At 38.4% G+C, this 71,359-nt stretch overlaps 5 protein-coding genes and 1 long non-coding RNA gene across 7 annotated transcripts; 5 read left to right on the top strand and 1 right to left on the bottom strand.

Moving 5' to 3' along the window:
- The first annotated feature begins 4,828 nt into the window (after positions 1-4,828).
- Positions 4,829-9,313, top strand: LOC103480302 (kelch-like protein 33). Its single transcript, XM_008435184.2, has 4 exons — positions 4,829-6,312; positions 6,774-7,713; positions 7,808-7,975; positions 8,150-9,313. Exons 1-4 carry the CDS (start codon positions 4,872-4,874, stop codon positions 8,670-8,672), a joined length of 3,072 nt encoding a protein of 1,023 aa, XP_008433406.1. The 5' UTR covers positions 4,829-4,871; the 3' UTR covers positions 8,673-9,313.
- A 5,420-nt stretch (positions 9,314-14,733) lies between these two features.
- Positions 14,734-19,658, bottom strand: LOC103480301 (kelch-like protein 33). Of its 2 annotated transcripts, none has more exons than XM_008435182.1 (4): positions 18,596-19,658; positions 17,564-18,512; positions 17,312-17,482; positions 14,734-15,644 (listed from the first exon to the last, which is right to left on the bottom strand). In XM_008435182.1, the coding sequence occupies exons 1-4, from the start codon at positions 19,398-19,400 to the stop codon at positions 15,125-15,127; spliced, it is 2,445 nt and encodes an 814-aa protein (XP_008433404.1). In that variant the 5' UTR covers positions 19,401-19,658; the 3' UTR covers positions 14,734-15,124. The 2 variants fall into 2 exon arrangements, with proteins under 2 accessions (XP_008433404.1, XP_008433405.1); XM_008435183.1 differs by lacking the exon at positions 14,734-15,644 and adding an exon at positions 16,074-16,493.
- Positions 19,659-23,617: 3,959 nt separating this feature from the next.
- Positions 23,618-24,291, top strand: LOC103480300 (uncharacterized). Its single transcript, XR_536081.2, has 3 exons — positions 23,618-23,767; positions 24,078-24,152; positions 24,232-24,291. It is a non-coding gene; the product is annotated as an uncharacterized LOC103480300 (long non-coding RNA).
- Positions 24,292-24,353: 62 nt separating this feature from the next.
- Positions 24,354-25,797, top strand: LOC103480345 (C-type lectin lectoxin-Lio3-like). Its single transcript, XM_008435234.1, has 2 exons — positions 24,354-24,435; positions 25,454-25,797. The coding sequence occupies exons 1-2, from the start codon at positions 24,354-24,356 to the stop codon at positions 25,795-25,797; spliced, it is 426 nt and encodes a 141-aa protein (XP_008433456.1).
- Positions 25,798-33,701: 7,904 nt separating this feature from the next.
- Positions 33,702-35,579, top strand: LOC103480299 (C-type mannose receptor 2-like). Its single transcript, XM_017310322.1, has 4 exons — positions 33,702-33,810; positions 34,014-34,385; positions 34,661-35,011; positions 35,254-35,579. Exons 1-4 carry the CDS (start codon positions 33,777-33,779, stop codon positions 35,577-35,579), a joined length of 1,083 nt encoding a protein of 360 aa, XP_017165811.1. The 5' UTR covers positions 33,702-33,776.
- Positions 35,580-63,607: 28,028 nt separating this feature from the next.
- LOC103480343 (C-type mannose receptor 2-like) lies at positions 63,608-70,485 on the top strand. Its single transcript, XM_017310321.1, has 4 exons — positions 63,608-63,758; positions 68,588-68,971; positions 69,696-69,845; positions 70,163-70,485. Exons 1-4 carry the CDS (start codon positions 63,725-63,727, stop codon positions 70,483-70,485), a joined length of 891 nt encoding a protein of 296 aa, XP_017165810.1. The 5' UTR covers positions 63,608-63,724.
- Positions 70,486-71,359: the final 874 nt, after the last annotated feature.

The raw sequence follows: 71,359 nt of genomic DNA, 5'->3' as shown, positions 1-71,359 counted from the left end.
CTGCTGGTCAGTTTTCTTCCGCTTTTAATCAATTTATTGGTGTATAAAGTGCTTCATAAATAAAAATGGTATGGTACTGTGGTCTTCACCTTCAGGCCTTTTCCAGATCCTGGCAGTGTGTATAAGTGAGTCGATCTCTCGCTCGCTCTTGGCGTACAGCTTGATGTCATCCATGTAGAGGAGGGTTAGGGTAACATTAATGGTGGCCCCATTCTTGAGTCGATATCTGTAGCCAGTCTTGTTGATGGTTTGGCTGAGGGGGTTCAGATGCAGAACAGCAGTGGACACTTGTGCAAGTGGTTTGCAATTTGCATTATATATATAAAGAAAAAAAAAACTGCAACTGGAAACCAATTGTGCAAGTGGTTTGCAGTATATATAAAAAAATAAATAAAATAAATTTAAAAAAACTGCAACTGCAAACCAATTGTGCAAGTGGCTTGCAGTTTGCAAATATATATATATAATAAAGAAGGAAAATAATTTTAAAAAACCTGCAACTGCAAACCACTTGCACAAGTGTCAATCAAATGGGGCAGAGAAAAAAAAAAACTCTGGAAAGAATCATAATTCTTTCCAGGAGACGCCTCTGCCCCCACTGCTGTTCTGCATAGGTCTGAACCCCCTCAGYCAAATCATCAACGCGAGCCATCCCATCCTTCCAAACAGACTCCAGGATGGTGGCTCATGGGATCCTCCYGGTCAGAGCCGTCATGCACTCCCACAACATCTGCCCCCGACCCGGAATCGGTGAGGCAGCTTTTGTGGGAGTGCAGCGCTGCTGTGGACCTGTGGGCAAAGGCCGGCTCCTTGCAATTCCHATACTTGCCAGCAAGGGAGGTCCTCGACACGCAGCTAGTGCTGCACGGGGTGAGCCACCGGAAAATAGCAAAAAACATAAAAAATTCACGGCGATGTGGCTCACCCTAGTCACCATATGGACCTCCAGAAACTTGCTGGTAAGCAGGCGCAGGCAGATGATCGAGAAGATCTGGAGGATCAAGGATACAAAGAAGACCTCCATAACCTCCAGGGGACAACTGTCAGTCTCCTGTTGGGCAATTGGGCTGAAAACTGTTTGAAACTGAGCTTTAACAACCTCGGCTGGTCTGCTGTCCAGTATGAGCGCAGAGGAAGAAAAGCTAAACATGCTTCAGAGCTGTGAGAGAAGAAGACTCTAAACTGTTGACGCTTGTTTCATCTGTGGACAACATGGACATTTCTGGACAACCCATAGATCCAACGCCAGAACCAGTTGGACTGATAGGAAGCCGGAGGAGAGAGACGGGGGAGGATTTGAATGCAGCAACGCCGAGACCGATTGGGGGAGAGGGGCGAGAAGGAAGGAACAACATGAATCCACATCAACCACTGTGAAGGACGACCTGTCTGTAATGTCCATCTAGATTACGACTTTAAATCTGACACAGCAACAGAGTGAGCAGCAAAACTTCACTCTACCAAGTATCAAGAACTTCAACTTTTGACACCAAAGAGGACAATGTCCAGAGCAACAGCTAGTTCAGATGTTTCTGAAAGGCTCTCCACTCAAAGAACTATTGCTGGTCCACTGGCGAGTGACCGAACAGTGAAGATTTACACTGTCCTGTTATCCTTAAATATGCATTTAAAAGAGAAAATCAACTTCAGAAATTACTTGGTCTTTCATATGTTTAATTTTGACCAAAGACGATGAAATCTGACGTTGCCTGGTTGTTTATAACTTGGGTTTATTTAGAATCAAAGAGGATGAAGATCACTTTGAAACTGTTTTGTTTTCATTTGAAGTGTCGATAATAGAATGAGATGGGGCAACATTAAAATTTTACTTGTTGATTATAACGTGAGTTATATTAAAATCAAAGAGGATGAGATTATATAAAATGTAATTAGATTTTCACAGGAGGATGACTTAATATCACCTAACTTACATTTAGGATTTAAATTTACATTTAGGATTTAGATTTACATTTACATTTAGGATTTTAAATTTGTGTAAAACCCACATTTTTATTAACATAAGCAACGTAAAATGAAATTATTCATAATTATCGTGTTAGGGATGTCTAAGGCTGTGACAGACTGGCGACCTGTCCAGGGTGACCCCGCCTCTCGCCCGGAACGTTAGCTGGAGATGGGCACCAGCAACCCTCCCGACCCCACTAAGGGACAAGGTTGTAAAGAAAATGGATGGATGGATGGATGGATGGATGGATGGATGGATGGATGGATGGATGGATGGATGGATGGATGGATGGATGGAATGTCTAAGGATTTAAATGCATGCACTTATTTTGCAGGGAAGAATTTGAAATTAAAATAATTTCTTATTTAAGCAATTTCAAATATTATTTAGAAAATGGTTTGGTATTCCGCTGGTACTTTACTGCCAAATACATTATTTCAAATTTCTCCTTTTAAAGTTTTGTGAAAGATGAAAAAACATATCGACAAAACATATGGATGGCCGTCTCCCTGGCAAGGAGAGGTTGAAGGGTAAATTTTCCTACCTAACAGAGGTGAAACGATAAAGGGATGAATGGACGAATGCCAGTGGGTTTTTCGTATCCTGCGTATATGATTTTGTTTCATCATACAGAATAATGTTTCAATGACTGAATGAATATGTAATGTCTTAAAATGTATGGGATAATTTTTCACTTCTCACCATAAAAATTGTAGAAATGTCCTTTTATATCAGACTCATGTCTTCTCTGCCTGGCAGAACTTTCCATCCAGAATTGCTTCATGATTGATTGTCCTACTCTGTATTGTGCACAATTCATAAATAAACCTGATTGAGTGATTTTACCTGAACAGTGCTTGGTAATAGATTTTTTCCACAACAATGGACAAAAACATTAAAGCTCTCAAGTAAAAGGCGTGGCGGTTTTAGCTAATATTGTACTCATGAACCCATGCTAACATTAGCATATTAGCCAGCAAAGACTTATGTGTCATCTTTTTAAAGAAAAATCAACCTGTAACCATACGAGTAGTTAAGGCATACATGACACATGAAAATATACTGAAGACGAATAACTCGCATTTAAAGATAACATTCATACAGAATGTCCCACTATAAAACAATTTTGGCAATTGTTAGTACTGGAATATTGTAGATAAAATAATAATAATGTTCTTTAATCTCATGCTGCACTATGCAGATGTTCTGTCTGCATTGATGAAGGTTTAGTCACTTCAGCATCCTAAATTCTGGAAGTGGTTCCAAACAATAATAAGTCTGATTATTAATTATTCCGACTTATTTTCTGATTAATTAACAAACAATGCCGCTCTTGGGAACACTCAGAAGTTCTGCATAGTGGAGCATTTCTCAACCGGGGCGGTACCGCCCCCTGAGGGCCAAAGGACAGACCATCGGGACGCTCCGTTTTTCTTCTGGGTCTGCATGGCTATTTTTCTGGCCAGCGAACCATTCCGCCACCCAGTGGTCGTTTTTCAGATCACTTGGTCTCCTGTACCGCTCAAAAATGCGCAATATGTCTAGAAATAATTTTAGGATATTATAAGGAAGTGCTGAGATATTCCGTTTTCCACCGAACTAACATATTTGCCACTTCGGCACAAGCACAGTGAGAAACGTCAGAGGATAAAAACACTAGACTCACAGCAAAACTCAGATGACCCAGCTTTTACTAGCATGTAAACGCATCATCTACAGACAAATCTGGGAGCTTCCCTGAAGCGTGAAATGAGTCTCAAAAATAATTGTACACTCGTAACCTGATCTGTGTGTAAATGCGGTTTTGTGTGTGTGTACCAGGTGATTTGTGTGTACTTTTTCAACATTTATAGGCCTAGGAGAAGGTTTGTTTTATTTTTAAAGTTTACAAATCCAGTATTACACATGAACAGATATTTTTACACACACACAAATCCTTTTACGCATGCACAAATCTTTTTACACACACACAGATATTGTGAGACTATTTTCACTCCATAAATAATGACCAGGGGGAATCCGTTCTGCTTTTTTGTCCACTTCAAAGACGGGGAACAGTACTTTCAAGTTCTGATGCCATCAAACAAGTCTAGTTTACAGGGTCGCCCACCCGTTTCGACTCACAGTCAACGTCAAAGTGAATGAGCAGCAGGTGCTGTGTGTGTTTTTCTTTGTCCTTTTGGCCTCCTTCGTTCAGTTGTGCCTCGAGATCTGTGACCCAAATTCCACAATGCTTGGGCATGAAGGAGAAACGTGATGCCTCTGTTGACCCTCTGGGTATTTTCATGGCGCAAGAGTAAAGATACTTGCCAAGACTAGAGTGGACGAATCAGCCCATTGTGTCTTACTTTGAATTGAGCTACATAGGGTGAACTGAAGGCCTGGCACTTGGTAAGGACAGTCACAGGTTGGAATGTGGATTCCATTTGGGAATGCAATGATGAAATACATGAAGAGTAGCTATAAAACATATGTCCAAAAGAACTTGTGCATGAACTGCTTTCAAAACTGTTTAGCCTGAACGTGACAACAGACAACCAGCTGAGAATTTTACCTACTTATGTTACACTCTATATATGTGGCACCTTGGTTATAAGAGGAACTGTGGGGACTTGTGCTCCTTGAATATTTCCATGCAGCTGGAGAGAGAGGGGTGGGATTGGAGCAAACATATAACACTGCTGCTTAGGGGATGAGAAGCAAAGCAACATCTTGTGGGCTATAACTTGGACATCCATGACCTGCACCTGTGTCAGAGCTTTTCCTCAAAAACTTCAAACAGTAAGAGATCCACAGTCCTAGAGCATCCAGAGGCCTAAAAGCATCAGCTAATTAAAGTTAGCTAATTAAAGAAGAGAGTACAGGGAGACAGAACAAAGCTAATCCGTGCTTCCAGAAAGTGTCGATGGAATGGAACAGAGAAGTGGAAGAGAGCAGGAGAAAACAGTGGAGGGGGAGGATATGCCACCAGGCTACGGCTGAAGTGAGAGTTGAGGAAAAGGAGGATGAGGCGGAGGAGGACGGTAAGGATGCCAGCAGCTGTATGAAGGTAAATGAAGAAGAAGAGAGCAGGGAAGTAGGGGAACCTGAAAAAGAGAAGGAAGATAAAAATGATCACTCGAAAATAAAGGAAGATGAGGAGATTGCTGAAGCAAATACAAAAGATGATACAGATAAAAAAGATAAAACAGAGTGGGAGGTTATGGAGTGTGAGGAGGTAGATGAAGACGAAGAGAAACAGGTAAGGAAAGAAGATGAGAGTCACATAATTGATGACTTGAGAGAAGAGAGGGTAAAGAAGCCAGAGGAGAAGGAGAGGATGGTGGATGGAGAGCATGGTGATGAAAGTGAGGAGATCACGCATCTGAAGCGAGAACAAAATGACACCCGTGACCTCAGAAAACAGAAAAACGGAACTCAGCTTCAGCGTTTTCAGCAAAATGAAGAAAACGGCAAACAAGATGTGAAATGTGATCATGATGGCACAGTTTTAGATTCATCACAATCAGTTTTCAGTGAAGATTATCAGAATACTGAGAAGCAGGATCAAGATGAACTAAACTATTCTAACAACAACTCACAGAGATCTCACAGGAATATTAATGGAGAAAAAACTCCGGAGAGCAGCAAAGATGGAAGCAAGACATTGACATGTAGCAAAATGACAGAATCTTGGAAAGCTCGAGAAGAGACTGAATATGAGGTTGGAAATCTCCAAGATGATGCAAATGGTGAGATATCCGAAGATCCACTTGATGAGGACGAGAAGGAAGAGGAAGGTTTTGTAAAGATGTACTATAAAGATGATTATCCTACAACCGTTTTCCTTGCCTTGAAAGAGTTCAGGGACTCTTTTATTCTCACTGACCTTACACTGAACACAGAGGATGGCAGGAACATATGTGTCCACTCCACAGTCCTGGCCACTGTCAGCTCACTCATCTGGATAAAACTGAATGAGAGAAAAGCAGAAAACATCAGAGTGACTGAAGGTAAACCTGCTTATGCTAGTTCTGGAGGCTGTGGGTGGTCAGTGTCTCTTGGTCCAGAAGTGGATTATGTTGGATTAGAGGCGGTTGTGGAGTTTGCGTACTCTGGACTCATATCATGTTTGAATGTGCAAAACGTGGATCAGATACAAGTTGCTGCTCGAGCAATGGGCTCCCCTCGAGTTTTGGCCCTGTGTCACCTGTACGAAGAGAAACCCACATTACTTTGCAAAGACAAAAGGGTAAAACTCTCTGCTGCAGAACAAATGAGCATCAATCTGGAGTCTATCAAACAGTTGTGGAGGCACAGAGTTGGTTGTGATGTCTGGTTGGAAGCAATTGGTGGATCCGTTCTTGGTAAGTACTCAGTCAGTCTTCATAGACTACTGTTCTACAGATATAGATGTGACTGTGCTCAATATGCTTCTTTCAAAAGGGTTATATTGTACCCCCCTCAACCTGCCATTGCCTCTTTTAGTTAATTCAGCCATGGTGAACTAGAGGAATATCCAACCTATGAGGCTAGAGATCATCATCCTCTGAGGACTATTATTTTATCTATTTGTGCTGCCTGACTAAAACATTTCTTTACCCTACAAAAGTAAGCTAAATTGCACCAAGGTCTACAGTTGCACAATGAATAAATTAACAACTATAATTTCTGAGATCAATAAACTTGAGTTGTTGGCATATACAGTTGTTCCAACAATTTTACATTCATTAACCAACTGAGTCTGCTTTTAGAAACTAGTGTAAGCCTGAACAACACCAACAGAGTTAACATTCATATTTAATACTCATCACCTTCTTCTCTCCAGTTCACAGAGTTATCCTGGCTGTCAGTAGCGACTACTTCCGTGGGATGTTTACGTTGGGTATGAAAGAGTCCCTTCAGTCTCATGTGAGTCTTCCATTCCTGTTGGCCTCGGATCTAGAAGTTCTGATTGGCAGCTCCTACAACGGGGCTCTTCCCCTCAACTGGACGGGTGTCTTTGAGATCGCTGGCTTTTCTCTTCAGCTCCAGTATCAACCTGCCCTGTCCTTGTGCTTTACCTTCCTTCAGCAAGAAATAAATGCCCACACCTGCCTTGACGTGGTATCTTTTGCTGAAGCCTATGAAATGGCACACCTTCTTGAAGCTGCAGATGATTTTGTCCTTCGGAAGTTCCAAGAGGTGGCCTGCACCTCCAAGTTCAAGGACCTGCCAGCCAAACAGCTCCTGAAGTACCTGAATAGTAACTCACTCTGCGTTTCATCTGAGCTTGTTGTGTTTAATGCTGTGCTATCATGGATTCAAGCAAAGCCCAGTCGAAGGATTAGACTTACTGATGAGTTAATGAAAACGGTACAGTTTTCTCTGATGACATTTAAGGAATTCAAAGAGGTCCAATCACAGAACATTTGGTGCGATCACATCTTGACAGAGGTATATAAAAACATATCTGAAGGCTTCTGCTGCAACCAGACTCCGCAAAAGAGCCAATGCCGTATCTATCTGCCCAAAGAGAGTCTTGTCTTGATTGGGGGCGACCAGATTTCTGAAGACCTGGGCAGCCGCAGCGTCAGCAGAGATGTTTGGTTTGGAAATTCTGTAAGAACCCTAACAGGGACAAACAAAGCAATTGAGTGGAGAAGATTGGGAGAACTGCCAGCTTCACCAAGGTTCAGTCATGAAGTTGCTGTGCTCAATGGACAACTGTACATTCTTGGAGGCAAAAAATATTACGGCAAGGGTGACATCTTTAACTCCGTTTATAGGTGAGGGAAGGCAATATGACAAAGACAGGAATAAATTAATATGTTATGTATTACAATTTTAACATCTATATTTATCGCTGCACTCCACTTGTAGGTACGACCCACTTCAAAACAGCTGGGAGTCCCTGTGTGAGATGCAAGAGAAGAGATCCTCTTTCTCAGTGGTTGTACTGGATGGACGATTATACGCTGTTGGTGGATACTGTGAACCTGATCATATGGATACTGTTGAATTTTACTGCCCCACTACAAACTCCTGGAGGTAATCTAGAAAGAAAAATGTTTACTGCCATGTGCATAGTTCCACAGCATTCTTTTATCTACTTTATGTCTTTGACCACATCAACACATGGATTTGTTGGTAGAAACATCTTTAGCAGTTTAAATTTCATGAATGTGGCTAGTCCTTTGCTTTCATCAGTCTCTTCTCTTTCAGATTTGCCTGCCCTTTGGATCTACCGTTGGGTGGGCACGTAGCAAAGGTTTTCAAAGGGCAGATCTTTATCTCAGGAGGACAAAACACTGACCAGTTGTGTGTTGCATCTATGTTCCTGTATCACCCGGAGACAGGAAGCACCTTCCTGACAAGCATGAGCAAACCTCGAGCTCATCACAGCATGGAGACCCTGGGAGAACACCTGTATGTAGCAGGAGGAATCACCACAAATGATAACATGACTGTTATTGACCAGCTTGCCTGTGAAATGTACAGTCCAGCCGCCAACTCCTGGACCGCGTTTACGTCTTTGCAAGTGCCACACGTCGGGGCAGGGAGTTCAGTTTTGGAGGGGAAGTTTTATTTGTTGGGTGGATACAGCCAGGAGGACTTCAGTGACACTAATATGGTTCATCGCTATGACAACACCACACAGAAATGGGAGAACATGGGACAAATGCCAGGGCCCAACAATGAAATACGAGCATGTGTGCTGCGTTTGCCACAACATTTACGTATGTAAAATGTTGTCAGCATATCAGAGATTTCAGACATAATCTTTCAGGAACAAATCATTTTTTACAGTGTGTTGGGCTTTTGGTTTCTGGTACCTGAAACAGAATTTTTGTAAGGAGAAACTCAACGTTCAAGTATTGAAGTGTTCTAGTGATGATCCTAAAATCTAAATAAATCATCTCAAACTACACAAATTTGTCAGTTTTATTGACCGCAGCTTCCATTTCTTCAGATAAAGTTGACTATTATGTGCATCCAATAATACCACAATTATACACTACTGCGGAAACTTGTAAAGTTTTCAAACTGACTATAGACGTTGTGGTCCCTGTATATTGTAATGAATAGGTTATTAAATAAATGTATTTTTAACAGTGCATCAAAGTTTATTCTGCGCTGCCTTAAGATAAATGTGTCCAAACACCACGATATATAGGTGCAGACATTTGAGCGTTTTGCTAAAATAAATTCTTCAAAGTCTGCTTTCATCAATTGATTTTTATAACGTATGTAATGTGGGTTGTAATTAGGCCTGCCACAATAAATTCTGTTGGATGATAAATTTCCCCAAAAGTTATTGGGGGAAACAATATTATTGTTGTTTTGAGACCATTTTCAAGTGATATAAGGGTAATGACCTAGTAATGCAAAAACACATTCTCAAAGACCAATAAACTTTAAATTCTAATGAACATTTAAAAGACATTTTAATCATCCAAAATGAATAAAACAACAAATACAACAAATAAAATTAATTCTTGTTTCTTTCAAAAAAGATACAGTAACAATTGGTCTCAATTATAATTGATTTAATTTAATATACAATTAACTGATTTGTTTATTGCGACAGGCCTGGTTGTAATAACGTTGCAAATGCTTTATTATTTTTAGCTCTACTCACGTCGAAACATGAAAAATTATTTTCTTCTTCTTGTAATGCCAATCTATGACCACAAGAGGGGGGTGTCGTGCCACTTCCACTCAATTGAGACGCTGTAGTAAAACGTTTTAAGACAGTAAACCCTGCAATGAGATAAAAACAGCAATTCATACTAGGTCTACAGATTATTATATCTATTATAACACAACTACGGTTTAAACTAATTATTTTTCTTTTAACCAGACACTGCATTTTTCTTTTTTTTAAAGTAGTTGTGATTAACATTGCTAAAAAAAAGGCTTCCTTCTTAAGTTGTCCCACTCTTAAGAAAATATGTGAAATTTAGTTGCATTTTGATCTCATTTTGTCGGCAGCAGCAGATTTTCTCACTTCACACTTAACATTATCATCCATCTGGACTCATCCTTCAATGATATCAGCGAATGAGAGGGCTGAGAGCCGCAGTGGGCTCTCTTCCTCTAGATCTACAAGGTTGTTCAACTGAGTGTACAGATGTTGCAGCCATAACAGCGAATCTTTTAGGCGTCAAATGAGATGAATCACTATTTGTGTTCATCTTTCTCAACAATAGGGTTTTGTTTCACACCAGTTTTTCAAGTTTACCTAAAACCAGGATGTAAGTCAGAAATAAGATCTTTCTGATGACATTTTTAAACAATAGTTGCAGTCTATACAAGAGAGACAGCCAGTCTGCCGTCAAGAGTTTAAAAAAGCATCATTCAAAAATATCACAAAAGTGACCTTTACTGGTTACAGTCATGACTGGCAAACTATCGTAACAGAAAACCTGACAAAGCCATAACTGTAGATCAAATTTCCTGTATTTTTTAAATTTTTTTTATTTGTAGGACATGAAGATAAAGCCAAACAAACTGAGAACTTTGTATTGTATTTTAGTAACTGCACTTATGCCCAACCCAGACATTTTCCTTAAGGAACCCCCTTTGTAAACTCACAGACAATTATACTAAATATGTAAAACACATCAACTTTAAGAATGTTTTTCCTCACTTTTGTTCTCTATTCAACAATGATTATATTTACTTAGCACAAATGCCACCTTATGCCTTCTGATTTTAGTGGGACACGCTACGCTAGCTTGAGGACAAGAGCAGCTTGATGAATTTAACAACTAGCCAATCAGAAAGATAAGCATGGCAAGCAAAAAAATAAAAAAATACAATTCAATTAATTATTTTAAACTTATGTTTTATAATAATGATTGAATAGTTGATTTGATTTTACAATAAAAAATGATTGAAATTTTCTGGTTAAAAATATTTACATTTTTTTTTTGTATTCTTTTGCATCTTCAGAGCAGGTGAGTTTGAATGAACAGATTCATGTCTGTTGTTACATGAGTCTTTCTTTACCTAAACTCATTATCATATGCATGTGTTGTATCAGTTTTTCTCAGTACTTCTCATTTATCCTCATTCAATCGTAGAAGTTCTCCGTCTTACAAGCCAAAGCAGGTGGAGTCAGAGTGGCAGCTATGAAGAATGTGAGAAATATTGAAAGACACACAAAACCTTTTCTAATTAGCAGAAGGAAAATATCAAGACATTTCCTTGTGTTTTTTTTTTACAGATAAAAAGATATGGGACTTTCCTTCAGGGGAACTTTTACACTTAAAAAGAGGAGCCTGTTGAAAGTTGTGTCTATTTCTTTGGCAGGAACCACACAGCAAGCAGCGGCGATGCTGTCTGGACATTGAAAATGGCCATCAAGGTGTTTTGTATTGCCGTTTTGTTCAGACTTGCAAATTCTCAACTTCCGTATATTTGGACTTGCGACCCGGTGCCAAAAGTAACGACACAGACTCCAACAGTGTGCTCCAATTATGAGAACATTAAATACATCTATGAAGGACAGGAGAGCCTCAAAAAAACAGTTTCGCAGCTGAAAATCTCGGTGGAAAGCAACAACGTCATGCTTATGAGATTGGAAAGGACTCTAAACAACAGCCTCGCAGAGTTGACCAGAGCTACCGAAAGTCAAAGTTCTGAAATTCAGAGTCTAAGGAGTGATGTCAACAAACTGGAGAAACACCAAGAAAGAGTCAGGGAAAACTTCAGTGAAATCGAGCAGAGACTGGATATAACCGAGAAGAAACTAATCGAAAAAAAGGCAGAGCTTGAAAGTCTGGAGACAAAAACTGAAGTTGCTTTTGAGAACATGAACACGCTGCTGAACACGTACAAGGAAGAACTGTCCCAACTCAACTCAAAGTCCCACGACCTTGAGGTACAACTGGAAGGTCAGCTGAATGTCACCAAGGTGGACCTTGAAGAAAAACTAGATGCGATTGAGAAAAATACTGAAGGTAATTTCAAACTAAATATTCTTTGAGATTAATGAAAATATTTATAGTTCAAAGGCTTTAACTTACTTAACCTGTATCTTAAGATTTTAGCACCAAACTACACAACCAGAAAATTGAACTAGACCACAAAATCACAAGCAGATTCAACAAAGCCATTCATGAGCTGGAAACACTAAATGCCACGATGAACCATCTGATTGGTCAAACTGCAGGTATGTGTTGTAATTCTGACAGCTGATGTGGTGTTTAAAATGCCAGTAAATGTAGTCAGAGTAATTCTGAATAAGGTTCAACTAGTTGACCTGTTTATCCATAAAAGCCAGGCTTGTCCATCTAGAGACGGATACAGAAGATTCATTCAACGACACTAAAACCTTACTGGAAACGTACAAAAATGAACTTTCCCTCCTGAATCTAACGACTCGGGGTCTTGAAGTCGACCTTGAAGACCGACTGGATGCCACCAAGACTGATCTTGAAAAGAAACTACAGAGGATTGAAGAAACTACTGAAGGTAGTTCTGCAATAACATGATCAAATGACCAACATGGCATAAAACAGATTAGTAAAAGATTTCTTTTTTGGTGTCGCATTGTTGTTCACATAGTGTTTAACTTGACAGTCAAGGAACTGAATGTAATTTCATGTTTTATGTTGACTTTTTTTACATCAAAGTCAAGATTATAACTTTAGAGATGGGAATTGAAGCTTCGTTAAACAGCAGTAAAACTCTGATGAACTCGTACAAGAGTCAGATTTCCCTCCTAAACTCAACAACTCAGGATCTCTGAGTCAATCTAGAATCCCGGCTGAACGTCACCAAGATGGACCTGGAAAACCAACTGCAGGTGATTCAGTTAAAGAGTGAAGGTAAGTTTGACATTTCAGCAACATTTGTCTGTTTGGTTGTAAATATATTAAACTGAATCTCAAAGCTTTAGGCTGACATCATAGCCTCCAGATGTTATAAGGTCTAAGAGAATTTACATATATTCTTGCAGAGTTGACCAGATCCACAAACAACCACAAAATTGACATTAGCATCCTGAAGAATGAAGTTGATAAACTGGAGAAACACCAAGAAAGATTTGGGGGAAACTTCAGCGACATAGAGGAGAGACTGGATGTAACTGAGAGGCAGCTGATGGGAAAAAAAGCCAAGCTTGAAAATCTGGAGATGGAAACTGAAGCTGCCTTCAACAACACCAACAAACTTCTGAGCTCCTATAAGAAGGAACTTTATCACCTAAAGTCAAACGCCCAGGACTTTGAGGTCAAAGTTGAAGACCGGCTGAACGTCACAAAGACGGACCTTGAAGATAAACTGGAGGCGGTTCAGAAAACCGTTGAAGGTAGTTTCACACTTACTACTCTTCTACATTAATCAGAATATCCCTTTTCCAAACATTGTAACTTACTAAACTGTAATTCAAGTTTTTAGCATCAAACTACACAACCAGAAAACTGAACTAGACCACAAAATTACAAGTAGATTCAAAAAAGCCATTCATGAGCTGGAAACACAAAACGCCACAATGAACCATCTGATTGGTCAAACTGCAGGTGGGTGTTGATATGAGTCTTAATTATGTAAATAGACGATTTGGTGTCTAAAACGACTAAAGTTTAAACTTGTCGACCTGTTTTTGTACAAAAACAGCCAAAGTTGAAAATCTGGAAATGGAAACTAGAGTTTCAATCAACAGCACCAGAAACCTACTGGACATGTACAAAAATGAACTTTCCCTCCTGAATCTAACAACTCTGGGTATTGAAGTTGACCTTGAAGACCGACTGGTTGCCACCAAGACTGACCTTGAAAAGAAACTACAAATGATTGAGGAAACCACTCAAGGTAATTCTGCAAAAAAACATGATCAAATTACCAAAAACTGAAGATTATTTAAGTGTATGTTGTCAGTTTAATGTAAGACATGAACCAGATTTGTGAAAAGGTTTTTTCTCCAAAACAATGTTGGGGTGCAACTAAGAATGTGAGGATGTGAACTTTTGTGTTTGTTTTCTAGTCAGTTTAGCTCCTGTCGTCTTGTCTACCCCTTGATTGATCCCATCTGTGTCTGTATTTCGTTGTTGTGTCCTTGTCATAGTCAACGTCATGTCTATGTTCTGTTGTAAGTATTCCCAGTTGCTACCAGTGTCTGTTTCCTCGTCTCATTTCTCACCTGTGCTGCCTGGATTTCTGTACTCGCCTGTAAATGTCATTAAAATGATCATATTTACAACACAACCTGCTTCCTCCGTGTCCATTTATTTCCACATTGTTCATCCTAAAACATGCGTCTGTTGCAAAACATGTGTATTAAAGTCCAATTACAAATGAAGCAATTTTTTTTGGTTACGCTAAAGCCAAAATTTATAGTCAAATGTTTTTGAGAAATGGTGTGTGTTTACTGGAATAATGTTAAGAAACAGAAAAAAAACGTACACATTTTTTTCCTGTTCTGTGAAATGTCTGTATAGAAAATCTGAAAAGTGTATTCAGCCCCCCTCACTCTGATTCAGCTAAATAAAATCAAGTGCAACCACCGTTCGGTGAAGTGTGTATGGGGTAACACTTAATTTGAAGGGGGGTGAATAAGACTGACATGACATGTTATAAATTTGTTATAAAAGTATTGCTGATTGCGCTTTAAAAATTAGATAACTTTATGTTATTAAAGGTAAAATTTAAACAGCAAAGATTTCTTGGTTAATGTCAAGTTGTCATAACAAAAATATTTTGAATAATGTCAACTTTGTATTAAAAGTGTCATAATTTATCGAATGACACTTTATGACAACAGTCATAAATATTCATGAAGGCTTATTCATGTTCATGACAGGAGTTATGTCATGTTTATGAAAGAGTCATGACACTCTTATTCACCCCCTTCAAATAAAGTGTTACCGTTTATGGTAATATCAGTATAATTCCTGTTGTGTAAAGGCCTCATTAGAAAATATGAGTGAACACGCGAGGCAGGGAGGCAGCGAAGTGTCTCATAGTAAGTCTGGAGAAACTGCAGATTTTCACAGCTCAAGACGGATGATATGTAAGCAGGATATCTGTACTCAATAAATCAGGCTGTCATAAAAGAAAACTAGCAAGAAAATGCTGAAAGAAGTCCTGTTTTCAGTTTGTTTGGCTATAGAAGAGAAATACAATTCCATTTTCCAGTACTCCAATGACAGAATGGATTTTTTGTAACGGTTTATGATTATTACCGTCTGGTTAGTGTCTGAATTGCTGGGGCAAGTGGAGAAGACAGGCTTTAATGTCAGTAACAGCCCCTGGCAGTTTGCCCATGGTCTCCCACCGCTGGAGGCCGGGGTCAAACCGATGGACCAGTCCCGACTCGCTGTAATCGTCCTGGCAGTATCCTCCCAGAACGTAGAGCTTCTCCTCCAGGACAGCTGAGGCAGAACCAACATGGGGCACTGGCAGCGAGGAAAAATCAGCCCAAGAGTCTGTCACTGGGTCATACACCTCACAGGCTAGCTGATTGGTGTAGAACTTCCTCAGGTTACACACCCCACCGGCAACGTAAAGGCGTCCTCTCAACGCTTCCATACAGTGTTGGGCTCGGTCGTAGGACATGTCCGCCATGTAGACACTTCCTCTCTCCGGGTGGTACAGGAACATGGAGACCAGGCACACATATTTACAGTTAAAACCTCCAGAGATGAAAATGCCTCCCTTTAGGGCAGAGACTCCATAACCACTGAGGGCCTGGTCCAGAGCATGGACCAAGCTAGGAAAGAGAAAAGAACATACATCAGTTATGATCTTATAAACATCTAAAATCATGTAGAAAACTACTTTCAGTCAAACTGATAGAATTTTACTAGCATCCGTCTTTCTCTCATGAAAATTATATAACTAGACATAGTGCTAAGGAAAATGATTCCTGACTTGATTGCTTTGTCAGTGCCAGCCAAGAGCGAGTCAACCAGCATTGCTCCAAGGTATTTCAGCTTCCCAGGCCACAATTTCTTTAAAATATTTAAGATGCTCCATGAAAAAAAAATCTATAAATAAGCAAATTTACCCCAAATGACTTGAAGTTCCACATAAAAATATGTTTATATTAAACTGTGATTAATCACATTTCAATATTCATTATTCTGTGCAAATGTAATTTCAATCACCCAAATCATCCCAAAGCACAGCAGTCATCCCTGTCAAGGCTTTCCGAAAAATATGTTTCTATTTTAGAAGGTAAACATTTTTTTTAATCATTTGTTTCTAGGTCAACATCTAAATTACGATTAATAAAATCGTAAGTTCGTAAGGAGCTTATGAACTTATAAAGTTAATGATTAATAAAGTCGTAACACTGGAGACCACATTTTCTAACCAAGCAGAATCTCAATTATTGATGATTACGTAAAAAAAAAAAGGTTGATATGGTTCAAATATGTACGTAAAGTTCAACTCAGTGGTACACTGACACAGTTGAGCCTTTCTCTGAGAGAATTTGCATTGCGAGCTCTTCTCCAGGAAGATTAATTTGCAGCTGCTCCAAACACAAGTTCCATTCAGAAATGGACCTGTCACTGAGCCAAACCCTGACTGCAAACCAGGAAAAGACCAGGCACACCTGCAATGAAGGTAATGAAAGATGAGCAGGAAATTAAAAAATATATACATTTTAAAATAAATCAATGAGTAAATAATACATTCAAAAATAAAATATCCAACCACTGTTCCAATGACAGAAAAACTACTTAGTGGATCTCACTGAAGCTCTGAATGTTTTGATTATATGGAGTTTTGTTCAGTATTAATATTTAACACAGATATTTAACACATATATCAGGTATCGTGGCCCAGTAAAATACTTGGTTGAAAACTTCTGACTGGATTTTAAACTACTGAAAGGTTTAAATATGTACAGTTACAAGATTAGCAATGTTGTTAAAAAATTCTAATAATGCTTATTATTAAGAAAGCTTTTCAAAAGTATTGGGTTCTAAGCATGCCAGCCTTTTACAAACTATTTCAGTCAGACCAGGTTTGACCCCTCTTGGGGCTACAACACTGTAAAAGCACATGAGAGCTTCACAGCTTCATCATGGGATGGAGGTGAACAGGTAGTTTGCCAAAGAGGCCAGTATGCTTCAGCTAGCATGCTTATACCAGCTTATAATACAAAATTAGTCTTATTCTATGGTTAGCTAAAATACTAATTGTAGCATAGAGATTTTAGAGGGATTCTGCTAGCCTATCTTATACAGATGACCTGTCCAACATGTCCAAGGACTTAATGTGTTCTTATAAAACCAGCATTGCCCTTCTTTATTTGTCTGATGTAACATCTTCTTTAGCTAGACTTTCATCCATTCTCCATTTATCTTCCGTTTTAAACATTTAAAATTGTGTTCAGGAATTCAACTGCAAATGACAAAAATATATTACCTCCATGAGTCGCTATCTGGTTTATACATCTCAACGCTGTCTGTGTTGGTGTCAATCTCTTTGTCTCCACCAATGGCATAAAGGCGCTCCTCATGCACCACCAATGAGAAGTTACTTCTTGGCTCCTGCATGTTGGCCAACCTTTTCCAAGTGTTAGTCACGGGGTCGTAGCTATATTATATACAGTAAAAGAAAGATGATGAGAACTTAAGTCTGAGAAATGGATATAAATGTTGTGTTTTGTTTCCTTACCTGTAGGCTGATGTCATTATGTTATCCTTGGCATAAAAGTAACATCCACCAGCTACGAACAACCTTCTGTCCATTACTGCCACACCATGTCTGAACTTTGGCTTGTCTGGAATCTCACCTAGTCTCCTCCACTCTATCTCCTTCACCAAACCTGTGCCATTGCGCAAAGAGTTGGCAAACCAGATATCCTGGCTTGGTATACGTTTACCCACATCTGGTTCTAGCTGATCTCCCCCAACCACACAAAGAACATCTTTAGGTCGCCTGATCCGGCAGTATTCAGCAGACTTTGGGAGGCTGAACCCAAATTCTTTGAGAGCGGATCCATAGAGTTCCACTTCTTTGTCTGCAAAGCACTCCATGCGTAGATTAATTGCTCTGACCTCCCTGAACTCACGAAAAGTCATAAGTGGGAAACGAACTCCACTCATCAGTACAGCAGCATGGGCCAACCTCTCTTCGGGATCTGCCTGAATCCAGGAGATTACAGCACGAAATACAGTCAACTCTGAAGGCACGCACAGACCGTCGCAGCGAAGCAAGTCCAGGAGCTTCTGTGCTGGAAGGTCTTGAAACTTTGGAGTTGCTGACACGTCCCTAAAGTTTCTCAGTACAAAGTCATTGGCTTCCTCGAGGAGTTCTGACAAGCCATATGCTTCAGCAAATGATTCCACGTCTAGACACGAGTTTATCTGCATTTCTTCTCGCATGAATTTGAGGCAAAGCAAGAAAGCAGGTTGAAACTGAAGCTGCAGGGCAGTGCAGGTTATCTCAAAAACACAGTTCCAGCTGAGATGAAGAGTCCCGCTGTAGGACCAACTGATTAGTGCCTCTAATTCACAAGCCGGTACAAAGGGAAGAGTGATACAGGCCTGGTGAGATTCCTTCATTCCACATGTGAACATCCCACGAAAGTAGTCGCTGCTTGCTGCCAGGATAACTCTATGAACTGGAGTCAGACAGAAGTAAAGGTCAACTTTGGCCACTATCATAAAGTAGTCAGTACAATAAGTTAAGATCCTACTGACTTACCAAGGAAAGAAATGCCATCCAGGTCCAAAATTACATCACACCCAACTTTGTCTTCCAACAACCTTTCAATGGATCGCAGCATATTCTTCAGATGTACTCCTGCAGAGATTCTATCTTGTTCTGTTTTTGGACATTGATCTTCTATGTTGTTGCAGAGATCCAGCAGTCGTCGGACCTCCAGTACTTTAGCTGCAGTTTTGATCTGAGTTAATGTGTCTTTGTTTAAAATTGGTACATCTCCACTGTAAGCAAACTCAATAACTGCCTGAAGCCCAATTTTGTCAACTTCATTACCCAGGTGCACCGACCACGTTGTGACTTTCCCTTGGGTATTGTAAGACTGTCCCATGTTTTTTTCCTTAAGTTTGTCTAGAATGAAGGCACTGACAGCAGCCAGAATAAGGGAATGTACACTAAAGCTGCTGCCGTCTTCAGTAGTCAGAGTCACGTCTGTAAGAATAGAGGAAATCTGCAGTTCTTTAAGAGTCATAAATATCTCTTTAGAAAAGGTTTTGCTTGAGAATGTGCAGACATGATGTTCCATATCCTCAAATGCCTCATCACTGATATGTCCACTGGCATCGTCTGTATTAGTTTGAGTCTTTCTCACCCCAGACTCTTTAGTTTTATCTCCTTGACTGACTAGGCCCATCCTGGAATTGTTGTAAGCAACAATTCGCCTCAACTCACGGTTGTCTTGCTCTAACCCTTCTCCACCTTCTTCAATCACTCTTTTCCTTTTCTCCTTTTCTTTCCTCCATCGCTCTTCCCACTCCATCGGAAGGTAGCGTCTCGTAAACTCCATGTCAAAGGTGGATCTATAACTTTGCTGAAGACATTTGGTAAATTCTCTTGATGAATATAAAATGTTCACCTGAAGGCCAACTCTTTTCACACGCAGATCTGTCTTCCACCTCTCTTCAGCATGAGATTTCTACTCCACATAAACAAGCAGCTTTATATAGCAACTAGGCCAGAGAGCTCCAGTTTCAAGAAGTCTCTTGGGTTGACTTATCTTGTGGTTTTAAGTGCTTCTCTGACAAACTAAATACATTTGGACGGTCAAAACAAACTAAAGTAGAAGACAAAATAGTGTTTTAAAACCCAGAGACATAAAACATATTTCAATGATCAATCATCTGTACTTATTTGAAGTTTTAGGGATAAGATTTTTTATGAAATAACTTTACAATGTTAAAGAGATGCAATTCAACTCAAGAAATGCATTGCATATACATCTACACCTACAAACATTGCGTTGCCTTATCTTATCAAAGTGGTCACTACTGTGACCTGGTCATGCTAGTGGTGATTTGGAAACATTGAAATTTTAACTGTGAAAGAAGGCAGCCATATCAAGTTATATAAATATCAGATTAATTATTTTCATCCAGCGTTGAAATTTGTTTTTAATAGGAAATTAGACAGGCATCTCACAAAAATAAAATACTGCAAAAGGAGAATCAATTTGGAAAGAAATAAATGTAGTTATTTCTTTAATTTGAATTTCAAATGAATGAAATATTAGAAATAAGCTATGCACTTTTAAATATTCAATACAAAAGTCTTTATTGCCATTTCAGCAGTTGAAACATCAGCCTAATCTTTAGTTCCCTCCTTACATCTTTTATTAGATTCAAGTCTGGACTCCAGATGAGCCATTCAGAAACATTATTGTTATTCCCAGTCAGAAAAAAAAACACAGGTTAATTTAAATATAAATCTGCCAGAGGTATAAATCATGCTGGGCATTAATATTTGAATGAGTTAGGAGATAATCCAAAATGCAAATCACTGGTTAACATTCAAAATCACAAAAAGCCACACTGGCTTACTTTGCTTTCAGTTTTAATGCCATAAACAGAAATGACACAAAATGTAAAACGCCATATTCTAAAATGTGCCAGAAGCTTTCTCGCCAAATTTATTGTACCATTTTTCTCCTTCTCCAACCCTTGCATCACGTGTTCTATTTAAGTATTTAGCTTTCTGAATTCATGTGTCTTTGACCTTGACCTTGTTTTCTTGAGAAAGACTTCTGCATTTCTTCTCTGGATTCTGTTGGTGAATTTTGTTGTTGATTATTCAGAAATGGAGCTAAAGCGGAAGTTCAGACAGGAAGACTCCGCCCCCTCCGTTTTCCCATCGACGTCATGCTCATCTCCGACCTCAGCGCTGGACCTCACCCGGCGCGTTCAATCAGCAATCAGGCTCTGCATAAAGGATCCACACCCAAGCCGTCAGCCGCTTCCCAGCTGCGTTCAACCCACCACCTCCCCTTCTCCACCCACATCCTTTCCTAACCACCACCACCAGTGTCGGGCCCCGGGGGAGAGCATCCCTAATCAGTTATCGGGATGTTCATCGAGTTCACATCAAATCTCAGCTCAAATCAGCTGCTGGGGTCCGAGCGCCAAAGAACTGTTGTTCATTCATGTCATTAAATCTTTCAATTGTTCCCCTTTTTGTACGTCTGAGTCTCTCCAGATTGAATTCATTTTAAGACAGAAAGGAAAGGCTAATGATCCGAGGCTTTGGAGTTTCATTGTGTGGTTTCGCTAAACTGAAACTCATCAAGTAGGACTTTGTAGCAGCAGTGCCCTCCCTGAATGGTTATTCACCATATAACTTTAAATAGCTGTTTATAGCTAGTTGGAAAGTGGACGTGTGGACTCGCGATTGGTTGATCAGATAAAATTCATACATAAGTTGTTCAGATGAAAAGTTAGCATCATTTTTACAATTGACTCTTGTTAAAAGACTAGATTGGTGATGTGAGGATCTAGGTTTCACTGTATGTATTTTAGTTTATTTAATCCACATGCTGTCTTGTCTTGCCCTTAATTGTATCCAGCTGTCTCTTGTTCCCTGATTATCCCTTGTGTATTTAATCTCATCTGTGTCGTCTGTCCCTGCTGGATCCTTAGTTGTTGATGAGTCATTCTGTGGCATTGTTTAGTCGTTCTGAGTCTGTTGGTCTCTGTTCTCGCTTCCTGGTGAACCCAGCTCTGCCAACTGGTTTTTGGACATTGTTAAACTCATTATCTCACCTTACCTTGGATCTTACCGCGTTTATCCTCGTCCTCATCACAACTAACCACTTCGTGACATCCTCAAAGTTCACTGTCCTGCTTGGTCTTCGTTGAATCCTTATCCATCTAAGCAGGGTTAGGGTGCTAGTAAGTCACTGGAAGGCCTTTTCTATTCTATTGCTAAGAATAAAGCCAAAACTTACTTGCATGTAAATGCCAGCCAGTCTTCAATAAATTATGATATGATGTGTCTTTAATATAGCAAATAATAAAGACACAAAACCTTTGTTGGGGAAGTTGGTGAGTAGAGTAACCATCAATGTTACTGGATTCTATAAAATGTGGCTTAAAGCTGAGATGCCGATGTTTGGATATATAAAATATATATTATCTCTGCTAATAAATCTATAGTTTGGTTTCTGTCAATTCTAGAAACAAGAGAGAACAAAGTGAATTTCTCTTTATAATGGCCCATAATTTAATTTTACTTAATAGGAACCATGATTTAAAATTTAACAAACTTTGGCTCCTTTATACTTTATGAAATGTTATCCTATTTGATGATTGCTCTGAATATCACCACGTTCTATAAACAAATGATGCAATTTGTCCAGTGGAAAAATGTAGAAAAACGGGTGGTTATATTATATATATTTTTCTCAGTCTGTCAGCTTAACGTCACACATACTCGTTGCCATGGCAACCAATAAATAGCTCGTGGAGCAGAGCAAAGATTACGTTCAAGTGCATCAAGAATTAACACACACACACACTCACACACACAAAAACGGACGTACAAGCACCAGACAGAACATTCTGTCTGTTGCAGATTTATGTTTCTGAATTTCCATTTTGCGATCATTATGAAGTGATCGCCTGAAAACTAGCGGTGGTTGATTAGCCATCTTAAACCTGCACTCCTGATTATCTGTCAGAAAATGTATGTGGGTCACCTTTATTTTTGTGTTAATTGAACAGAAATACTCCGAACTGCGCAGCGAGAGAACATGTTAAGATGATAAAAGTTAAGCTAGCATAACTAACCTACTCTCCACTTTCTTTCTATATATTTTTTAATTAAAGCTTTTTACTGACCTGTGAAATGTGACTCTTTTGGACCTTATTTTGCTATTGTAGTGTTGACAATATCTAAACTTTGCGTCCCCTTCTCAGATTCTTTGCTCGATTGTGTCATTTCCCCGACCACCGATATTCCTGACTCAATGTAAAGCAGCAGCGCATATGGCGCACAGTAAGTCACTGAGCGACTTGCCATTTACGTTTTACAAAGGAATTTTAAAGAGCATTACCTGTCTGTTAAAGCTTTAAATACAGCATGTATGTGACTCGGCGTCTTTGCAGAGTCACATAGATGAAGGCACATTAAAAAAAGGTGCAGGAAGTATTGTTGGGGACTGTCCCCTTAATGCCAGAGTTGGTGGGGACATGTCCACACCAGTCCTTCAGGAAGTTGCGCCTATGACTGACACAACTGAGCCTTTCTCTGAGAGAATTTGCTTTGCGAGCTTTTTCTCCAGAACTATTAATTTACATATGCTCCAAACACAAGTTACATTCAGAAATGGACCTGTCACTGAGCCAAACCCTGACTGCAAACCAGGAAAAGACCAGGCACACCTGCAATGAAGGTAATGAAAAAAAAACAAGGAAATTCAAGGAAATAAACTTTAAAATAAATTAATGAGTAAATAATACTTTCAAAATTAAAATAGCCAACCACTGTTCCAATGACTGAAATTCTCTGAATTTATAAATGTTCTTAATGAAAAACAATGTTTCTTAGTTACTGCTAAAATGTCATGTTTTGCAGGATCCTGAGTTTGTCAGTCTTCAAACAAAGCTAATTTTGTTGTCACTTGACCATTTTCTCCCTCTGCCTGCAGGTTAGAAAAAAACTTGTGATTTTTGCTTCCTGGTCTTGAACAAATTTTAAATAACTTTATTCAATAAGTTTCGGCAGTAGGAAGAGCACCACCCCCAATCCTATGTTTGAATTATTCAAATTCTGATGGCAAAATTAAATCAAATTCACACTGCAGAGCTCCTCTGTGGACAGTTTCCAACAGGATATTCAGGAGAAACTTCCTATTTGAAGACAGAGAAACAAAAAGAATTAGATGTAAGTTTATTTACGAGCTATGTTTTCAATTTTAACCAATTTTGTTTGATTTAAAATTACATTTCTTTCTCAGTACCAATTTTAGAATAAACTGTAGAATTAAATTTACTTTGACATAAACTTAAAGGTGATAGAAATAGAAGTGTAGATCAAATCTATAAAAATCTAATTTCACAAAAAACTATTAGAAAGTGGAGATGCACAAACTTTTTTTTTCGGTCTTCATCTCTCTTCTGTCCCATGATTGTTTCTCTGTCCAGTGGAGGGAGAGCTGCAGCTTTTCACTGTTTAAATGTTCTTCATCCAACAGAGACAAACTGCTGGAGGAAAATAATTCATCTGACAGCAAAGATGCAGTGGAGTCTGATTCTGCTCTTCCTGATGGGTAAGTTGATCTGAAACACGACTAGACTGAGTAAATGTTAATGAAAACAGCACTAATAATATTTGATTGCAAATTACAGCTCAGTGTTGCTTCATGGACTGTCAGCTCTATCAGTTTCACCACATTAATGAGAATAAGACCTGGACTGAAGCTCAGCAGTACTGCAGAGAGAAACACACTGACCTGGTCACAGTGACTAACATGAAGGACATGGAGAGACTCATCAACATCTCAGCTGGAGATCAGAGTGAAGCTTGGATTGGTCTGTATGATCAAACACATGGTAACAGAACATGGTACTGGTCTCTGCCTGGAGTGGAGTTCAATGAAAGTGAAACAAACTGGGCAGCAGGAGAACCAAGGAATGGAAAGAACTGTGGATATTTGTTTCAAAAAGTCAAATGGATATCTATTGATTGTAGTTACCCTTTCTATTTCCTTTGTTATAATGGTAAGCTTAAAGTGCTTTTGTGATTTTATTCCAACACACATGCACACATATATATTTATTTATATATTTCATATTAAATCAAAGCTCGTATTAATAAAGAGAACTTGAGATAAACAACTTCTTAGCTTTAGAGAAGAAAAGGGAAAAACAAAAATGGTGTTTATTTTTTTGTTTGAAAATAAGGTGCTTGTCAGGATCTTTGGTTGCTAAAAAAAACCTTATTAGGATCTTGTTTGTTAAAAAAGCTCAACTCTGTTCACTCCACAGAAAGTGATACATCCCATAAATACCACCTGATCAGAGAGCAGAAGTCCTGGCTTGAAGCTCAGAGTTACTGCAGAGAGAATCACACAGACCTGATCAGTGGAACGAAGCAGCTACAGGATGAAGAAGTGAAGAAATTGATTAACTCTTCAGACACTTCACTAATATACATTGGTCTGTTCAGAGACACCTGGAGGTGGTCAGATGGAAGCAGTTTCTCTTTCAGACACTGGAATCTACAGTTTAACAATCGTATAACCAACAGTGATCAATGTGCCGTGACTGTGTTTGATGATGGAGGCAGATGGAAGAATGAAAACTGTGATGAAAGAAAACCCTTCATCTGTTATGATGGTGAGATTTCCTATTCTTTAAAGGGAACACGCCATCCGCCAACTTAAGTTCTGAGTAACAGCTTGGATCAAAAATATTTTTGGCATGATTTCTTATTCTTATTTTTAGTTAGTTAATTCTGATTAATTAAGAGTAAAGACAAAACATTTTAGATCCCTAAGAGTATTTTTCACCTGAAGTGACATGGCTGCTTATACAATACATTCATTGTCCTCATTTCTTCTTTATACAGATGAATTGATCCTGATCAAAGAAAATAAAACCTGGGAGGACGCCTTAACCTACTGCAGAGATCATCACCATGACCTGGTCACCATCACCAACATGGATGATCAGAGATGGATCCAGGAGAAAATCAAGAACGCATCGACTGATTATGTCTGGATGGGTCTGAGCTACGCCTACACTCTGGATTTCTGGTTCTGGGTCAGTGACGAGGTGGTCAGCTATAAGAACTGGGCCAAAGATGAACCGATGGACGACTGTGACATGTCTGGAGCCATGGAGACGGGAGGAGAACATAAATGGTTCAAAAGAAATGACACTGAGAAGTTTAATTTCATCTGTTCTAAATAGTAAAATCCATTCTGTGCTTCTTCTTAAATATTTCTTTAAAAAATGTATATCAGTTTTAATTGAATTAGAAGGTAAAGTAATAAACTACAATTGCTAAATGTTCTAAACAACATTTTTGATTCATTCAGCAAAGACGTATGCTATCTAACCAATGCCCTCTGTAGAACGTATCTTAGTTATTTAGTGATCTTTGATCTCACAAAACACTGCATAGGATCCATACTAAAAGTGTGTGTGTGTGTGGGGTGGGGTGGAGGGGGTGCGTGTGTATCCAAAAGCATTTCATTAGTTTTTTGTTACCTGTATTCTCTGTTGTTGAAATAAAATATGAATAATAATCTCATCTCACTTTGGCATGCACAGTAGTGCAGTTTTTCTGTTGTGTTAGAGCTAAGAGGTTTATATTTCAGTGAGGGTTTTCTCTCTGCTGTTAGTGTGTTCTCCATGTGCACATCTCAGTTTCTCCAGGAACTCTTTTTGTTTCTTTCCAAAAACCAGGAACTTATGAAAGTGTATAACTGCCACAGCTTAGAAATAAATTCAGGAGCAGCATCTTGTTTAAACGAGAAAATATTCTCTTCATTACTAGAACAAGAAAAAACTCTTTTTAATAATATTTTAAGAACTGCTTATAATGAGATTCACTAAAATGAAAATATGTTCTTTGTTAAAGGGGCAGTACAAACTCAACTTTTTTAAGCCTTACATCATATCATAATGTTATTCCCTCATCAGAAGCATAGCTGGAGTGTTGCCTTCATTCCTTCATGCATGTTTGAGAAATCCGTTGGTCTCCCATGGCAACCACTGAGCTGTGCAAAACACCTATATAACACCTAGCTCCACCTTCATCTCCTCCTCTGAGCTGCAGTTTCCAAGCTTCTGCCTCACAGAGCAGCCCTCCTCTGCATCTCCCCCTCTCAGCTCCTTCAGACTAGCCAGCAGCAATTAGCAAACACCTGGTGGAACCGAGAATCTGCTGAGCCCTTCATATGAGCTACTTCTCATTGGAACACTGGTAAAAATGTTGTTAAAGGGTTAATAGAGTAGAAATGTTGTGATGACTTCCTTAAGGTTGAGTTTTAGAAAGAGCAGTTCTTAAAGAGACAGAGACCCAGTTTCATGGCATCACATTACAAAGTAAAATTTCTTTTAAGTCATATTTGATGCCTTTTTAACAACTACGGTAAAAGTTGTTACTTGATTAAAATGTTAGGTTACTGTTTTTCAACAAAGTCACATGTTACATTTGTAGCTCTAAATGGGTTTTATTTAGTTGAACACAAAGTAAAAATTGTTTAGAGGTAAAAAGCTTTCAGAGCCCTCGTCTAGCGGCTGTTTGATTTAGCCAAGAACGACTAACTCAGTCCTCTTTTTTGATTATAAAATCTATTTATTTTGTGTGGAAAAATGACTAGATTCTACTGTAGTTTTTCCATCGCTCCTGTGTTTCGCTGTTTCTGAAGCGCTGGCTGATAAAAGGCTTCTTTGGAAGGTGTAGATTGTTTTCATTACATTCCCTCAACCCCTAAATTTGCATGTTGGTTTTAGCTCTCTGCTTTCGCTCTGAATATTTGATAAAATCAGAAGGTCATGCAAGCAAACAGGTCAGCCATTGGTTCAAATAATGAAGCACACAAAGTGAACCAAAACGACTGGAATATTCGATGACCTCAGTGACGCCAACAGTTTTGACTGGTTGATGTTGTTGATCCAGAGGCACTGATGTAAAAACCTGGGGATTTTTGTAATATGCAGAAACACTGTTGGTTATTTTCCCCCTGGGGATTTTACGGTAACATTCTGAAGGTTCATGTGGCTCTTGAACACGTTTAGCACTGTGGTGCTACTGTTTTAAATAAAGTTCTTACCAAGCACTTTAGAGGTCAAGAGGTTTTTGGAGAACAAAAATGAAACAATAATTTTGTGCAATAAGTTATTTATATGCCATTTTAAATATCTTTTTCTCAAATATGTGCATTGACATACCCTATGGAGTTTCTGCAAATATATTCATACCTCTGTTTTCTCATGTTGGATGTGCATTCAGAGATGCTCTCCTGCGTACCTCGGTTGTAACGAGTGGTTATTTGAGTTAATGTTGCCGTTCTATCGGCTCGAACCAGTCTGGTCATTCTCCTCTGACCTCTGGCATCAATAAGACATTTGCGCCCACAGAACTGCCGCTCACTGGATATTTTCTCTTTTTCGGATCATTCTCTGTAAACCCTTGAAATGGTTGTGTGTGAAAATCCCCGTAGTTCAGCCCGTCTGGCACCAACAACCATATCAAGTTCAAAGTCACTTGAATCACTTTTCTTCGTCGTTCTGATGCTCAGTTTGAACTGCAGCAAATCATCTTGGCCCATTTCTACATGCCTAAATGCATTGACTTGCTGCCATGTGATTGGCTGATTCAAAATTTGCGTTAATCAGCATTTGGACCGGTGTACCTAATAAAGTGGCCACTGAGCATATGAGAGCCAGCAATGAGCATGCTCCAAATGCCTCATTCACTATGTGTGACACAGCGCCACCAGAGGTGGGGAACAACACTGCACTGCCTCACGCCGGATTTTCTTGCGCAGGCAATGTGTAAATTCAGCGGCGTCCCATTACAAATTGTATGTATTTATTTAGAAATTACAAGTTATTATTATTATTATTATTATTATTATTATATTTTAACAAAGTCACGTGTTTCATTTGTGGCTCTAAAAGGGTTTTCTTTAGCTGAACAGAGGGTAAACATTACTCTTTGGATTCTAAAGGTTTTCAGAGATCTGGTCCATGGAAGTTGTTTGATTGAGCCAGAAAAAAGACTCAGACCTCTCTCTTTTCTTTTTTTTTTATCAATTGATTTTGTGTAGAATAATAGCTACAAACTCCAGTTTATTTGTTACGGCCTTAGTTTTTTCTTCCACCATCCTATTTCCTTGTTTCTGAAGCTCTGGCTGATAAAAGGCTTCTTTGAAAGGTGTAGATTATTTTCATTATTTTCCCTCCTTAAATTTGCCTCTTGCCTGTTTAGCTCTTTTATTGCGCTCTGAATATTTGATAAAATCATAAGGTGATGCAAGTAAACAGGTCTGCCATTGATTCACAAAGTGAACCAAAAAGAATGGAATATTCGATGACCTCAGTGACGCCAACGGTTTTGCCTGGTTGATGTTGTTGATCCAGAGACACCAAAGTAAAAACCTGGCCAGATTTTTGTAATATGCAGAAACACTGTCCAACAGGAACTGGTTGGTTATTTTTGCCTGGGGATTTTACAATAACTTTGTGAAGGCTTATTGCAGTTCTACACATGTTTCATACTGAGTAACATTTATTAACTGTAGTTGCACTGTTTTAAACAATGTTCTTACCAAACACTCAGCACTAAGAGGCTTTTGGAGAACAAAAATGCAATAATAATTTTGTATAACAAGTAATTGATATGTCAGTGTCTCTTTCTATGCTCAATTTTTCTCCTATGTTCTGCACACATTAATGATTTGCATATATTTGAAGTGTAAAGATAGTTACTGTATGTGGTATTTTAGTTTTTTTATGAATATATGAAAAATGTGCTCTTTTAAAAAAAACGTTTGGCACAGTTTTAAATGTTAGCAATGATCAAAATGAATAAAATCTGGTGTTGGCATACAGTAGATCCAATATGCTGGTATTTCTGGTGTGACATACTGAGTGAAGGATGGTTGGACTATTGACAGTTTAAAAAAAATAGCTGAATTATTTCAGAAATTTATAGATTTTAAGTTTATCAAAGTATACTGAAGCTTATGATTAAATGTCTTATTACTGTGCACTCAATATTATTTTAAACATGAATACAAAAGTGCTCTAATAATACCACTGGTATGCACAAACTCTTATTTTGCATACAATGCAGTACTTTTAAACTATTGAAGAGACATATGTATGCATTTCTGATTGAAATACATTATTTGAAACCATCTTCCATTTAATCTTTGTGCATATGAGTGGGGCTCGACCGATTAAACACTCATATCACTTGTATCATTTGCCTCAGCCCTCACTGCCATCCTGTGGTGTAACTCACTATGCACAAGGTTAGCAATGAGCTAACATATTACACATTACGGATATCATATTTTTCACTCAGTCACAATAAACTAGGACTTTTTTACGTAGTCTGTTATTAACAAATTAACAAATATAATTACAAAGAAATCTGATTTTATGTGGAATATAAAATAACATGAAGTATGGCAGATATAAACATCCACATGGCACAACCAACCCAAAATACAGTCATGGCCAAAAGTTTTGAGAATGACACAAATATTATATTTTCACATGATCTGCTGCCCTCTGGTTTTCATGTGTGTATGTCAGATGTTTTCATCACATACAGAAATACAATTGCAATCATATTATGAGTAACAAAAGCTTTTATTGACAGAATGAGTTAATGCAGCAAGTCAATATTTGCAGTGTTGACCCCTCTTCTTCAGGACCTCTGCAATTCTCCCTGGCATGCTCTCAATCAACTCCTGGACCAAATCCTGACTGATAGCAGTCCATTCTTGCACAATCAATGCTTGCATTTTGTCAGAATTCCTAGGTTTTTGTTTGTCCACCCATCTCTTGATGATTGACCACAAGTTTTCAATGGGATAAAGATCTGGGGAGTTTTCAGGCCATGGACCCAAAATCTCTATGTTTTGTTCCCTGAGCCAGTTAGTTATCACCTTTGCTTTATGGCAAGGTGCTCCATCATGCTGGAAAAGGTATTGTTCATCACCAAACTGCTCTTGGATGGTTGGGAGAAGTTGCTCTCTCTCGGAGGACATTCTGGAACCATTCTTTATTCATGGCTGTGTTTTTAGCCAAGACTGTGAGAGAGCCGACTCTTTTGGCTGAGAAGCAACCCCACACATGAATGGTTTCAGGATGCTTTAGAGTTGGCATGAGACAAGACTGGTGGTAGCGCTCACTTCGTCTTCTCCGAACAAGCCGTTTTCCAGATGTCCCAAACAATCGGAAAGGGGATYCATCAGAGAAAATGACTTTACCYCAGTCCTCAGCAGTCCACTCCCTGTACCTTTTGCAGAATATCAGTCTGTCCCTGATGTTTTTCCTGGAGAGAAGTGGCTTCTTTGCTGCCCTTCTTGAGACCAGGCCTTGCTCCAAGAGCAATAGTAAATGTTACATAGAAACTTAAAATTGTAGGTGGGATAACGTCCAGCAACCACATGTATATAATTCATATTAAAAAAATGGAAGGCGGGAGACTCTTGGCTACTTATGCCCTTCTTCGTGTATCTGTAAGGATTGGCAAAGCAGGGCTAATGAGGCATCCAACTGTCTCACGAGAAACACTGCCATCGTGTGGTGTAACTCAGTATTACACCTCTGTTCAATACTTTTAATTCTGTTAATAGGGTGTTAAATCCCTGTAAATCAGGGGTCCCCAAACTACGGCCCGCAGGCCGAATCCGGCCCACCTCCACATTTGGTCCGGCCCCCTGAACAATACCAGAGAGCATTCAGATTTATTTTCATATATTGTATTTTCCGGTTTATATGTGGATTTTTCTTCAACCACCATGGGGCTCTTTAGCAGGAAGTGTGTCCTGTAAACTGTGGGTGTTTTGCTTTTGGGTGTTTTGGACTTTTAGGGAACTGCTTGACTTTTATGTTATTTAATCAGCACGGTTGTTTGCTAGCGGTAGAGCAGATGAACACACGTGTTTGTTATGAACGCCGCATTCCAGGTCGAGTTCTTCAAAGCAATGCCTGTAAGTAGCAGCTTATACTTCAAAACGAGCCTTTATGCTAACATGAGGAATTCATATGTTAAAGTTACTTTCCCTCAATGGAATATATACTAGTCAGTCCCAGTGACCGTTTAATTAACGGTTTTTGCCCATGTGCTTTCTCGGTAAAAATCAATTGAGAAATGCGCACCCTCCCACCCCCTGAACATTTTCAACCTTAAAAACCCAGTGCTATCCACACACAAGTTTTAAACAACGGTGACTCTGATGTCCTCTAAATGTGTCAGGCACAGAGCCTCCCAGTCTACAACCTCAAAATGACCCCAACAGCCTCATCAGTTTCCTGTGGTCACCGTCTCAGTTCCTTTAATTCTCAGGTTCCTTCTGAACAAGGGGGGGTTTATGCAAAGCAGAGTCAAAACAAGATTGTGATCTGACTTTCCAAGAGGAAGTCTGGCTTTGGGGAGGTGTGAGTACCTGACGTTTGCATAAAACAAATTCAACATTTTATTTCCTCTACTAGACCAGGTCACCAACCTTACATGTTGGGGTCACAGTTGTTTCCTCCTTTTGCTCGTTTTTTTCCATGATGGAGCAATGTTGTGATGAGTTCCTGAAAAAGAATTTTTAAACTTGCATGCTTTAATAAAAAGATCATGCCGAAAAGTTAAAAGGCTTGAAAGAATAATAAAAAAGGAGCAGATTAAATAAAATCTTTTCTGCACTGTAATTCTGTAAACAGCTCCAGACATGGATCCAACATGTTGAACACTGGCATGATTATGGAGCCGTTTATAGATTTCAGCCACAGGGAGAAGTAAATTCTGGAGAATGTGTTAATGAAGAGAATAGTCTTCAACTGTTACTTTAGTTTTCATTTCAATGGAAAGATGGACTATTGAATGTAATACCAAAACATTTGGTAGTGTGTCCATTCATTCCACAAACTGTTGGAATGAATGGATTCTTATCTTGTTTTATAAAATCTACTTCAGAAAATTCTTAGCATAACAACATGAATGTGATGAAGAATCACTTTGAAGATGGTTACAGAAAAACCAAACCAATAAAAAAAATATGGCAGTCAAAAACATGGCACCTCTTCAAAACAATAAAAATTATTTGACTACAGGCACATATATATGTATGGACTTATAGACATGTGTGTGTGAATGTGTGAATGAGTTACTTTTGTATTTATTGCATATTTGTTGTAATTTACAATATTATTTAACATTAGTTGTTGCATATTTATTATGCTTTAAACATTAATGGAAATCTACTTTTATGACAATGTTATTGATTGATATTTGCCATTAATAACTGTAAAAACTAAATTACATATTATATCACCACTTATGACAACATGGGACTTGGTGTTTGTATTTTTTAATAAATGCAAGTATGAAGACAGGATCTTATCTGGTTTTGAGGGTTAAAAAGACAAATTGCTAGATGACGGGTTTAAAGTTTACATTGGAAATGGCCTTCTTTAGATATAAGTATAGGATAGTAAAATATGAAGAACAGCAAAAAAAAATAAAAAATCAACAAAAACGAACACAAGAAAATACAAAAAACTAGAAAAAATAAAACAGAAAAATTTATAAAAGTGTAAGACTTTATTATTGTTTCAACTTTTTTTTTGCACTGCTGGTATGTTTTATATTTAAAAAAAATTCAAACTTTGAAGGGAAATAGACGAACTGGGATGAATTGTTTACATCTGTGAGGTAATACGTCATGTGTTTAGCTAAATCCTATAAATAGAGGTTTGGTTTTTCCCAACACCAACTTTCCTCCTGTGAGAGTTAGAAATGATTTCTTTCATTAAACAGCTGTTACTTCCCCACCAGTGATTTGAATATCCAAATTATGACTTATTAAAATTTCAGTTCTATACCAGAGCTGTTAGAAGACGTCCTGCTGAAGAAAAACACTGTAACTCTACTGAGAACAGATTCAGTCTAAACAAAAAGAGAAGAAAAGGAACCAGATGTAAGTTACAACTGTGCTTTGTTTTAGTTTATTTACTACATATAAGCGTTAATTCTAAAATCATGTTTTGTCATGTATAGTGTGCCATATAGTTTTATTTGTGATTAAACATTAGGTTAAGCAGAGCATTTTCTGTCCAGTGGAGGGAGAGCTGCAGCTTTTCACTGTTTAAATGTTCTTCATCCAACAGAGACAAACTGCTGGAGGAAAATAATTCATCTGACAGCAAAGATGCAGTGGAGTCTGATTCTGCTCTTCCTGATGGGTAAGTTGATCTGAAACACAACTAGACTCTCTGGTTTCTGGAACATTAATGTTGGCTTCAGAAAACAAATACCTATTTAATATTCACACATAAAGTAAAATATTAACGCATAAAATGAAACTGATAAATTCTTAATTTGTAAGAGATGTGCTGGTTAAACTGCCACTACTAGTTAGTTCATACTGAAATGTGTTTATTTACAGCTCAGTGTTGTTTCATGGACTGTCAGCTCTATCAGTTTCACTACATTAATGAGAGTAAGACCTGGACTGAAGCTCAGCAGTACTGCAGAGAGAATCACACTGACCTGGTCACAGTGACTAACATGAAGGACATGAAGAGACTCATCAACATCTCAGCTGGAGATCAGAGTGAAGCTTGGATTGGTCTGTATGATCAAACACTTGGTAACAGAACATGGCGCTGGTCTCTGCCTGGAGTGGAGTTCAATGAAAGTGAGACAAACTGGTATAATGGAGAACCAAAGGATGGAAGGAACTGTGCACATATGCTTCTAAAAGTCAAATGGCTATCTATTGATTGTAGTTTCCCTTCATATTTCCTTTGTTATAATGGTAAGCTTAAAGTGTTTTTGAGATTTTATTCACACACACACACGCACACATATATATTTATATATTTCACATTAAATCAAAGCTCGTATTAATAAAGAGAACTTGAGATAAACAACTTCTTAGCTTTAGAGAAGAAAAGGGAAAAACAAAAATTATATTTATTTTTTTGTTTGGTAATGTGCTTGTCAGAATCTTTGGTTGCTTTGGATTTTTCAGGGTTTGATAATTGGTTCTTTTTAGTCATGTAAAATGAACAAACTGTGTTTACTTCACAGAAAGTGATACATCCCATAAATATCACTTGATTAAAGAGCAGAAGTCCTGGCTGGAAGCTCAGAGTTACTGCAGAGAGAATCACACAGACCTGATCAGTGGAACGAAGCAGCTACAGGATGAAGAAGTGAAGATGATGATGAACTCTGCAGACTTTGAAAAAGTATTCATTGGTCTGTTCAGAGACACCTGGAGGTGGTCAGATGGAAGCAGTTTCTCTTTCAGACACTGGAATCTGAAGTTTGACAATCATATAATCAACAGTGGTCAATGTGCCATGACTGTGTTTGATGATGGAGGCAGATGGAAGAATGAGAACTGTGATGAAAGAAAACCCTTCATCTGTTATGATGGTGAGATTTTAAGAACATATCAGTTTGCATCACATTAAACTCCACATTCTTAGTGAGATATCTTTAAAAAATATATAAACTTTACATTCAGGTTCATGCAGTTTAGCAAATAACAGTTGTGATTATGCGTATTAACATGTTTTATATTCAGTCGATTAGCGTTTCTTTCTTTTAGGCAGTTTTTAAACGTTTTTGCACAACTCTTATATTTTTATTCTTTATATTTCATACTTTCATGCCAGATAAATTGATCCTGATCAAAGAAGCGATGAACTGGCATGAGGCCTTAACCTACTGCAGAGAGAACCACCATGACCTGGTCACCATCACCAACATGGATGATCAGAGATCAGTTCAGCAGGAAGCCCAGTTTGCCTCGACTCCTTTTGTCTGGATTGGTCTGCGTTTCAACTGCAGTAGGAATGTTTGGTTCTGGGTTTGTGATAACTGGACCTGGAATGAACAAAATGACTGTAACATGTTTGGAGCCATGCAGGCAGGAGGAGAACATCGGTGGTTCCAAAGAAACGGCAGTGAGAGATTTAACTTCATCTGTTCCAAATATTAACTCTCTTCTCTCACTAACAGCTTTTTCCCACTTTGTGCTTCTTTTCATTAAGTTGATGGTTTATATAAATGTATAAAAGCACTAGAGTTTTAATTTTGGCAAGAAATTATACATAATACAAAATATTAAAAATGACTTCAGACTTTAAACAATTTTTAGGTGAAATATTTATTTTTTACTTACATTTTTTAAATTATCTTTTCTTTGTGGTGTTTTATGTATGCATGGATTTTTTTTCCGGAAAAATATGGAGTAGCTGTGAATGTTTACTCACCCCAAATGAAATATGATATTAAAGAAAACAAACAAACAAACAAAAAACACTTAATAAATCTTTAAAAAAAAACACAGAAGTCTTTGGTGTTAAGTTTGGCCTGTCAAGACATTTTGTTTTACATTTTTCTTACTTAATTGAACCTGTAGTGGAACATTTTAAGATTACCATATGATTATGAGTAAGACAATGCATAACAGTCTAATGATTCTTGTGTAATGCAGAAGCTCATGAAAATGTCTTCTGAAGCTACTTCTCGGGTCTTGGTATTACAATAAAGTTATTAAACTGTTTCTTCTATTTACCCTCATGACGTGTTTGACTCCCCTAGTGAAGAAGATGCATGTCTTTACTGTCTGTTCTGTAACCAAGTAGATTAACAAACTATGTGAATGGAGTGAAACCCTCCCTGTAAAACTGTACGCTGTGTTCTGCTCAAGGCTCTTTCTCCTGACTGCGATCAGTGAGCAGAGACCTCAAATAAATACTGATTAAGAATATATTCTTTCTCTGGTTCTTTGGGTTTTGAAACCGTTTTTTTTTTTCACTCTTTGTTAAAGAAAAATTTTCACAACAAACCCCTGGTTTACAGTTTGGGATGAGTCATACTTCTGTTCAACAGACTGAATGTCTGAAACGCAAATCAACACTTACTGACACAAAAGAATAACAAGCTGCATGTGTAACTGAGTTTCAAGCTCTAACTAAAGAGCAGAAAACCTCTTACAGAAAAAAAATTAATAAATCATTTTAAATGTGGAATACCTCAGCTAGTATAAAGCTCTGATGTCTTTAAGTTTTCCACTCATAATTTATTCATTTTTTCTTCTTGATAAGCTTTTGGGAGTATCTCAGTCTTATATTTAGTGGGTTTTGTGCTCTCAGGTAGGATGAAATGATGTGCAAACTTAACTAAAAATGTATTTAAACACAATTAAAAGTTTTGCCAAGACTCTTTGGGAACAACAAAGTCTTGCACTGATCGTTGAACGTGTGATGGTATATGGCTTGAGGAACTTATGTAAATGTGGTGGTTCTGATTAAACATTATATGAAATCAAAGAGAATTGTGAACAAAAGTTATTGTGAATGATGTTGAGTTTGGCAGTGGCAGAAGTGAGCGAAGACGTTCAAGTCTGTGTTTGCCACGTCTACAAATACTGACTAAGTTTGGAGCGAGGGGAATGTTTAAGACATTTGCTGGTCAAAGCCTCAACCCTGGTCCTCACTGCCCCCCTGTCCTGCATGTTTTAGGTATTTCTCTTCTGCCACACACCTGGATTGTATCTCTGGGTGATTAACAGGCTTCTGCAGTACTTGCTGGTGATGCAATCATTTGAATTAGCTGTTCTGGAATAGAGGCACATCTAAAACATGCAGAGCAGGGGGGCAGTGAGGACCAGGGTTGAGAAACACTGTTACAGTCTGTTACAACGCACACAATTTCCGATAAGTTTATCTGAGCTGACCCAATCAGGGGTGTCAAACTCCAGTCCTCAAGGGCCGCTGTCCTGCAGGTTTTAGATGTGCCACAGGTACAAAACACTGGAATGAAATGGCTTAATTACCTCCTTCTTTTTTAGATAAGTTCTCCAGAACCTTGCTAATGACCTAATTATTCTATTCAGCTGTGGTGCAGCAGAGGCACATATAAAAGTTGCATCACAGCGGCCCTCGAGGACTGGAGTTTGACACCTGTGCATTACGTTCTTCATGGCCAAATGTTAGCGATTGGCTAAACAATCTGATCTAGTTTCTTAAAAAATCAACAGAGTTCAGCTGAGGATCCAGTTCCTCTGAACGAAGCAAAGCGAAGAACAAGAGGCTGGCTTTTACCAGGCTGGAATATTCCAAGACTGTTATACAGAGTACAGCAAAAATCATTTCGTGAAGGTGAGGGAACTGACCTGTGCTTTCATACCCAAACGCAGGGATGTGATGACCAGTGTTTGTGTATACTTATTTGATTCCCCACTGAGTTTTGAACAATAGTTAAACAGTCTATTGTTTTTCTGCTAGCTTCATTTCAACAGTGACAGATGGAATATCAAAAAGAAAATCTAGAAAATTAAATACTTAAATCAAAAATAATCTGTATTTTATTGAAAGAAATAAGTACTTGATCCCCGAGCATTCATGACTAATGTTGGCTCCCACAGACCTCTGACATGCCCTAACCTCAGTGAAGTAGTTACCTGCATGAGAAACACCTGTCCCAAATTGTCACCTGTATAAAAGGCCACCTGCCAACATAAACAGTAGTAGTGAATAGCAGCTCACTACTACTGTTTATATGCAGTGAGTTTTATCTTCACTACATACAAGCATGTCTATGAAACTACAAAAGCCAGTTCCATTGCTTCATAAGGCAAACTTACCACTTCCATTACGGTGAACTAGCAGGCGTATCGCAGCGAGGGGACAGCCAACGTCAGGCCGTTTCTCTAAACTGCCCAAATATCGATACTGAATCTTCCCCCAGAACTGATGTGTTGAATAAAAACAATTATTTCATACAACTGAAAACAACCCAGGTAGCATTTAACGTTCAGATATCCTCTGAACATTGTCATGAATGTTTGCAGACAACGTTCTCCAAAATGAAACGCCATTAAACGTTCAGCAGACTTTCAGCAAACAGTTGTAGTACGTTACAATAAAATGATATATAGTTCTGCAAGGCCTGTGGAAATACTAATATGGCAGCAATTTTTATTGGAATAAACGGCTGTCTTTCATTTGGGAGATTAATCCAATTTTGTAATAAAACTGGAAAATTGATTACAACTACACCTAAACATTTGGAAAATAATTAATTTTACAGTATTAACATTAAAGACTACCAAGACAAAATATGATTAAAAGGGTCACATTTATTCTACTATATGTACAAAAAGAGATTTAATAAAATGGTGCACTATCAATTTTAATAGAGAAAAGACATTCACAATAATAAATCAAGGCAAAAAAATATATAATTTTAAGAGATATTTAAAAGAGAGCTGATATTATGAATGTTGACACACTCAAAAAATTGTTTTGGTGATGAATGGGGTTTGGTACAAAACAGAAGGAAAAAAATAAAGAAGGTTGTTCAGTCTTCTAAAAAAATATTCTACTTTACAAAACCTCGTCCTCACTGGCACCGTCATGTACCACGGCTGCTGACGTAGCACGATTGTCTTTGCGACTCTTTGAGTGTTTCAACCAGTTTCCCACCACAGCCTGGATTTCTGTACGTTAAGAGTTTCTGATCCCTGGTTCTTTCGTACAGCCCCTGAAAAATAGATATTCAAAGTTTTTTTTAAATATTTTTTTTAAACAGAGAAATGTTCATTATCAAGAAATATATGATCACATAATGACACAGGTGTGCGGGACAAGATAGCAGAAGCTGTAGTGTCACTCTACACAGGATGTCTTGAGAACCAAATCTTGCACAATTGTTTAGGTTGAAAAGTTAACAGCAACTGCTTGGAGGTGGACAGACTTCTTTTCCCCTTCCTTCCCTGGCAGCTATAATACTCTGCTAGAAGGTTCAAGAGGAAAATGTGATACACTATAGCTCTCGAGTCTTTTCCTCAAATGACAGCAATGGCATCTACTTAAAAAAAGTAACACAACGAACATAATCAATGTTCACACAGTACTGCACTGGACAGAAGATCACTGGGAAGAGAGAGGCTAAGTTTTCAAAGTATTATATATACCAATTTTTTTCTAACAGCTCCTGACTCCTTTGGGTCAGGACTTCCAACACTTCTGGTGTGGAGGCTGGAAGGCTGAACTCATTCAGTGTGTCCATTTCTTCAGAAGAATTAGTGGGAGTCTTTCAGGTGAGAATTGCTTGCAACTGTCGGGTTTTGTTATCGTGGGGGAACGCAGGTCAGATGAGTCAAGTGTGAAAGCGTAAGTAACAACTTTTATTTTCAGGTCTGGCACCTTTCCAGACAATAAAACACAGCTATAACTACTGAGAACACAATAAGTGCGAACAGAGGATACCACAAGAAACAAAACACAGGAGAACTTAAATATACTGGGAACTACACAGTCATGAACTCAAAACAGGTGCGAATAATAATGTCCAGGTGGCGGGGATGATTCAAAAACCCTTACTCTCATTTACATATAATTCTGTCTCGTTCAAGGTGTCATATCTTGAACTAATAAAATCCAAAAATTTAACATCTTAGTAAATTTACCTGATAAAGTTCTCGATTGAGGGGAGTTAGTCGCTAAAGCCACCGGATGCATTGTACACTCCCAGTTGAAGTGGAAATCATTCCCGAGCAAATTAATCTCCAAAAGTTGAATGATTTCCTTATCTGGTCTCCCTTCATCCGGATTCTTCCAAAAGACATTCCGAATCGCATTTATACCCTCTTCAGTATCAATATTTGTGTATTAGCTGTCGATGTCGAACAGCGTGGAATGTTAAGGAATCTGGATGTTTTCGATTATGTTAATAAAATGATATGCATTTTCAGAGCCGCTTTCAATCCCAGTTGATAAGGGATTTAAATGTCTGCAGGTTTGATAACAACTTAGTCGTTCTCATTTAATTGCTAATGTTGAAAATTCAACTTCACTCAAATTGGGCTCTAATTTCTGCTTTAAAATTTGGATTAAAAAACTCTGTGGTCTTTCCTGATCAGAATTTCGGTTTCAGGAGGAAACCTGACCAGATGGATTTCTTGGTGAAAAGCTGAGGTTTTCGGTTGGGATTAGCCTTAAAAAAAAAGGTCCAATTTGATCCTCCTATGATACTTTTGAAAGTCATATCTGCTTTCTAGCTTTGCCTGCCTGTTTGTGTTGGAAGGGGCAAAAGTCAGACCTCCGGTTCCTTCTGGCTTGTGGGGATCTTAATTTTTTGGCACACTATGCCAATGGGCCAGGATGGCAGCAGTGGTGGAGGAGGTCCAATGGATCCCGTCTCACTCGGTTTCAAAGCCCTCAGAAAGGGCAAGAATATGCTCAGCGCGGGAACGGATGCAGCTATTGAGGTGTCGTAACATCACCGGTGGGAGAGGAGTGGACCAAAGTTGACCTCCAGTATCTGGGCCCCTGGGAACAGATATGAAGGCGATCTGAATGGTGGCCTTGAGCTCTGCGTTGAGCTCTTTCTCACCTGTTGTTGATCCCGAAGGACAGGATAACTTCTCCACCAGGCACCTGATGTGAGCCTTGATGAGCAGGGCATCGTCGTCCCTCCACTTGGTCATGGGGTATCCGTCGATCTGCAGGTCGGTGGTGTCGAAGGTCGGGATCCTGGTCACGTTGGAGTCACCAAGAATAACCCACTTCTTGGTGACCGTGAGGCTCCAATAAGCCAGCTTATTTGGACACACTGCAGACCTTTCACCTTTAAATGTGTTTCTGCAAACTAAAAATATATGCGTTGCAACTTAAAAATCCCATTGATTTCAAAACATTGTGTTTGTTCTTTGTAGCTTCAAAATAAAGACCCTACAACTGCTGTAGTCCTGCTGCAGCCTATACGGCATACTGAAGGCACTACAGGTTCTCAGGCTGGCAGCTTTTGCTTTCAGGAAATTTCTGTGCAGTTGCACAAGTATTTAATTTCAGGACATTGTAAAAACAATAAAAAATGCTTACGGACTGTCTAAGACATGAATCACATCACCTTCAGTTTTGGAGAAGCTTTCTCTCGTAACTTTTCTCATGCCTGATGGGGTCTATCACAAAGAGCTCATGGTGATCCATCTCGACAATCTGGCGTGTACTGGGAGCAGCCTTTCACCTTCTCGCTTGAGCAGAAACCATCAACTGCCTTCTCTCCCACATTGCCTCTTGTATATGGCTTCAGATGATTGAAGCTGTACTTAGTCTTAAGGATAATTCCCATCATTGTTTTTAACACAACGGTGTTCCATGTGAGTTGATGGATAACATGAGGTCCAGAAAAGTCTGTCTCCATCCTGGCACCTTTCCCATTTCTTTTTCTGATGGTGTGTCCCTTACAAATTGGCTGTATTCCTCAGGTAGGACTACCGAAGACAGCTATATTGTAAAAACAGACACATTTACATTCTAAACATTACTGTCAAAAGATTATAAGTGATCAAACTTTGTAGTGAAGAAATAAACAATGTATAATGTAGGGAGGTATTATGTATTTTCCAGGTACATGTTGTATACCAAAATCACCAAAGCTTTAAAGAAGGCATTGTGTCTTCAAGAAGCTCCTGGTCTTTCAGACACGTCTCCATAACCCTCTTAAGACCATAATTGTAACTGGTCCGCCTGGCATTTTTTTGATTTTATGGCTGTAAAATTTTCAAAAAATGTGCAATGAGTCTGAATTTTTGCTTTTTTCCCAGAACATCCTCAGCTTTCAGTATTTGATCGTTATTTAACATTTCTGTCTATTAAAAATTGTGAAACAGTTTAAAGAGAAAAAAAACTAAAATCGGAATTTTCAGGTTTATTACTGAACAAAAACTTCGAGATGATGTTTCAGATGAACAATTTTAACTTTCAACTATATTACATAAATGCAGAGAAAACTGAAGCCTGGCCTCCAATTTACAAGATTTTATGCCTGTTTTTTAAATTATTATTTCAGGCGTTTTTATTTTTTGTGGAAGGCTCTAAAGCAGTTCCTCTCCAGCTGCACACAGAGTCCCACTCTGCCCACCTCACATTCCCATGGGGTGCTTCTTTTGCACACAGTGCACTGTCGTCACCCCATGCTGGCTCTCTGGGCTTTTCCTGCTTTTGGCTGGTGGCAACAGGGAAGTGGTCTTCAGAGGGGTGATGTTCAGACATGCTGTGAAGTGGAACGCAGAAAAGAGATGCAGCAACCTCCTCCTGAAATTGCTGTCGTGTTTTCGGCTTTTGGTGCCCACTGGCACACAGCTTCTTGTGGAGGATGAAGCTGTTGGTGACAGCAATGTCCAGAAAGTGCTGGAAAACAGTTACTGGCCACCTCTTGGTTCGTCGTTTGGTGGAGTTTGTTCCCAGCATTTGGTCGGAAGTGTCGACCCCTCCCATATATTTATTATACTCCCCCACAGCTGTTGGTCTGGGGACAGGGAGCTTCTGGTGTTTCCCATCCTCTGTCTTCTCCCAGCGGAGCACTGTCTCCCCTTTGTAAACTGGATGGCCATACAGATGGAAACTTCTCTTGTATCCATCCACTTTACAAAGAGAAGGTCGTGCTCCCTGATCCATCGAATGGAACCCCTCGGTGACCTTCTGTGCAGGGCATTTTCTGTGGCCGTAGGAACACCAACCCTCCCTTTGCCGGTAAGTGCCACAAGCCCCAAATCCTTGCTGACCCAGGAAGCAGAAGAGTCAGGTATGGTTTTGATGAGGGAATGACATTTTAACATGATGTAAAACACAAAAAGAGAAATGTAAATACTACCACACTTACCCTTAATAGATTAATACACAGGAATATCCATACAATAGTATTCCAAACTTCTGGAATATTTTTATACTGGCATTTTCGACTGGAATCCTACCAGCATTTTGACTGGCGCTTCTGATGGAAACCTAGCCTCTCTTCTACACATTAGGAAAAACGGCGAGTATTTTGTGGTGGTGTGGGGTTTAGACCACAAGGAAAACAAGTGGCTTCAAGGAACCTGTCCCAGTCATCCTACCTTTCATTATTGAGTTCTCTAGAAAGAACAGTTTCACACATGTCCAAAAGAAACACTCCAATTTCCAAAAAAGTGATATGCAAGTGATATGTTGATTCAGAGAAACATGTTTCAATGGTAAGCAACAATGAAAAATATGTACATTTTGTAATTACTTTCTTACCATTTAATGCCATCAGTTTTCTCATCTAACCTGTTTGTGGATGGTAGGCCATCCACAAAAAGTCATTTATGTCATAACAGACATAACAGATGACTTGTTGCTCCTCTGTATCGACAGTAACTCAGTCTACTGTTGTTGATCTAAAAGAACAATGATGCACACTATAATTACCTTTCTCATGTAATTCTGTGAAGTTTCATTGAAATATACGTTGTATTAAATGTGGCTTACTCTGGTCTGTGAGAATTCGCTCAGGACAGCCGTGGCAGTAAAAGATGGACTTCCTCATCGGTCAAACTCTTTATAGGGAAAGCCTCCACGGATTTAGAAAAATGATCAGTGGCTGTCAGGATGTACCGATTGCCAGAAGATGTCAGGGCCATGGGACCTGTCCGATCAGCTCCTGTTGGTGATGATTACACTGTTATGAGCAACAATATCATAGAAGTAATAAACTTGAGGAATTTCAATGGATGGTAACCTTAATGCATTCTAGTTCTCTGGCTGCTTTGGATGGAGGTCCAACTCTTTGGCACTTGTCACATTCAGACACCTTGAAAATACTCTTTTTCAGTTTGGACCTTAAAGATATTGCTAATAATGTTGTTATGTACCCATTTCTCAATATCTGATGTCTTTCCAGGCCAATAGAACCAGGATTTTCATGGCCCTGTGTGTTTTCACAATGCATTTGCATTTAATAAAGACTGCCATACAACTTATACATGCATAAAAAATGGATTCAGCATTCTCACTTATTAAGATGCTGTTTCTCTTCATCAGTGAGAATGCATTAAGCAATTTTAGCAACTTGTATATAAAAAATGTCAGCTTCTTCTGCAAATGTGTGCTATATCTTTTGCAAAATTCAGCTATGGTACTTTTTGAAATATGTACGTTTTTATGCAAATTTCAGCCCTGTTGAAATGCATTGAAATACTTTGAAATTCCACAAAAAAAATTCAGCTCTTTGACAGCCTACTACTTCTGCCTACTTCAACATAGAAACTCCATTCAACTTTTAAACAAGTCACAAGACTTTAAACAATATTCAAATGATTTTGAAAAATGGTTAATGCTTGTTGATCAACAAAATGATTGTTGATCAACAAAATGATGCCGTCCATACATATTTAACTCTACAGAAATAATTTACGCATCAAAATGTAGCCACACGTGTTCACTTTAAGGAACTATTACTTTCATTGCAGGTCTTATGGTTTCGGTCAAACATTTCTGGAGCACAGATATGCCACACCTTCCCCCATTTCTTCAATGCGTTTCTCTCTTGTGCTCCGTTTCGATAAATGTGTCAGCATTCTTCTTGTCTTCCTGTATTTAAATCCCTTTTGCTTTTACTGTCTTCAGATGTCTTCTGCTTTTATTGTTTTCATGGGTGTGAAGACAATTAAAGCTCAAGTGTCTTCACGCCAGTTGGACGGAGAAGCTCAATTCGAGAGGTTGAGTGAAAGCTTATTGGGGTGCAAACACTAAATTTGGTAACACTTTTATGTGAAGGGGTGAGAATAAGACTGACATAACACTGTCATAAATATGAAAATACCTGTCATGAACATGAAGTCTTTGTGAATGTTCATCACTGTTATTAGGTGTCATAAATAAGTAACACTTCATGCAAAGTTGCTTTAAAAGATGCATTAAAAGTGCCTACTTTGCCTTAAAGTGTCATTATTTATCAAATAATGCTAAGTTGGAGCATTTATTGCAACTTTTAAAGCAACTCTGCATTAAAAGTCATTATATATTTGACACCTAATAACAACAGTCAAATATTTATAAAGAATTCATGTTTGATATATATATAATACATGTTATAATAGGTGACATAAGGTGTTATGACATAACATATCTGTTACATCATACAGTCAAGCAACTGTTATGTTATGACATAACATATCTGTTACATCATACAGTCAAGCAACTGTTATGTTATGTCATAACATCTGTTACATTACAAGTCAATTGTTATGTCATGACACCTGTTATGACAAAACACCTTTTAGGAAATAACTGGTGCTATGTCATAACAGATGACTTATGTCAGCTGTTATGACAAAACAGGTGAATTGTTATGTCATAACATAACACTTGTTACAACATAACGTGCAACACATGATCGATGTAACAGGTGTTATATAACCCCTGTTACATACGTCATAACACCTGTTACATTACAACAGGTGTTATGACACATGTAACACCTGTTATGACATAACAGACGTATGTCTGTTATGTCAAATACAAACGTATGTCATCTGTTATGTCATATGACATAACAGTCAAGCAATTGTTATGTCACATCATGACATCTGTTATGTCATATGACATAACAGGTGTCATGATATGAAATAACACAGGACGAAAAATTTGATTTTTGTCAGCTATTGACACCTTGTTCTGCGCATGGAGATTGAGGGCTTTCGGCAAGAGGTTTTTGTCAGTCAAACACAGCCAAAAATGGTCAAAAATGCTGTGTGTCCGTGTTCCCCTATCACCCCGCTCCCCTTGTGCCTATCAGAGGTTTTCATATTTAAATGAAGTTGCTGAGTGCCATGCAAATGCAAATCAACTGTTGAGCACCACCTTTTGACTCTTATTCATTTTTTAGCTAATCTTTTTTAATTTCTGCTCACCATAAAGAAGTATGTTTGGAAAAAACAATCTTATCCATTAAAATATATATTACATCTGTGTTAGGAGCACTGAAAGACTTTGTTTTGGTTGAATTGATTATAAAAAATAAGAATATGCATGATTACATACAATAGACTTGTGAAACGTGATCTTACTTTGACATTCCTCCTATCTGAAGATTTATCTTGTGATGGGAGGAATTGCACAACTTAATCAAAAATGATAATAAAAAAACATGCTCCAGAGTGGTAGATTGTACATAAAGTATTTTTGTGAATAATATTCAAACTAATGTTAATGTTCACTGATTGCTTTAAAGTCCCAGAGTCATGCTATATTGGAGTGGTAGTGGTCACTCCACAACACAATACAGAGCTTAAGAAACTACAGATTTTTCAGTATTCAGTTGCTTAACTCTCAAGTTAAAATTGAAGAACAAAATGGTAGAAAAGTTGTGATACCTTCTGATAAAGTATAAACATTTGTGTTTTTTTTTTTAAAGTTTTGTTAGTTAAGCATTAAATATAACTCACGGATTGTGAATCATATTCTGTATAAACTAAAAAGGAGACAGCTCAAAGTAGAATTGAGTAAATAAACATAATTGCTCAAAACATTTTAATAATAAAAATAAAATATACTGTCACGTAACTTTTGAAAAAATAACTTTTAGAATGTATTTTTTTCTGTCAACTTTCATTTAACACTCCAGTCCAGTTGGTGGCAGTAATGCGCTTTCATAGTCGGTCAAGCAGMCGCCATTAAACTCCAGAGGAAGATTTGCACTGGTGGTAACGAGTGCTAACTGCTAAACCCAACATGAACGAAAATACCCGTGCGTTGTGTGAAATGGTGGAAAAAGTCCTATTTCACAAAGTTACCTTTTCAGTATCGTTTTGATATTAAGCAATGATCCGGCGGAAAACAACAGATGACTCCACGGCGGTCCAACAAGACCGAACTCACGGTGAGAAAGCTTTTATAAATAACACTGTTGCGAGGCCAGTTGCTTTGTTTGTTTCCTACAGAAAGCGGTCTGTCGTTTTCTTAATGCCGAAACAAGTGTAGGGTGAGATTTTGTATTGCGATCTCKATTACATGTGATGTTCTGAACTCTTAAAAATACTCGCATCTTCTTTGATTTTTTTCAGACCTGAAAAATGGCCAAGCCGTACCAGCCAGACCTCAGACCACGGTTACCATTGACCTCATGTCTGATGAAGAGGATGGCGTCTTCGAGGGTGTATCGGGCTGGATTGTGAGACCACCAAGTTTCCGCAGCCAGAAGCTTGGCTACCTCTGTTTCAAACTACAGACTTGAAGCTCACCCTAAATACTACAGCATGTTGCGTCATTAGTGTTTGTATGTTGGATCATGCTCAGAAAGAAAGCCACCACCACACGCCCCAGAAGTAGACAAGCATTTTGTGCCGTAATCTTTTTTTTTTTAAACTGAAGTTTTTATTTTTTATTTATAGATGTTATTTTATGTGTGGTTTATTTGTAGAGGTTTTATTTTATATATGTGTGGTTTCTTTATTTGTAGATGTGTGTTATATGCATGTATGTACATATTTATTTTTCAACAAAAATTAAAAATATAAACTTATGCCTTCTGCTTGGTGTATTTTTGTTAGGGAGGGGCTTAACCAGGCCTGTAATTATAAAGGTCTAGTGTGTCCAATAGGGAGATATCTACCAACCAATCACATGTAAGTAATAAATTGTGACGTCATTGTTTTTTTTCATCCAATGACTGACAATTCACGTGGGTCTCCTGTTGCTATTCACATGCTAAGTAGAGTCCTATTTTGTTGTAACGCAGTACAAGGCAGACAACGCAGAAGAGATCTACAAAATGGCGGACGCAGGACGGATCTGAGGACGAAGTCATGAAGCCGGTATGTATAATCACTGCGTTGATTCCCAACTGTATAATGGTTGGTTGAGAATAATTTTAACTTACGTATTTTTGAGAAAGCGATATATTTGCTACAATATTTTTTTTAATTTTACATTTATTTCCAGACTCCACAGAATGATAACACCTATAATGGTTTAATTATAATAACACCTATACTCCACAAGATTGGCAAAGCCCCCCGTCAAACCCACTCAGAAAATCAAAATGCTCGTCACCTACGGCGTACCAAGAGTGGTGTATGCTGCGGACATGAGCCTCGTCAGTATGGTGGAACTGAAAAAAGTCGACTCGGAAATCAGGAACAAGGTGAAGTCTTGGCTTCACCTTAGCCCATCAACAGCGGATGGCCTCTTTTATAGTGGCAAGGTGGATGGTGGACTAGGACGGCCTAGATTGGAGAAACAGATCCCAATCTGCCAGGTGAAGAGATGGTGCAAAATGATGCAAGCGACAGATGTCAAATGCAGAACTCTGGCCCCCTCACTACCACCTGAGTCGGAGATCACCACAAGGTGGAAAATGGCTACTGAGGAAGAGGGGGAAATGAGTCTACATGAGAAGCTTGCACTCACCGACCCGGCCACGGTTGGAAAGAAGTGGAGGGAATCAGAATATAGGCGATAGTGCGAACTTAAATGTCAGGGCCGTGGTCTTACCACATTCAAGAAGGACCCCATAAGTAACAACTGGCTGGGTGATTATAAAGGCCTACAAGAATCTGATTACATCCTGGCTCTGCAACTCCGCTCCAGCACAGTCAGTACCCTGACCACCCTCAATAGAGGCAGAAATAAATATGCAGCCTGCAGGGCGTGTGGCAAAGGGTGGGAGGGCATTGCTCACATCGTGAGCCAATGTAAATCTTTTCAAAAGAACAGAATGGCAAATCACAACATTTGCAGCATGTTGGCAGGGATCGGTCGGTCCCTGGGTTGGAAGGTCATGCAGGAGAAAAGAATCTCCTGCTCACTATTGGGAACGGCGGCACCAGACTTGATCCTGATCAAGGATGGCAGAGGACTGGTGGTAGATGTAGCCATTTGCTTCGAAATGAAGCCGGCGACTCTGAGGCGCAGAGCAGAGATGAAGGCAGATAAGTATGAGAAGTTTGCCCCCCAGATCTGCAACGTCTTTGATCTTACAGGCAAGGGGAAAATGGTATGAAGGCAACTCTGAAATACTAAAAGTGATGGGACTCCCCAGGTCCAGAAGAAAGGCGGTGGCTAAGTTGTTTAGCACAGCAGCTGTAAGAGGTTGCACAATGCCCATATCTCTGTGGAGGGAAGCGGCACTCACACAAGTTCACATAGGCGACTATGTGACCATTTCCCACCTGAAGGCACAGGATTCATGCTATGGTGTGCAGCAAACTTGAGGTATGTTGTTGTGAGTTCCTGAAGAAGCTATGCACATGTAAAATCACAGCTATCGATTTGACCACAAAGACGTTGATAAACTTGTTGTTCAATAATGCCACCATTGGTTTAAAACATCCAGTAATTCCCAATCCAACCATCGACGTTCCTGGAGAAAGTGGAACTGAGCTCTACTGTCACTTGCTGTAATTCTTGTTGTGATATGAGTTCTTTGTATTTTTATTTTGAGGTTTTTCTGTGTTTGGTTCCGTTTCCTGATAGTCTCTGTGTTGCCGTCTCCCCTGTTGATTGTGCCCAGGGAAGGTAATCACAGGAATATACCGTGTATTTAGTCCCTCCTCTTGTCTGTGTTCCTTGTCGGATCCTCGTCGAGCGTTGCCTAACGTCTTCGTCTGAGTTTGTTCCGTTTCCTTGTGTTCTCTGCCAGTCTCCTTGTTCCTGTGTTTTCGTTATTAAAATATTCACGTTCTTCATAACCTGGACTCCTGCGTTCGTTCTCACCACCTCCCAACACCGCCTCATGACAATTCTGAGCCAAAACATTTCTACTCGTGCGTGGAAACCTGACATTAAAGGCTGAGATTTTAAAGATTTAAAAAAAAAAAAAAGTCCTTTTTAACAAACAAGATTTTAAGTACACAATTTTCCAAAACCAATGGTCTTGGAAAATTATGCACTACGGGAATGAAACAAATATTTGAAAGTAGGAGTCAAATATTTAGGAGTCAACAGACCAGACACCGGCCTCCGTCCACAAACATCTGAGTGAGTGCTTAAAGTCGGAGAGGAAGATACCAGATTTACCAGACAAACAGTTGTCAAACCAAAGTCAGTGGTGTTTTTTTTTTTTTACTGTTCCCAAAGATAAAAAACTTTTGTTTTAATATCTTCAAAGCCAAAGCAGCACAAATGAAAATTTTTGCTGCACAAACGTAGCCAAGTTGATTGACACCCATTTTGTCAGATTTGAAGAAGGTGTGTGTGGGGGGGTGGTTGACCTTGGATGACCTCTAGAAACATTTCTTTATATCTTTAAAATGATAGCAGCACAAACGAAAATTTTTACTGCACAAACCAGCACAAACGTAGCCGAGTTGATTGACACCCATTTTGTCTGATTTGAAGAAGGTGGGGGGGTGGTTGACCTTGGATGACCTCTAGAAACATTTCTTTATATCTTTAAAATGATAGCAGCACAAACGAAAATTTTTGCTGCACAAACCAGCACAAACGTAGCCGAGTTGATTGACATCAATTTTGTCTGATTTGAAGAMGGTGGGGGGGCTGGTTGACCTTTTGACCTTTACCTCTTCATTAATATTTTCAAAGCCAAAGCAGCACAAACGAAAATTTTTGCTGCACAAACCAGCACAAACGTTTGACACCAATTTTGTCTGATTTGAAGAAGGTGGGGGGGCCAACTTCACTCAGGTAATAAAAATGTACATAATTTGTCTAAAAATTTCACTCTTTCGGAGGCACAGTGCTCACTTTTAAACAGAGGCCTTACATTTATCCCTAGTCAAAACAATACTCACCCCAAAGAAATGCGATCATAAATCAGGTATGACCTACAGAAGTACCATTGGAGAATTAAATTGGCCATTTACTACAAAGATCAGGAAAACAATCTTAGTAACATCAAACCCTTTATGCCAGAATCAGACTGGTCCCCTCCCCCCTGAAGTACAAATACTAATCAATAATGATTTGGAATATTATTTGGATAACACATTACAAGAAATTAGAGAAACCAATCTATAAAGAAACGATCCCTATGATCACCCAAATCCTAAACAACCTGCAAAAAAAGAAATTAACCCAAAACAAAATACTTTCCTGCTAGGCTCCTCTGAACCTCGGATGAGGAGATTCTGTCCGTTACCCAAGATCCACAAATCCCGCAAACAGTGGAGTAAAAGCCAAGAAATTCCCCCAGGGAGGCTGATTGTTGCAGTGAAACCTACCACACGGCTGAATTCATTGATTTTTACTTGACCCCCTCTCTTAATTAGGCACCCGAGTTATATAAAAGACACCTATGATTTCATTGATTAACATACCCAAAGACTCCATTTTGCTTACAATTGATATCGACAGTCTCTACACAAATATTGATATCCAAGAAGGCATAAATTCGGTTAAAAACATTTTTTTTAAATATCCAAATTCTAAAAGACCAGACAAGGAACTCCTCCAATTATTAGAAATTAATTTAAAACGAAATGATTTTGTCTTTAATGGCATAAATGCATGCATAAATATATTTATGGTGCAGTGGGAAGCTGGAGCCTTGAGTACAAGCAGGAAGGCTCCCCTCCATTTCTTCAGGTATTTGGACGACATCTGGTGAACCTGGACGCACTGGGAAGCAGAATTTCAGGAATTCCTCCAGCACCTAAATACACTTGCTACTTTTTTGAGATATGAATTTTGGGTTTTCATGAGCTGTATGCCAAAATCATCAGTATTAAAATAATAAAAGACCTGAAATATTTCAGTTGGTGTGCAATGAATCTAAAATATATGACAGTTTAATTTTTATTATTACATTATGGAAAATAATGAACTTTATTGCAATATGCTAATTTTTTGAGAAGGACCTGTAGATGATTTTGGTTCAGTGTCACTGAACAAACATTTAAGGCTCTATATCAGGGGTCTCCAACTCCAGTCCTCAAGGGCCACTGCCCTGCAACTTTTAGATGTGCCTCTGCTGCACCACACCTGAATAGAATAATTAGGTCATCAAGGCTCTGGAGAACTGATCAACACGAGGAGGAGGTAATTAAGCCATTTCATTCCAGCGTTTTTGTACCTGTGGCACATATAAAAACTGCAAGATAGCGGCCCTAGACGACTGGAGTTTGAGACCCCTGCTCTATATAAAGTTTTATTGAGTAACTCCACCTAATAAAATTCCTCATAAACATCAACTTTTGTCCTGGCTGTCAATGCAAGCCATGTGTTATTTAAATTAAAACTTAAGTTACTTTATTTTAAAATCTTTTGTTTTTCAATCTCCCGTATGGCTCATAACCTATAAAAGGTAAAAATAAGAAATATCTTTAATTTTATAGAAAAAAAAAAATCAGGTTTTCTGGCTCTACGTTGAAGATAGCAAAGAAATAAAGTCATGCCTCTCTTTTTCTATCTTTTCACACACCGAGCTATTGCCACTCCTCAGCCCCTACCACTCATTTCTTTTCAAACTCTTCTCATTAACATAAGTTAGAGCCAAATATGACTGAGATATTTGTTAACTTGGGAGAAAAAAAAGCTCAAGTCTACCAATGTAGCCTTGTTTGCCAGTTTTGATTTACAAGCCTAACAAGGCAGGTCATTATGATTCAGATTAATAATAACGAACTACAGTCTGATTTCTTATTGTTGATGTGTTTCTTCCTACTTAGCAGTGAAAGTAAATAAAAGGTGTTGCATGTCTTTTGGTATAAGTATTTACTTACTGGACGGTTTTTGTTGTTCGTGCTGGAGAGCAGCAGCTAGCTCCTCATTTCGGCTCTCACTGAGCCTTTGCGGCTCCTGTTGCTCCTCCTACACACCGGACTAAACCATTGTTCTAATAGGGGGAACCTGGATTCTTTTGTCTTAGATTAATCTTGGATTTATTTCGTTCTTTGTTTCTTTTACCTTTTCATATTGATATTGTTTAAATACAAAGGTTTCTTTTATGGTTTCTGTGGGGCGAGGGACAATTTCATACTTTTCCAAGATTGGGGGGATCTGGACTCTCCCGGGATTTCCGCCCATGAACGAGGGAATGCTTTTTTTTTTTTTTTTTTTTTTACAAAAAATATATAATTTTGTCAAACTACCATTTGCTGAAGCATTAGAAACATAAAATAGTATTAAAATAACATATCCTTCATGTTTGCTTAATTCATGGTACGTCTTAAGAGATGTGGCAGCTGTTGATTGAGTCAGCCTTGAGAACCTCGTTCATCCACGTCTCTGTTCTTCAGACAGCAATGGCTCCTCAGACTTCATGTTTCTTCTGAGAAAGTTTAAAGAAACGGTTCAGGCGGGGGTCACTCGGGTTAATCCTGACTGAAGTGTAAATAGCTGAACAATTTTTTTTTGTTCTGTAAATATTTCTTGTCTTATCTTTTAATGTTCCTTTCACTCATAACCCATTTAACATATTTACTTTCTTCCAACTTCTTTTTCTTCAGAATTTTTGTGTTAAAAGTGACATGTTCATTTTAAACTGTATATGAATAAACAAATAATGTTCCAAGTTAGCTTAATGGTCATTCGTGTTAAAAATAAATAAATAAAAAGAAATGTCATGAACTTGGGTTGTTCCCACCCCCCAAATTATTCTTGGTTTTGATTAGATACAACTTCTCTCTGTTTAACTTTACACCATTTTGTTAATAGTCATTTTAGTTAGAGTTTACTTATTTTCTTCATTCAGTTATTCTTGGTCCTGGTTATGTTTCCATGTTTATGTAACTTCTCCTTGCTCCACTTTGCCATCTCCCTCAATTTGGCCTCTGCTCTCCCTTCACACCTGCACCTTGTTTTCTAATTAGCACCAGTCCATTGTTCCAGCGTTCAAACTCAGTATTTAACCACCTCTCTCTCATTCATTCTTGCCTGGATCCTTCTTTTATGTGGTCCCAATTTTTTACACCACAGTTCTTGCTCCCTTACAGCTGGTTTTATAAGTCTTTGTCTATTTATTTTTTTATTAAATATTTACTGATAGGTAGTGATGGGTAAATGAGGCATCATGAGGCGTTTCGACTCATAGCAACACTGTGATACTGTGTCGATACTGTGTCACTCAATACTGACACCTGCTGGACATTAAAAATTCCTACGTAGTGATTTGATGACCAAGTCTATACAATAAGATTTAAGTCTTTGTATTTTATTGAATATTATATGCTGTATTATGTCATATCTTCAGTTACATTTAAAATATTTGATATACAGTCAATAAAGAATGTGAACATGTACCATAAAGTGAAAATATAAGTGAATGTGTTTGGAATGAGAATGCATGGACTGTTTTTTCCACCACATTTTTATTTTTTAAAAAGTCTTTACAACCTTTTGAAATTAAGCCTGTTACGCTTTTTTGACAAAACTTCTGCTGTAGAAAAAATTAAGTAAACACTACATTTACAGCGAACACTTGTTTTTCTTAGGGGTTCCGTTCCGAAAATAACTCGTGATAGGCGAAATCCGTGAAGTAGCTGCCTTTATCTTTTACAGTTATTACACAGCATAAATATAAATACATACTCTACATTGAAACCAAAGAACAAAACCTGTTTTCAGGTCAGCGCATGTGCGTGTGCATCAATCGGGCATTAATGTGATCCGGAGTCATGTCGTTAAAGCGTTTCCTCCAAGATGGTTTGCGAGATTCACAGCTGTATCTACGGCAGAGCGACGGATCTCATCAAACGAGCCTCCGGTCGGGTTTTGCGCTGCCTCTGGCCAGTTTTTTTTTTTCCCAGCAGACATCGAAAGTTTCAGTTTCCATCTCCTGAGTGGCCAATCTGTATTAAACACCGTAACGTTATTTGCACTCAGGTAGAGAAGAAGCGCGGAGACTGTTTTTACCAATCATATGGTCAATTAGGACGAAGAACACTGTGGAAAAAAAACGGAACAAAAAAATCTGCGAAGCAGCGATACAGAGAAAAGTGAACCGCTTTACAGCGAGGGTTCACTGTATATGAAATAATTTAAAAAAGCAACTGAGTAATTTGTAGAATGGCTGCATATCTGAGTTTATTTAGGTGAATCTGGGACTTCATTCTCATGCTTGGCCTCATAATGCCTCAGCATTGAAAAGGTGGATTTATTTAAATAACAGTTTAGTTAAACAGATGCGACATTTAACCTGCAGAACATAATATGAAAGTAAACTAAAAGTCAGTTTCAGCTGAATTTGGGTTCAGATAGATTAACTGACAAGAACCGGATGAAACGACAAAAATGAAAACAAATTTATTTTCCAATGTAAGATCAAAATGGTCCCACACTGAGGAAACATTTCCTTTGAAGCTGCTCCAAGATGACAATGTAAAAGATCAAGAATTTGTTTGGCAAATTCTTTTGACAGATTCTCTTCTTTATAAACACAGTTTGGCATCCAATGTCATTTCGAAACAGTTTCTGTGTTGATCACGTGACTTGCTGAAACCAATACGCGCACCGACACGGGTGTTGGGTCTATGGGCTTGATGCATGCGCCGGTGCGTCGGTGTTGCTGGACCCATCACAACTGATGGGCTTTTTTACATGCACAGAGCTAACATCACATCCACGTGACCGAAATGCAACTTTGACTGCTTGTGTTTCAGAAGCAAGTTAAAATTATATTGTGAACACTGCTCTGTACCTAAGTTCACATCGTCTTCAAAATACAATGGGCTTTTAAGTTTCCAAGTTAATTCAACATTCCAAGCAATGCTGAATTAAGAAGATGGTGGTTCGTGAATATTTGTCACAACGAGTTAAACGCAACGCCACACAGTAAAGGTTTGCAGTGTCCACTTCACTCCAGATCAGATCATTCACTCTAAAAATACTGGGGGCAGAATGACAATAAATAAAGGAGCTATCCCGGTATTGTTTCCATCGAACGACCATTTAACCTTCAAGACTGAGTAAGGAAACAACCCATGAGCAGATCATGGAATGTAATCCTCCTGTGGACCACCATTATTACTCTATTCTTGAACCCATTGGAGTCGACATGGCAATAAATAAAACTTTGAAAAAGAAGCAACAGAAACATTAAAGAAAAAGATTTTTAAAAATCTACATTTCAATCCATGTTCAAATTATGATTCACAGGGTCCGGCAAAGACATTCAGTTCTCCCCAAGTTAAGCTAGTATGCTACAAATTAGCTTGACAGAAAAATGTCTGAAAGTAGTTTTGCTATGTAATGGTTTCCACTTTTACTTAAGAATAATTTTTGGTTACTCAACCCACTTCTGGTCACTAGTAGGTTTTTTTTTATATGACTAAAAAAATTTAAGCCATAAAAATTTATGTTCAATTAGTTGTTGGGTTTTAGATTTTAAACACGGAAAACAAACGAATTATTTCAGACGGCTTAAATATTTGGTTCCCACAGGTAACTGGTCAGGGACACCGAAAAGTGATGACGACTGGGTGAGTTCAACAAATGTATCTCTTTAAGGTAATAAAGAGCCACAGCAGCACAAAGTGTGCTAGAGATCTCAGTGGGAGACCTCTGACCCACATAGCAAAATCGGTCTGGGCCAGATCTGGCCCACAGCTAACACTTACATCTGGCCCTCATGGCACAATGAATGACGGGCCCCCCATGGCCCACAGCTGGCCCATATACTGTTTCACCTCTGCCAAAACAGAACCGGGCCACTGGTGGCCCGTCATTCATAGAGGCATCTGGGCCGGATGTAAATGCCATTTTTGCCCCTGACAATTTTATATTATGCAAATGAAATGCAGTGTGTTGCAAAACAATTACTAAATGTGCATTACTTAACATTTGAGTCTGAAAATTTCCTTAAGTAATTAAATTAAAACTCACCTTGTAACTTTAACAGTTATGTCTATTCATTTATACCTATATTATACAAATTTTCATCAAAATCATAAGAGATATCAAAACATTGGGTAGCAATCATCAAAATCATACACATCAAATATGTTGGTCAATATTTCATTTATTATGTTTCAAAATTGACTCTAAACAGCTGGGTTTTTAGTATAGATTTAAAGGAAATCAGTGTTTCAGCTGTTTTGCAGTTTCCTGTAAGTTTGTTCCAGATTTGCGGTGCATAGAAGCTGAATGCTGCTTCTCTGTGTTTGGTTCTGGGGATGCAGAACTTTTTCTCTTCTTATTTTCAAATAGGCCACCCTGACATAAGGAGATGGCATGACCAGCAGGTGATTGACATGATTGCAAATGTGACTAGTCTGTGGGGGAGACAGATGGCAGAGTGAGAGGAGAGGCAGCTGGAGAGGTGCTTCTGGCTCTTTACTTCTGCAAAGACTGGGAAGATGGGACAACAGAGGAGAAACAGGAACCAGATCAAGCACTTTCACAGGCTCTTCCTGGTTCTCTGGTATGATCATTGGATGCTCCTTAGCTACGGTCTCTGTCGGTTCACAGATCAGGTTCTTAGCTTTCTCATCAGCCCAGTGCTTCTTGGGTGGAAAAACCTGCTGTCCTGTGGAGGTGTGGGGGTGCACTGGTACAGACATGCCTTGGAAAGACATCATTTTACAGAAAACAGACATAAATATCTATAGACACATACCTCTCTCTCTCTCTGTGGACTTGATAGTACACACACTCACTAAAATACACACATACATACATTACCCACAGAGAGGAGAAATTCATAAGCCCTCTGCATCTTCAAGGAAATTCTTCGCAGTAGCAGTGGGTTCCAAATGAGTGATTACATCTGCTACCCACTTGCTTGAAGCCTTTTCTTCTTTAGCAATAAATAAAATAGGCTTATAGCCTAAAGCATGAAGTTTTTTGCATGTGCAATTGATAAGAGCATGTCACAAATTACTTAAACATAGCATCCTATTAGAGCAGTTGTTTTTCATCTTTAGCAACATATTGGTAAAATATTTTATGGTTTCAAAGTCGTGTGTGCTTTATGGTGTTAACATCTCAACATCTTCGTACATATTATGAAAAAGTCCCAGAAGAAAGGAAAATGTAGCAGGAGTACACGTTACATTTTGCTCAGTAAGATAACTGATTACATGAAAGAAATAGGTTTTCAGTCTAAGAATTTCTACTTACTGCAATTTGAGCAGGATCAATTATTTGGGAAACATTTCTGTTTTTTACAACCGTTTCCCCTCCATTGACTCCATCCACAACTTTAACTCAGAGCTCTGAGATACATGAAAGGTCTAATATGTCACACACAGATCTGATTTCTTAAAATTTACAAGCAAGTATGCATGTTGTTTGTAATCTTTCTTTCAATAATGCATATATTAGCGATAGTACTCATCTTTAAATGGTGCCATTCATTTTTTCCACCAACCCATTAGTTTGTGGATGGTATGGAGAGCAAAGACTTCTTTTGATGTTGAAGAGTTTGCACATTTCTTGACTAATATACAAATTTAGAAAAAAAATAACTTGTTGGTAAATTAGCTAGTTAGTTGTGTCGTGATATGGAGGGGTCAACATGTTACTTCAGACGGCTGAAATATTTGGTTCCTCCCAGCTGGAGCAATAAGGGGTAATTGTTTAGCTATCTACTAAGTAGATGAGTGAGAGTTTCAGTTTCTATATTAACTTCGGCTCTCTCTGCATTCCCACTGTATTCAATCTGTGTTACGTTCAATAGTCTTGGTGATGAAGCATTAGCTGAGGCATAAGAACTTACAACTGCACTCAGATTCTGAAAATTCTCTACCTCTGTCTCCTCTAGATCAACATAAGCCGCTCCGGCTCTAAGAAACTGAAACTCCTGTGAACAAACAAAGTCCCAAGTACTCAAAGTCAATGGGCTGCCTGTTGAGAGTAGAAACGACCCTATTCCCAGCTCTTTGTAAAAGCTGATGACGCATGGATTTCAAAAAAAAAAAAAAAGAGACAACATTTTTATAGCCATTGGACATCCAACAGTGTTACTGTTGTACAGGCAAGTAATAAAGCATAAATACAGTAGGTATTGACCACAGTAAATACTGTATGTACAAATTCATTTTGGCAGTAGCAAACAAAAGTGTTTGCTACTGCAAAGAAACGCAATTAGACGCTAACGAGGCACACCCGGTAAAAAACGCAATAGTAAAAGAGCAACGAGGCCTGATATACAAGAACTATTAATCAGAGTAAAGCCGAAGCTCTGAGGTTTTTAACAATACTAGAGTCACCACGCTACGTGCAAAACTCAATGAACCAGCAGCTAAAGAAGAAAAACAGAAATAGCTCATTTCACGAAGGTAAAATCAAAAATCCAGTCCTACCTTTGCCGTTTCGTGGTCATAATSCATATTAGAGTAAATATTTCCACCTGGTCCGATAATCCCTTTTCCCTGAGTACATCTCACATGGTTTTTGGTTCGGCGCAGAGGCATTTCCGTGTTTTATGTGGATTCGTATTACGCCGGGTCAAAATTGGTCAATTTACGTCACATGCCTTTTTTTCGCTGTAATTGGTGAATGACTTTAGTTTCYGTATTAATGTCAACGCCCTCAGATTCTATTGGCTCTGACGGTTCGAACGACATGTCAATCGTCAAAATTGACCAATGGGTTCCCGAGAAACTGCCCCGCGTAGTTTTGAAAAAATGAATGGGGAATTGGRWGRTTTTACRCWSAGAGMGCAGTTATTGTAATGTAATTATGAGATATATTAGTTTTTCCTTTGATCATATCATTTTGACAACTTAGTTTTCATTGCTATTTGCATTTTCATTGTTGTATAATTCTATTTGAAGTGTTATTGTGAGTTAATCTGGTCCATTTTCAGTCTATTACAATTTGTCTATTTTTTTCTCTTTTTATGAATGAATGCAATGTGGATTTTTCAAAAGAACCCCCAAAAACAATTATTAGATGTAATTACTTATTTATGATAAATAATAATTTATTATATGAAAAGAATAAATGATTAAAACAGACCCTACAGAAATAAAAACTAAGAAAGTTCAAATGGCACAAATTGTGCCAAAATGGCTCATTTGGAGGGTCCGCCTAGATTTTTATCTAGTAGCACCTCTCTAAAACTCATATGATTTACTTTTTTTTCATGAAACTTGGCACAGTAAAAGGTCAGATTGTGTACTGTTGTTGCTACTTTTTTTGGCTTTCACTGCATGTTTTGAAAGGAGCATTCATAGATTGAAGTGGTTTTTTTTAGGCGGAAATTGATATTTTTCTTAATTTCTGCTGTTTATCATATTAATACACTTTCCCCAGTAACAGGCAGGGTGGTTTTTAGAGCTGTAACATGTTCTCTAGGGTCTTGCCTTTGTTTTGATACCAAAACAATTAAAATAAACTCTGTAGTTCTTGAGATACATTCAATTCATTTTGGGCATGTTATTTTCAGCCATATTGCTCAAAAGGAGGCCTTGAGACGGAAAGACATTTTTATTAAACTTCTCTCATTACTAATCAGCTAATTATGATGATTTTGCACAGCAAAACTGCCTGTGTTGACATAATTGGTCATAATTGAACATTAGTAGTTAGGCTAACTACATGCTAGCGCCGAAATGCTAACACTGTAGAAAAGCTATAGTCTATCTAGACATAGCTTACATAAGACTGTGGCAATGATCAGTGCTATATAAAAACTTAATGTGAATCATATACATGCTCTCGGTGGACGCCACACCACCTGTTAATAAAAAATAAAACATATAAGAGAGAGTCTGCTACTTGTGCACTTCTCTGAGGATTGGCAAAGCAGGACACAAGATGCATCCAACTGTCTCCTGGAAACACTGCCACCGTGTGGTGTAAGTCAGCATTGCATGTCTGTTCAATACCCTCAATTCTGTCAATAGGTTGTTAAATTCCTGTAAATGATCAATATACCAAAAACAATGTGACCTCACCTTAGTGTGAGTCACATCTTGGATACATGTTGGTGTGCATTTGAATAAATAACTTTGAATAAAAAAAAAATAATAATAATCAGACATTTCACAACCCCCCCCCCCCCTGCAGCTCCCCCAGAGGTATTTTTTTTGGCTCTAGTGACCTTTATTTGAAAGTGCTAAGACAGGAAAGTAGGTAAAGAGAGAGTTTACTTAGGGACTGTTAGGGGAGGTTTACTTAGGGACTGTCAACAAATTACCGAACCAGACATTCCTGTAAAAAAAGTTAATAAATGCCTTGAATTGTAACCAACTAACTAATTCATGCTTTTACACGAGACACAATATAATCTATTAAATTTTAAAGTCATATACAATACTTTCAATAATTTTAATACTAAATAATATGTTTTCTTCAATAGCTTCCAGGTCATGCAAAGTATTGACTCAGAATCACTTAGAAATTGTATAGATGAGGCACAAACATTTGTTTTCCATTTGTAGCCATTTTCCATTTTTTAGGATTTTTTTGGGGTCAAAATTGAGTGCTTTTCTTCAATAGCTTCCAGGTCTTGTGACCCGTGACCCAGAACCTGTGTGAAATTGTTCCATCAGTCTGTATAGATGAGGCAGAAATGTTTGGTTCGGTAATTTGTTGACTGTCCCTAAGTAAACCTTGGTGCGCTGCGGCCGGGAGTTGTGGAGAACCCCCGGCCGACATTAGCGTTCATAAATCGGATCAACCTTGAGCTAAACGCCCCTACTCCCCGGAGCTCGAATATCGAATATCCAACTTGAAACTAACTCCACTGTGGCGTGAAGTTAGTTTTGAACTAGAGTTAGAGTCTGCAATACCGAGCATGGCTTTCTTCTTCGGCACTAGTTGGCGCCGGTTAATAATTCCTGTAATGCTGGCACCCAGTGGACAGATTGTACTACAGCAATTTTGCTATTTCTAATCAATCAATCAGATTTATTTATTTCTTTAGTACATTTAAGCTACAAGAAAGTTTAAAGTTCTAAATATATTTAAAAGCACAAATATACTAAGAACATACAGTGAGTCAACAATCGAAGCTTATAGTTTAGGATCAACGCATGCGCAGTTAGATCAAAAAATTATGCCCCGCCTCTTCCGTGACAATTCTCACACATTCAAAAAACGAGTCTCGCTCTCACACATACATAAAACGAGTCTTAGCACTGTGTGTGTGTGTGTGCGTGCGCGCAACTTTAGTCTTGTGTATGTAAGAGAGAAACATTTGTGTGCGTGTGCAAGTTAGTACAGTGTATGTGTGCGAGAAAGATAAAATGTGTGTGCGTGTGACATTTTAGTAGTGTGTATACACAATTTGAGTATTTTTTGAGTGTGCGTGATGTTTTTTTAGAGTGTGCGTGATGTTTTTTTAGAGTGTGCGTGATGTTTTTTTGAGTGTGCGTGAGTTTCTTGTAGTGTGTGAGAGACAAAACATAGATTTTGTCCTAAACGGCCCCTCATATCTAAATGTGGCAGGCACAGAGCCTCCCAGTCTACAGCCTCAAAATGACCCCCATCAGTTTCATCAGTTTCCTTTAATGCTCAGGTTATTTCTGAACAAGGGGGTTTATGCACAAGTGGAGACAAAACAAGATTGTGATCTGATTTTCCAAGAGGAAGTCTGGCTTTGGGGAGGTATGAGTACCTGACATTTGCATAAAACAAATTCAACATTTTCTCAACTAGAACAGGTCACAAGCCTTACAGGTCATGTTGAGGTCGCAGTTGTGTTGCTCTTTTCCCAATTTTTTCATGTTGGATTGAACAGTTATTTGATAGATGTTCAAATCTAGTATGTGGTAGGAACTAGTCCTTGGTTTGAATATTAAACTTCTGAAATATTTAAGCTAAACTGCTATTAATAGATGTGTCTGGATGCCACATGTATAATACATGTGAGAATGAGCAGCTGATTTTCTCACACTTTGATCAGTTTGTTCTGAAAACTGTAACACATTATTAGAAAGACAAGCAGGAACTATAAGGGATAAACTACAAACAGTGATGTTACAGCTCAGCACACGATACTGAATAAAGTTTTTCCTTGTTATTTTTCCAAGCTAGAGTTTGTTTCATCTAATTTGTATTTTTTCCTTCCTCTTTATAGTTTGTAAAGGGTTTCCTTGTGAAACATGTTCCTGCCCTGCATTGAATATTTAAATGTGAAACAGTAAAATTCAGCTGCTATTTAGAGATGTGGGAAAGTAAGGTAGCAACAGTTTACCTGGGACTGTTTACAGCAGAGCATCAAGAGGAGAGAACACATTCACTCATCAGTGAGTGAGTGAATAGAAATGTTGTTTTAATCATATCCTTACATTATGTCAACAAATGTTTAGTTAAGAAACATTTGCACTATTGTTTTCTGTTTGTTCTGTTTCCTGTCCGTCTTCTTCTCTCTGCTCTCATTGTTTCTCTGTCCAGTGGAGGGAGAGCTGCAGCTTTTCACTGTTTAAATGTTCTTCATCCAACAGAGACAAACTGCTGGAGGAAAATAATTCATCTGACAGCAAAGATGCAGTGGAGTCTGATTCTGCTCTTCCTGATGGGTAAGTTGATCTGAAACACAACTAGACTCTCTGGTTTCTGGAACGTTAGTCATTGGTGTCACTGGAAAGACGATTACCTCTTTCTTTATCACAGAGAAACTTAAGCAAGAACAACTGGATTAACATTTCTTAATATCGAAAAAAATGTAATGACAAATGTCAGCAAAATATTTTATCTTCTCAGGTCAGTGTTGTTTGATGGACTGTCAGCTCTATGAGTTTCACTACATTAATGAGAATAAGACCTGGACTGAAGCTCAGCAGTACTGCAGAGAGAAACACACTGACCTGGTCACAGTGACTAACATGAAGGACATGGAGAGACTCATCAACATCTCAGCTGGAGATCAGAGGGAAGCTTGGATTGGTCTTTATGATCAAACAAATGGTACCAGAACTTGGTACTGGTCTCTACCTGGAGTGGAGTTTGATGAAAGTGAGACAAAGTGGTACACCAGTTATCTATGGTATTCCAACTGTGGAATATTGACGTGGCTAAAAAGAGCTAAAATTGTTGACTGTGGATATCATTCCTTTTTTCTCTGTTACGATGGTAAGATTGAAACGTCACCTTTGCTTTAAAATACACATAGTGTATGTAAACTTCTGGTTTCAATGATACATATGCACACACACATATATACATGCACGTGGACTTGTGTACATGTTTGTGTTCACACAAAGAGAACCAACAAACTATCATTTTAGTTTGTTGGTTCTCAATTTCTTCTTTAAGGAAAAAAATGGTTTAATAAAAAATAATTATTCTTTAATATTTAAATAAGACCTCAATAAATGATATAAATTCATCTAAATTTCCCATCTTTTTTAAAGGCCACCGAACTTGATACATGCAAGAAATACCACTTTTAGTTCAAAATGTCTTATTTGACAGGATATTCCAGTTTCATGTTTTAAATCATAAATCATGTAAAAAAATATTCTGAGTCAATCATATCAATGTCATATTCATAAAAGTAAAGAAAAAAACAGACTACTTCTAAAAAGTCATGTAAAGTTAACCAACTATGTTCACTCCACAGAAACCAACACAACCCATAAATATCACTTGATTGAAGAGAGGAAGACCTGGCTGGAAGCTCAGAGTTACTGTAGAGAGAAACACACAGACCTGATTAGTGGAACGAAGCAGCTACAGGACGCAGAGAATATGACTATATACGAGATGTCACTAGATGAATATATTTATGAAAAGAGACCAATATACATTGGTCTGTTCAGTGACACCTGGAGGTGGTCAGATGGAAGCAGCTCCTCTTTCAGACACTGGAATCTACAGTTTGACAATGAGATGACCAACAGTGGTCAATGTGCCATGACTGTGTTGGACGATGGAGGCAGATGGAAGAATGAGAACTGCTCTGTGAGAAAACCCTTCATCTGTTATGGTGAGTGTTCAAAACATATTAGTGTGTGTAACATAAAACTCCACATACTTAGTTACATGTATTTCAAGAAAATAAACTTCACTACCAGGCTTATGTGGTTTAACAATAAGTCATTATTAGTTAAATACATTTTCTTAATTGTTCATACTTTTGAAAATTATTTTTTGTTGCATAAATTCTCATTGAAGACTTATAGTTTTATTTTTTATATTTTATGTATTTTCATGCCAGATAAAGTGATCTTGATCAAAGAAAGTAAAACTTGGCATGAGGCCTTTACCTACTGCAGAGGTCACCACCATGACCTGGTCACCATCACCAACATGGATCAACAGAACCAGGTTCAGGAGAAAACCAAGAACGCATCGACTCCTTTTGTCTGGATTGGTCTGCGTTTCAACTGCAGTAGGAATGTTTGGTTCTGGGTTTGTGATAACTGGACCTGGAATGAACAAAATGACTGTAACATGTTTGGAGCCATGCAGGCAGGAGGAGAACATCGGTGGTTCCAAAGAAACGGCAGTGAGAAATTTAACTTCATCTGTACTAATTAATAATTCTTCCTCTTCTTTTTATTATCAGCATTTTTTCACTTTGTGCATCTTTTCAGTTGTGGGTTTAATGAAATTTACAAAATCATATTTGAATTTTGCCAAGGAACAATCTGTTAAGTAAAATTTTAAATTAGATATTTGCTTAAAGTGGACAATATTTCCATCCATCCATCCATTTTCTTGCACCCTTTTTCCCTCAGTGGGGTCGGGAGGGGTGCTGGTGCCCATCTCCAGCCAACGTTTCGGGCGAGAGGCGGGGTACACCCTGGACAGGTCGCCAGTCTGTCGCAGGGCAACACAGAGACACACAACCATGCACACACACACTCACACCTAGGGGCAATTTGGAGAGGCCAATTAACCTGACAGTCATGTTTTTGGACTGTGGGAGGAAACCGGAGTACCCGGAGTAAACCCACGCACGCACAGGGAGAACATGCAAACTCCATGCAGAAAGACCCCAGGCCGGGAATCGAACCCAGAACCTTCTTGCTGCAAGGCAAGAAGGTCCACGGGCTGCGCCACTGTGCAGCCCGTGGACAATATTTTTTTCTTGAAATGTTTTTTTAAGTAAATTGTTGAAATTTTATGTTGTTTCTCTTGTCTCACATGTGCATATATGTTTTTGTCTTTACAATATTTCCTGACTGATAGCATCTACCCAGCCTTGATAAAATTTTGTTGAGATTTAAAACAATAAGATCTTAATAAATCATTTCAAAACCTTTCACATGTTGAATGACATTTTCTTCTGCACAATTTAAAAGAAAACTATTGGGAAGATGGAAATGGGTCAGAAAGAGCCCAATTATTTCACTGCTTAAGTGTGCACACCTTTACATTATTACTGTTAAGAAAACATTTTTCATTTAATTTCATTACTAAATATTACCATATTCACCGGATTTGGCGTAGAATTGTGAAATATTTGTAGATTTCTATCTTTTTATTACACTCAATTTATATTTCTGATGAGCTGTACTTCTACTAGTCAGTCTGTCTCTGCGGGATCATTGTCTAAAAAACAAAACCACTGCTAACACCAAAGACACACACGCACACACTGCGGAGAACCTAAAGAAACTTTGGTCGGTGACAGTGGATGATACACAGCCCATGGAGGTGGTCTGACCTGAGTCGCCGGTGCTGGTCCCCCTGGGGTTCAACATGACCCCCGGAACCCAAAGGCCGCAGAACACTGGCTGAGTCTAGGCCGCTAACTGGAGGAAGCCAACCATTTTTTATTTTTTTTGTACATGATAGAGGGGCATTGCCTCCATGGTTACTAACGGTTACACACATACGTCCTCCATAATGCAATATTATATTGTATCTTACTAGTCATACCTATAAAGTATATCAACTTTAATTTTATCTTGTAAAAAGTGTTCACTGCAAATCCACGGTTACACCAAGGGCTGTCAGTCCTTTGATTGACGGCTGCTTTCCATAGTCGGTCTATCTTACCTGATTAAAAGTTATAAAATAAAATGACATGTTTGTTTGCATCTTTGTCTTCAGCCAAACACGGAGCACCCTATTTCAATCTGGAGAGACTCGCACAGAGAAAAAGCAGCAGTTAGAAAGTTTTATTAACGCGTAGTTCTTTGGCGCTCGGATACCAGCAGAAGACGTGCGTACTGAGAATCGCCGTGAGCTTTGATGATCGGCTTGGGGGGAAGCTCAGGGTAGTCTGAGTGGTGGTGGAGTGGACCCTAGAGAGGAAGGAGCCTGGAGGGAGTCTGGAAGATGTCCGGGAGGATGAGGGTGGAGACGGGGAGGAGGTGGGTTGAAGCGCGGCTGAAGAGCAGGTGGACCCGAAGTCGCTTGTCCTTTTCAAGGAACTCTTGCGTGGTGATTGGCTGGAGCAGAGCAGCGCTCCGGTGCTGGTTGGCTGAGGCAGAGGCATGGTAATTGAGTGATGCCGATAAGCTGAGGAGAGTCTCCCAGCTTGAATTTACGCCTAGGTTTTCATGAACATTTTTAATGTGAAATCAATTAAATAGAAGCGATATTAGGCTGCCACGTGTCTGTTTTTCTGACAGGCTCTGCAGTAGTACATAGGTTGTTCTGACATCATGTTCTCAGGTGTTCCAGCATCTACTAGTATTACAAGGAAAAAACAACTTCCTGGTTTGGACTAAAGAAGTTAATTTCCCCCGAATAATTTTGCTTCCTGTATGCATATTTTATTCGCTGCATGCCTTTCCACTCAGAACACATATATATCTATTCCATAAGCATTTTTAAATGAATTAAAGCTTATTTCTCAAAGATGTATCACAAATCCAAACCTTCATCTTTGAGAAGCTGGTTCTTGCGTCAGAATTATTAAGGAAACACGAAAATGTTATAGAGCATCAAGAGGAGAGAACACATTCACTGAGGGACAAAGAAAAGAAACGTAAGTTTCATAGAAATGTCATTTTAATCTTATTCTTACATTATTTTCGTGTCACCACATTTTTAGTTAGGAAAAAGTTGCACTATTTTTTCTGACTTCTCTATTTGTCTGTCTTGGTCTCTCTGCTCTCATTGTTTCTCTGTCCAGTGGAGGGAGAGCTGCAGCTTTTCACTGTTTAAATGTTCTTCATCCAACAGAGACAAACTGCTGGAGGAAAATAATTCATCTGATAGCAAAGATGCAGTGGAGTCTGATTCTGCTCTTCCTGATGGGTAAGTTGATCTGAAACACAACTAGACTATCTGGTGTCTGTTATGTTAAAGTCTAATTTAGGAACCATCTGTCTATTCAATAGTCACACAAAAAGTAAAAGTATTAAACATAAATTAAAACTGCTCAATTCTAGTCATTGTAATGCATGTGCTGTGTTAGTTCATCCTGAAATGCTATTATTGCTCTCAGATCAGTGTTGTTTCATGGACTGTCAGCTCTATCAGTTTCACTACATTAAAGAGGAAAAGAACTGGACTGAAGCTCAGCAGTACTGCAGAGAGAAACACACTGACCTGGTCACAGTGACTAACATGAAGGACATGAAGAGACTCATCAACATCTCAGCTGGAGATCAGAGTGGAGCTTGGATTGGTCTGTATAATCAAACAAATGGTACCAGAACATGGTACTGGTCTCTGCCTGGAGTGGAGTTTGATGAAAGTGAGATAAAATGGGCCAAAGGAGAACCAAGTCATGACTGGAATCACAACTGTGGAACTGTGTCGGATCCCCCAGGGCTCATTGCTGACATTGTTGACTATACATGCCCTACCTTTGTCCTCTGTTACAATGGTAATATTGAAGTCTTTTGATTGAAATGTCATGTTTCCTTTAAAATATATATAGTGTAAACATTTGGTTTCAACTGTACATATGCACACACATATGGACAGAGAACAAATTAACATTTTTATTGTCAAAATTTTATTTATGTTTGATAATAAAACTTGGTAAGAAACATTTCACATTTATGGTAAAATGTTTTAATCAAATATACATATTTTTTATTATAAAATCTCAACTAATAAAATCAATCCAAACTTTCTGTCTTTTTTTAAGAGTCCACTTAACTTGACACATGCAAGAAATAACACTTTTAGCTTATAATTCCTTGACATGATATAGAAGTGTCATGTTCTAAATCAGAATTCATATAACCAAATTAAAATAAACTGAATAAATCATATCAACTTAATATTTACAAAAGATAAAGAAAAAACTAAAGAAAAACTGGTAAGCTTCATTTTTAAATGTTTTTTTCTAAGGATACTTCTCAAAGGTCATGTAAAGTTAACCAACTCTGTTCATTCCACAGAAACTAATACCACCCATAAATATCACTTGATTAGAGAGGAGAAGACCTGGCTGGAAGCTCAGAGTTACTGTAGAGAGAAACACACAGACCTGATCAGTGGAATGAAGCAGCTACAGGATGAAGAAGTGAAGAAATTGATTAAGTCTGCAGGCCATCCACATATATCTATTGGTCTGTTCAGAGACACCTGGATGTGGTCAGATGGTAACAGTTCATCTTTCAGACACTGGAATAAAGACTTTAACAATCATCAACCCATCAGTGATCAATGTGCCATGACTGTGTTTAGTGATGGAGGCAGATGGAAGAATGAGAACTGTAGTGAAAGAAAACCCTTCATCTGTTATGATGGTGAGTATTAAATATCAGTATGTGTAACATAAAACTCAACATTCTTAATGAAACATCATTTAAGAATAAAAGCTTTTCTACAATGTAAAGCTTATATTTTGTATAATATAAGCTTTACCTTATATTATGGTAAAACTTGCCATTAGTGGTTTAACTCATAACAGTCATCATTACACGAATTTAGTTAAATAAAGGGTCTTGATACTTTTGGAACTTCTTTTTTGTTGCATCAGAATTGTTGTCAGTCAGCTCTGATTGAGGACTTAGAAAGAAATTGTATAGTTCTATTCCTTATATTTTATGTATTTTCATGCCAGACAAAATTATCCTGATCAAAGAAAGTAAAACCTGGCCTGAGGCCTTAACCTACTGCAGAGGTCACCACCATGACCTGGTCACCATCACCAACATGGATGAACAGAAACTGGTTCAGCAGGAAGCCCAGTTTGCCTCGACTCCTTTTGTCTGGATTGGTCTGCGTTTCAACTGCAGTGAGAGTATTTGGTTCTGGGTCTGTGATAACTGGACCTGGAATGGACAAAATGACTGTAACATGTTTGGAGTCATGCAAGCAAGAGGAGAGTATCAGTTGTTCCAAAGAAACGGCAGTGAGAAATTTAACTTCATCTGTACTAATTAATAATTCTTCCTCTTCTTTTTATTAGCAACTTTTTTCACTTTGTTTTCAGTTGTGGGTTTAATTAATTTCACAAAACCACATTTTAATTTTGCCAACCAGTGATCTGTTAAGTAGAATTTTAGATTATATATATATACACATATATATATATTTGCTTAAAAAGGAACATCATTTTTTCTTGAAATGTCTTTTTTAAAGTGAATTGTTAAGATTTTTTCTTGTCTTACATGTACATATATGTTGTTGTCTTTACAATATTTTGTGACTGTTACCGTCTACTCAACTTTGATCAAATGTTATTGTGATTTAAAACAATAAGATCTTAATAAATCACTTGAAAACTTTTCCATGTTGACAGACATTTTTTTCTGTACAATTTAACAGAAAGATGTTGGGAAGGAGGAGATGGGATGGAAGGAGTCCAGTTATTTTGCTGCATTAGTGTCCACACCCTTACACCAATACTGTTAGGAAAACCCTTCATTCAATTTTATCATTAAATATTTCCAAATTCACCAGATCTGTCTTTCCCACTTTCAAGTGTGAGATATTTGTAGATTTGTATCCTTTAATAAAACCATAACTTACATTTCTGGTGAGCTGTACTTCTTCTGGTTGGTTTGTCTCTACAGGATTATTGTTTGAAAAACAAAACCACCTCTAACACCAAAGACACACACACACACACACGCACACACACACGCACGCACACACACACACGCACACACACACACACACACACACACACACACACACACACACACACACACACACACACACACACATCCTTGTATTTCTATGAAAACTCAGGACTTTGTAATGACTTCCATTCATTTAATAACTACATTTATGCCTAATGCAGACATTTTCACTA

Source organism: Poecilia reticulata, linkage group LG18 (assembly GCF_000633615.1).
Source record: "Poecilia reticulata strain Guanapo linkage group LG18, Guppy_female_1.0+MT, whole genome shotgun sequence".
NCBI classification, from domain to species: Eukaryota; Metazoa; Chordata; class Actinopteri; order Cyprinodontiformes; family Poeciliidae; genus Poecilia; species Poecilia reticulata.
This window is presented reverse-complemented; position numbering and strand designations above follow the sequence as displayed.

What these genes read in the sequence shown, in the direction of transcription:
- LOC103480302 (XM_008435184.2), top strand. Translation starts at nt 4,872, where the DNA reads ATGGAATGGAACAGAGAAGTGGAAGAGAGCAGGAGAAAACAGTGGAGG. An exon ending in AATTGGTGGATCCGTTCTTG is followed by an intron (nt 6,313 to 6,773) that starts GTAAGTACTCAG and finishes TCTTCTCTCCAG; the next exon opens with TTCACAGAGTTATCCTGGCT. An exon ending in ATCTTTAACTCCGTTTATAG is followed by an intron (nt 7,714 to 7,807) that starts GTGAGGGAAGGC and finishes CTCCACTTGTAG; the next exon opens with GTACGACCCACTTCAAAACA.
- LOC103480301 (XM_008435182.1), bottom strand. Translation starts at nt 19,400, where the DNA reads ATGGAGTTTACGAGACGCTACCTTCCGATGGAGTGGGAAGAGCGATGG. An exon ending in GGATGGCATTTCTTTCCTTG is followed by an intron (nt 18,513 to 18,595) that starts GTAAGTCAGTAG and finishes GTCTGACTCCAG; the next exon opens with TTCATAGAGTTATCCTGGCA. An exon ending in ATAATGACATCAGCCTACAG is followed by an intron (nt 17,483 to 17,563) that starts GTAAGGAAACAA and finishes TATATAATATAG; the next exon opens with CTACGACCCCGTGACTAACA.
- LOC103480345 (XM_008435234.1), top strand. Translation starts at nt 24,354, where the DNA reads ATGAAGGACATGGAGAGACTCATCAACATCTCAGCTGGAGATCAGAGT. An exon ending in TCTGTATGATCAAACACATG is followed by an intron (nt 24,436 to 25,453) that starts GTAACAGAACAT and finishes TTCTTTATACAG; the next exon opens with ATGAATTGATCCTGATCAAA.
- LOC103480299 (XM_017310322.1), top strand. Translation starts at nt 33,777, where the DNA reads ATGCAGTGGAGTCTGATTCTGCTCTTCCTGATGG. An exon ending in GATTCTGCTCTTCCTGATGG is followed by an intron (nt 33,811 to 34,013) that starts GTAAGTTGATCT and finishes GTTTATTTACAG; the next exon opens with CTCAGTGTTGTTTCATGGAC. An exon ending in ATATTTCCTTTGTTATAATG is followed by an intron (nt 34,386 to 34,660) that starts GTAAGCTTAAAG and finishes TTTACTTCACAG; the next exon opens with AAAGTGATACATCCCATAAA.
- LOC103480343 (XM_017310321.1), top strand. Translation starts at nt 63,725, where the DNA reads ATGCAGTGGAGTCTGATTCTGCTCTTCCTGATGG. An exon ending in CTTTGTCCTCTGTTACAATG is followed by an intron (nt 68,972 to 69,695) that starts GTAATATTGAAG and finishes GGATGTGGTCAG; the next exon opens with ATGGTAACAGTTCATCTTTC. An exon ending in ACCCTTCATCTGTTATGATG is followed by an intron (nt 69,846 to 70,162) that starts GTGAGTATTAAA and finishes TTTTCATGCCAG; the next exon opens with ACAAAATTATCCTGATCAAA.